Consider the following 72,089-nt stretch of genomic DNA (forward strand, 5'->3'; position numbering starts at 1 on the left):
GCCTTTTCCATCTTGCAAAGCATTCTTCCAGTGCCTCACGGTGGGATAAGTATTTCTCATGTCTTTGCGAGTGCACGAGACTTTTACGAAGCTAAAAAAGGAAATTTTACAACCAGGACTTGCTAGACATCATGCGCTCCAATCCAAAGAAATTCTGGAATCTCCTTACGCCAGGTAATAGGTCTACACATCACATCTCCTTGGTTAACCCGGATGGTTCTGTGGTCGCATCAGGCGACCCAAGCAGCACAAATTGATTGGTCCAACAGTGGCAAAAGAGTGGCGGAAATTGGCATGAATATTGGTCCTACACTGGCATTTGAGCAATCCGAGACTTTTTCCAACAATGGCCCTTCATTCATGCCAAGATTGTGCCTATACTCAGCCAGTCTAGCTGCCAGCATTGACCCAACATTCAGCCAGTCTATCCACAAATGGCCAACGTTCGTGCCAAGACTATGCCCATGTTCAGCCAATCTATTAATTATGGCCCGACATTCGTGCCAATACTATGCCCATATTCAGCCAATCTCACGCCAATAGTATGCCCACATTCAGTCGATCTGTCAATAATGGCCCGAAATTCGCGCCAATAGTATGCCCACATTCCGCCAGTATCAATAATAGCCCCAGGTTTGCTCCGACTTGTGCCCACTTTTCCACCCTTGATCTAACTTCATATCAATTTCAAGGCCAGTGGGAAATTGTACGCGATCGGGGGTCCCACCTAGTTTTGTACCACACCTCTTGCTGGCCAGCAACAATGCAGACATATACCGCTTGTTTTCCACCAGCCGGAGCTTGTATGTGCAACATTTTACATATAAGCAGTCAGCAGACATACAAAAAAGAAAGAACGGATTCAAAGAACAAAATTTATTGCATCTACGGTGCCAGTACATCTTGAAATGCATTGTGCCGGAGCCGCTGAATCGATGAGTCATATGGGCACTAATCGTTGCACTCCTCTTGTAAGAGAACTTTTGCAGTGCCTTGAAACAAATTCCTCGCCAAGCTCTTGCACGATGACCTGGCTGTACATCGCAGCTGCGAAGAGGTGCATGATGTGATCATGAGTGTAAGTACAACCATCGCAGAAAAAAGACAAGAAATAAAATAACACATTGATCTTAGTGGCGCGCAGTGTGCGAGAAGGTACTCGCAACATATGTTGAAAGTATAATTTCTAAATGACTCTTAATATAAATCCCCACACTAATAGAAAAATGTTGAATTGAATTTAACAATTTTTTCCCACCGTATTGCTAATTTCTAATCCCAATTTGCCGTGTCACACCCTCAAATGCATATTAAGTCACAAAAAGAGATAAATATAGTGTTTAATACAAATCAATCTATTTTTATATTTCCTATCAAAATTATATGTCTATTGCGAGCTGGTTGTATGCCTTTTTGTTCCAGCAAAGTATGGCACAGGTGGTAGCAGCTCCTCCCTATTGAACAGCTTTGAGCAATTTTTTTTTTCGCTATGAAATATAATATTCCATGCAAAGACGGCTTGCACAGTTTTGCGAAATGCGCTGAACGCAGGAGACCGAACACACTTTTTATAAAGTAAGCAGATTATCGATGCCGCTTGGCATGCACGTAACAGGGCAGACGGAAATCTTACTTGAAAACCACACGAGATCACTCTTCCGATAGTCCATGGGTGATTAATTCCGAGACAACATGGATAAAGTTCGCTGGGACCAGGAATTCCGCTTTTTCTCGTACGCCTGCAACTGGCCAAGACAAAGGCACCCGGCACGGGAATATTACACGCGGCCAGAAAACTGCTGCAGTGGAAGAATAAGCGCTTCTGGTACTCGTCTTGCACAAACGATAGACGACCAATGTCGTAATGAACGCAACATGAGTCGGGCCACACAACACTCCGCCACGGTGATTGAAGAGATAGTCAACGTTCGGTAAATCCATTTTTTCAAAGCTGAAAAAATAAAGTTCTCACCATTCTGTGCATGCCTTTGCGCTAGACATTTCGCTGTGAAAGTTCCCATTCAGAAGTTGGCGCCAGTGCTTTGTCGTGCTTTCTCTTTTCCTGCCGGAGAAAAAAAAGGTCGGCGCTGATTCAAAGCGGCAATTACGCCAAGAACCATATTCATTTCCGAACACATTTCAATATAAAAGTATGGTGGTACTCACAAATAGAATCTTGCAGGCCAGGCTACTGAATTCCGTCATAATTGTCAAATCGTATCGGGTGCGGATTCTCGACAACGAACGGCGTCAGCTTGAGCGCGCATGCTTCGTCGGCACGCTGGTTGTGTGGCTTTTCGCCGCCTTGCTAGCTACAGGCGATACTCGTTGGGCGAGTGTTCGGGAAAGGAGGAGACGACGATGGGACAGGTTTCTTATATTTTTCGGAGAATTTGCTGCAGCAAGAGAAACGGCAGCTGGAAAAGGGGTAGAAGAAAATGTAGGGAGGGTGGATGAGCGGCGGTGCGCTTAGTTGGGCGCGAGGGGAAAACAGGTTAGAGAAGGTCAGTGTACCTAAAATCACAAAGAAAAAAATAACTCCTAGCATGGTGAGGGCCAGCGCTCTTCCAACAAAGAGGCTCGGCACGGCAAAAGGCGGCTATATGGGACTTCAAAAAGGGGGTGGAGAGGGGGGGGGGTGAAATGAGTGAAAGAATTCCGGAATGTCCGGAGGGTGCGCCATAGGCGTTGAGCACGTGAAAAGCGGCAAGGAAACGACAATGCTGAGATGTTGAAAGTGGAAACGTGGAGCTTGGGCATGAATTTCGTCAAAACGGCTCCAAACATTAGCGTAATCTCTGCGGTCGTGTGCCTCTTTGGTTGAAGCTGAGATAAATGTGTTACTATGAAAATACCGGAAATATAAAACAATAAATAAAATTAGCGGGAACAATGCGCGTTCTTTGAGTGTTTCATATATGATAGTTGTGGCGGACAAAGTAGGATGACATACGTCCAAGCAACACCATTCATCAATATATTCCAATGATTCGCTTCTAGAGCGACGAATACCCTACATTTTATACACACCAGTGTAGGCAGGTCGGTCTAAGCCATAGTCATGCGGCCCACGCGTGCGTGTCTGCGCTAGCTCGAAATGACGCGGCGCGCTACTCAGCAATGCACCTGTTATGGCTCATTGGTATTAAGGATACGCGCAAAGAAAAGGAAAAAAAAACTAGTGGAAATGCGACCGGGAAAAAGTTCCGATCTTTAATTTGATAAACGTGATAATTTAAAGCAAAAACGTATGCTAGAGCCGTCGTTATAGAATACCCAAAAGCACAGCAGAATAACAAAACAATTTGCGACATTAAAAAAACCTAGCCACCTTAGCTTCGCGGCTTCAGGAAGCAGAGCCGTTTGTTCACTTATTATTTTTTTTAATTTAACATACATCTACATTTTCTTTCCCGTCTGCTGCTTCTTCACGCAGTAAATGCGCAGCAAGTTGTTCACGTCAACTGTTTATTTGCGATAAAACCAAAATCCCGTTTTACTCACATCGTTTCTTCTCTCAAAATGCGCCACGCAATAATTTGTGACCTAGTGGAAAAAGCGATTTATTTGTTTTTTTCTAGGGTGAGCATCCTGTGGGTGAGGCATTGTGTTCCGGATTGTGTAATACGATTCAGCGTTTCGTGCAGCATAAACTTATTAGTTAAGTTGAGCCTATATCTTGAAACACGAATTTGAACCGGCAACCTATAATCGGGGGCTGTGGTATGCGAGGTATGCGAGAGATATGCGAGGCAGTACGTTAATTAGTGCGTTATTATACCATTCCTCGAATCGAAATTTCATTTTCTTGATTGTGGCACCTCTTTCTCTCTTTCTTTTTTTCTTTGCATACCATAATTACAAAAGACGCCGCTTTTCAAAATTCGTGTACCTTCGTGAATGAATCTGACCTCTGCTCACTTTCGCGCAATCAATTACATCGCGCTTTTTATTGTAATTTCGCGTCAGAGTTCGACGCTAGCGCTGTTGTTGGTCATAAAAAATAAATAAATAAACAAGTCCGAATATTAAAAAAAAACGGATTGAGAGAAATAACCACATATAATCACAGGGACATCCTTTGGTGTGTTGTGGAGCGGCACTGCCAATACAGGGAAAACAGCGGACAAGTAGGGCCATCATAGCGGGTGTAATGAGGCGGCACTGCCAATATGGGGATGACAGCGGAAATTTAGGGCCATCGTTGGAGGTGTAACTAAGTGGCATTGCCAATATGGGGAAAACATCGGACAAGTAGGGCCATCGTTGGAGGTGTAACTAAGCGGCATTGCCAATATGGGGAAAACATCGGACAAGTAGGGCCAATGTTGGAAATGGCACATTGTGGCAGTGCCAATATGGGGACAATGAAGGCAACATTGGTCCTGTATAGGGCCACACATAGCCAACAGACTCCCAATATTGGGCCAACGGTTTGTGCTGCCTGGGGAACGCAGTGCTGTAATGAACTCTTATTTCTCCTCGGTTTTCACCAATGAATCTACTTCAGACATTCCTCCTGTATCGAAGTTTTCATTTTTCCAAATGCAGCCTGTTACTGTAACAGCTAACGGTATTGCAAGCTTCATCGAAAAACTTACAGTATCATGTGCCCCGGGACCAGATAATATACCAGTTTAGATACTGAAATGCACCAAGGAAACCTCCAGCCAAAGTTTGCAAATAATCTTTGATCAATCTATTGCTACTAGCTTAATTCCGGACGACTGGAAGCTAAGTCGGGTAGTTCCAGTTTTTAAAGCAGGCAACCGTCATGATCCGTCCAACTACCGTCCAATTTCTTTAACCTGCATTGCATGCAAAATATTAGAGCATATTATATATTCACAAACGGCATCTCACCTTGATTCTAACTATTTCTTTTTTTCCACTCAGCACGGCTTCCGATCCGGTTACTCATGTGAAACAAAACTATTCGAATTCACTACCGACCTTAGCCTAAACTTAGATTCTTCATTCCAGACAGACGTCATATACTTTGATTTTTGAAAAGCATTTGATCGTGTACCCTACCAACGCCTTTTAGCTAAACTTTCGTGCTTATGCCTCGATCCCCTGATATTAAAATGGATTCGCTGCTTCCTAACTGATAGCTCTGAATTCACTGTTATCAATAATGACAATTCTCCCACAACAAAAGTCTTCTCTGGTGTGCCTCAGGGCTCGGTGCTCGGCCCACTTTTATTTTTAATCTGCATAAATGATCTTCCTTCCGACATTTCATCGACAATTCGTCTTTTCGCAGATGACTGCGTCCTGTACCGCCGCATAACTACCAACAATGATCAGGAATTGCTCCAAAGCGACCTAAACAGGATTTAAAGCTGGTGTTCCACATGGCTAATGACGCTCAATGCAACAAAATGCAAATACATGCAGGTATCACGCAAGCGCACTAATATCGACTACGCGTATTCACTCAGTTCAACCATCCTCACTAAAGCCGAATCATACCGGTATCTTGGCATCCATATGACGAGCAACCTCACTTGGTCCGAGCACATCACGAAGATTGCTGCTGATGCACCGAAAACACTCGGCTTTATCAGACATCACCTCAGTTTCTCACCTTCTTCCATTCGCAGCCTAGCCTACAAAACTTTCGTCTGTAGCAAACTTGAATTTGCATCCCCAATATGGAACCCACATCAAGCCTACTTAATAGCCAGCCTAGAAGCCGTCCAAAACCGTGCAGCCCGCTTTATTTCCTCCAACTATGACACCCGCTCTAACATTACCAAAATAAAATTATCTGCCGACATCGACCCTCTCGCGCAGAGGCGTATAATTGCCCGTTTATCATTATTGCATAAATTGTACTATTGTTTTTCCTCACTTCGACACTCCCTTCTGCTCCCTCCCCTCCGAACATCACGCCGTCTTTTCAACTCCATGAGCATCCTAAGACTCCATGGCTCCTCAAACGCATTTAACAAATCATTTCTGCCTCTTGCCATTAATGAATGGAATTCACTACCCGCATGAATTGTCACTGAACGCGATGCTCTTAAATTCCGCCAAATGCTGTCATTTCGCTTGAAATCCCAATGTGGGTAACTGTTGCCTTTGCGTTTTATTTTTATGTTATGATTGTTTGATCTACTACTGCACCTGTCTGCCTGATTTATAAACGTGTTTTTCTTTTTTCTCTTCCCCAACCAACGATTGTTTCACTGTATACTTTTTTTCACTGTGTTTTTTTTTCTTCACTGTTTTACTGTATTTTTTGTATATGTATTTTTTACCTAATAATGTCATTACTTGTTTCGATGTTCGCCCCCCCCCCCTTATGTAATACCCCGCCAGGGGTCTTTAAGGGTCAATAAATGATGATGATGATGATGACGATGGGACAGGTTTCTTATATTTTTCGGAGAATTTGCTGCAGCAAGAGAAACGGCAGCTGGAAAAGAGGTAGAAGAAAATCTAAGGAGGGTGGATGAGCGGCGTTGCGCTTAGTTGGGCGCGAGGGGAAAACAGGATAGAGAAGGTCAGTATAGCTAAAATCACAAAGAAAGAAATAACTCCTAGCATGGTGAGGGCCAGCGCTCTTCCAAGAAAGAGGCTCGGCCCAGGAAAAGGCGGCTGCATGGGACTTGAAAGGGGGGGTGAAAGGAGTGAAAGAATTGGGAATGTCCGGAGCATGCGCCATAGGCAGTTGAGCACGTGAAAAGCGGCAAGGAAACGACAATGCGCAGATGTTGGAAGTGGAAACGTGGAGCTTGGGCATGGATTTCGTCAAAACGGCTCCAAACATAGCGTAATCTCGTAATCTCTGCGGTCGTGTGCCTCTTTGGTTGAAGCTGAGATAAATGTGTTACTATGAAGATACCGGAAATATAAAACAATTACTAAAATTAGCGGGGGCAATGCGTGTTCTTTGAGTGTTTCATATATGATACTTGTGGCGGACAAATCACGTCCAAGCAACACCATTCATCAATATATTTCAATGATTCGCTTCTAGAGCGACGAATACCCTACATTTTATACACACCAGTCTAAGCAGGTCGGTCTGAACCATAGTCATCCGGCCCACCCGTGCGTGTCCGCGCTAGCTCGAAATGACGCGACGCGCTACTCAGCAGTGCACCTGTTCTGGCTCATTGGTATTAAGGATTAGCGCAAAGAAAAGGCAAGCAAAAACGAGTGGAAATGCGATCGGGAAAAAGTTCCGATCTTTAATTTGATAAACGTGAAAATTTAAAGCAAAAACGTATGCAAGAGCCGTCGATATAGAATACCCAAAAAGCACAGCAGAATAACAAAACAATTTGCGACATTAAAAAACCTAGCCACCTTAGCTTCGCGGCTTCAGGAAGCAGAGCCGTTTGTTCGCTTATTTTTTTTTTTAATCTAACATACGTCTACATTTTCTTTCCCGTCTGCTGCTTCTTCACGCAGTAAATGTCCAGCAAGTTGTTCCCGTCAACTGTTTATTTGCGATAAAACCAAAATCCCGTTTTACTCAGATCGTTTCTTCTGTCCAAATGCGCCACGCATAAATTTGTGACCTAGTTAAATTGTAGTAGAGGAAAAGCGATTTATTTGTTTTTTCCTAGGGCGAGCATCCTGTGGGTCAGGCATTATGTTCCCGATTGTGCCATACGGTTGCACCATGCTTTTTATTGTAATTTCGCGTCAGTGTTCGACGCTAGCGCTGTTGTTGGTCATAAAGAAGAAATAAATAAACAAGCCCGAATATTGAAAAAAAAACAGACTGAGAGAAACAACCACCGATAATCACAGGGACATCCTTGGATGTGTCGTGGAGCGGCACTGCCAATACAAGGAAAACAGCGGAGAAGTAGTGTAATCGTTGCGGGTGTAATGAGGCGGCACTGCCAATATGGGGACGACAGCGGACATTTAGGGCCATCGCTGGAGGTGTAACTAAGCGGCATGGCCAATATGGGGACGACAGCGGACATTTAGGGCCATCGTTGGAGGTGTAACTAAGCGGCATTACCAATATGGGGAAAACGTCGGACAAGTAGGACCATCGTTGGAGGTGTAACTAAGCGGCATTGCCAGTATGGGGAAAACATCGGACAAGTAGGGCCAATGTTGGAAATGGCATATTGTGGAAGTGCCAATATGGGGACAATGAAGGCAACATTGGCCCTGTATAGGGCCACACATAGCCAACAGACTCCCAATATTAGGCCAACGGTTTGTGCTGCCTGGGAAACTCTCATGAACGCAGCTTTGAGGGCGTACAAACGCTGCAGGCTTAGAGCAAGAAAAAATCCAGGAGGCAATTTGACTATCTAAAGTGCGTAGAGGCGAAAGCGTTTTCCGTACAACTTTGCCTGCCTCAGTGGCACTGGTGACGTCACCACTGGATTTAGTCACGCAGAATTAAGGACTAATTATAAGCAATTACAAAATGCTCATTATTGGCTAATTACTGGTTAAAGGCTAAATACTAATTAACTGGTAATTCATGACATTTAATCTTCGTCTTTAGGAGTGGAACGCGACAGCGTGTTGTAGCGCGGCAACGAAGTCCCGTTCGGAGCGATGTCTTGCCCTTTGAACGCAACGCTGTTTGAGGAAAGGAAATGGCGCAGCACTATGAGAACAAAACTACTACCGGACGATCCCGGCCTGCAGCCTGTGTGGGGTCTTTGGCCACCGAGTGGACGCTTGTCCCAACCCGCAGCCGAACACGTGCGGTCTCTGTGGGCAACAAGCCCCGCTTCAGAAGGGGGTGCGGGCCCCTCACGAGTGTGTGCCGCGGTGCTCGGTTTGGGGTGGTGCACACGCCACAAACTCGCGGAGTGTGCGGCGAAATTCCGCAAGCACAAGATGGCCTCCCCGAAAGGCGAAAAAAAGAAAGTAGCTGCCAAGAAGAAGAGCCACCATCTTGGTCGCCCCGGTTAGTTACCAAGCGGGGACAACAACATTGAGAAACCGGCGGCACCCAGCGGAGGAGCCGGCAAGCGCCCGTCGACGAAGCCGCCTCCACATGGCGACACTGTAAGGCAGTTGACAACGCCACCACAAAAGTCCGGCGCCTCAGCCAACGCAGTGAAAAATGGAACGCAGGTAAGCGGTACGGACAGGGCTGCCTCCTCCTCCCCTCCCTCCTGCCCCCATGCGGCATGCAGTGTCGAGCAAACCAAAATAGCAGCTCTTGAGGGCAAAACTGAGATTCTACACCAGAAAATTGCGCTCTTAGAATCGCAATCAAAACAGCCTGTCATTCCCCCCTCACAACCCGCTACCGAGGCAATGGAGAGTGAGCCCGCGGCATCGAACGCAGCACTGAACGCGGAAGCTGCACTTGAAGTCCGTCTAGAGGCCCGCATGGACGCCCGTTTCAATGCTCTAGAAAGTCAAATTTCCGCGGCAATCACCTCCGCGATCGCAAAAATTAACGAAATTGTGCCGACATTCGTCGCGCAGCACATCGCACAATCTTCGCGTGGCGTCCGACGAGTCGGCGGTCTAATCAAAGACGTGTCTGGCCGCTATCCCAAAACCTCGCGTCACGCCATGGAACCTTTAGCGGAAGGCGATGACAGCTGCTCGCTCTCCGGAATAGACGATGGCCCCCTCACCGTGATTACTGGCTCCGGAGCAGCGTCCGTACAATTGCCCTCTCATTTAACTGACCATGGCGGACAGGCCTCAAGTTAGGCCCTCTCCTCATACCGATTCTGCCACCCCCATCCAAATTACCCAGTTTAACTGCCGGTGATTCCGTTCCCGCACCAAGCGGGCGAACCTCCGGCTCTTCCTGTGAAGATTCGATTCACTTCCTGTGGTGGTTGCCCTCCAGGAGCCAGGGAACGGCGCAACTCTTACAAATTATTTTACGTTCCAGCAGGACCCCTCTACTTGTATCTGCGTGCACAAAAATTACACAGCCAACTTGGTTGATTTGGACCTCAATACTGCATACTCCTATGTGATGGTAACTCTTCTTCCACTTAAGAAAGAAAACGCACCCTTACATATACTTAACATGTATTCTTCTCCCAAGATAAAAAATGTAACTTTCGCAGCCCTCTTCAGTCAAGGTAGCGGGCAGTGACCCCCTACTGATCATGGGCGACTTCAACGCTCATAGCACACTCTGGGGGTACGTGCGTGAAGAGAAGCGCGGACGCAAGCTAGCGGAACTTGCGTCCACACTGGGCCTGACGCTTCACACTGACCCTGCACATCCAACGTGGGTGGGTAACTCCGTGACTCGGGCCACGTGTACGGACCTTACCTTCACCAAAAACATAAGACACGCAAAATGGGCCAACACCGAGGAAACCCTCGGCAGTCACCACTGCATACTCAACATCCGCGTCAGAACTAAACCACTGCAAGATCCCACGCCCAAGCCCACCTGCCCGACTGGACAAAGTTCCGGCACACCTACACTAATTCGACCCCTATTCACGAACAAGGCTACCACGCGTGGTCACAGGAATTGGTTACACATCCTTGTTCGGTAGAAACTCAAGTTCAACTATCAGAAGCCACGCCGGAGGTGGACAACCACCTCCTGCACCTCTGTAGGGCGCGGCATAGCCTCGTCCGCAGATGGCGCCGCCAAAAAGATAATCGGAAACTCAAAATTCGCATCGCCGAGCTCACCCAGTCAGCGGCTGAGTATGCGGCCCAGCTCGCCGACTCGAATTGGTTAGACTACTGGGTAGACCGCTGGACAGATGTCTAGCCGGAGCACTTCCCAGGTAGCACATGGCAGCGGGCCAATATTGGAAATCCACTGGCAAAGCGTGGCCCTAACTAGGCCCAGAGTTGCCAGTGAGCATCCGATATTGGTTGTGCCACTCCTTAGCACATCCAACAATGGCCCTGGTTGTCCAACGCTTTACCAGTATTGGCTGAGCCATAATTAGATCCTGGCTATCATGGGCCAGGTTAGCCAGGATTGCCCCACTGTTTGCCATTGCTGGCTGTGCCATCATCGAATCCTGGCTATCATGGGCCATGTTAGCCAGTGTTGTTCCACTCTTTGCCAGAATTGGCTATGCCATTTCCGGGAGCTGGCTATATAATAATAATAATAATAATTTTATTTCTGCCTCAAAAAAAGTGACAGAGGAGCTGCAGAAAAAGCTGTCATAAACAGCTTGACTGAGCCGCAGCCCCCTATACCGGGCAGCAGTGACAGGCGACGAGAAAAAAAAAATAACAAAAAAACAAAAGAGAACAATTCAGAGAAAAACACATTATTAACACCAAGAAAAATGTTACCGCTAGTTTGTACATGTGTGCAATTTACATGGTCATCCAAACATCATTGTATAAGTTAAGTATCTTTTAGCAGTACAACCAAAGCACAATGAATCAAACAATGCAAATGAAAGAAAACAAAAAAAAACACCACTTAGCGCAGTTTAAAGAAAAAAAATCATTTTGTAACACAGTCTATGTATAAGCAACGCAGCTTACGATGAGTACAGGTAAACAAGTTAAAATTGGCAGATTTGTAAGCATTTAGAAGAGAAGGAAGTGTATATTGCAGGCGCTGTTTGCCAGTATTTATGCGTGGTGTAGGCACCAACCAGGTTTCAGGCTCTCTAAAAGGGTAACTCGCTCCTTTTTCTTTCAGATTTGCCAGACGTCGAATATGACTTATGTTATTTTTGGTTTCTAGTTTAAAACGAACGCTCAGTCGATATTGATATAAATCAAAGATTTTGATTATGCCAGTTTCACGAAAGAACGCTTTGCTGGGTGCTCCATAGTCCGCATTAAAGACGTAGCGAAGAAACTTGTTTTGCAGAACATGAATTTTTTGTAATGAGGAATACGTTGCAGTGCCCCATACAAGCTGGCAGTAGTTAATATGGGCACAGAACAGTGTGTTATATAGAAGTAGTTTAATTGATTTAGGAAGAATGTATCTAATACAGCCAATCGTGCCTGTTACCCTGGCTAACTGCCGGACAACATGATTTGCGTGATCTTCCCAAGACATGTGCGAAGAAAATTCTACACCTACCCTGTTGAAAATTCCAGCAAAAGTCACGATGGAGAAAACGGTGGGCCGAATGGAAGTATTGGTTTCCATGTTGGAGAAAACGGTGGGCTGATTGGAAGTGTTGGTTTCCACGCTGGGTGCTGGTGGAGCGAATGGGAGAGATGCTGGATGCACTAATGGCGACTTTGGGCCACCCTGGATTGAGTGGAAATTGTGGTGGCTGCACTGGCACTTTCAGTAAACAATATTGGGCTGAATGGAAACCACGCTGGACACTTCAGTGAACACGATGGGACGGGATGGGCTTGGTGGTATCCATCGTGATTATCTCGGTGGGCCTGGCAGGCAACACTGGACTATGTGGAAACCACGGTGGGAGCCTATGGATGTGTACAGTCGCGAGCAAAAAATATTAGCACAGATCACTGGCGATCAGAATTCGTATATCTCACCACGCGGCGCTGCGGTAGGCAGAACTGCCTAGGGGGGACGGCAGGAAGTAAGCTTTATCAAGCGTGCACCGCCCGAGCGTTGAAGTGCCGACCCTACGTGACTGTGCTTGCGGAATTTATTTTGGCTCGGTTATCATGAGCACAGATGGCTTCTTTTTATTACTGTTTTTTTATGTCCGCGATGGTTTGTCAAAAGGAACTCGCGGGAACAATAGATGATAGCGCTGCTTTTAGTCAGCAGTTTTGCTGTCCGTGGCAGTCCGCTAATTTGCTGTCCGTGGCAGTCCGCAGTAATTTTACTGTCCGTGGCAGACCCCCTTAATACTGTAGAATGGGAACGGCCCGGCACTCCCGTTATCAGCCTCTCCGCCACCCGCAGCGCCAGGCGTTGTCATTCCGGCGCTCTGGTGTTCCGTCATGTGTGCTAATCTTTTTTACCCACGACTGTACCTACTTGTTTGGCATGGCACAAACCATGGCTGTATTTGAATGGCCGATGCTGGGCAGCAGATACTGCATGCATGTGCCTATATGGTTGACAAAATGAAACTCATCAATGCACTAACAATCTCAGTGGGTCAAATCCATCAAACGTACAGTCTTTGTCAAAAGTAACCAGGCTGCATGGTTTGCTTCTAGCTCGTACAGTGGATCCCTCACAGCTTCCCTAAAGCTGGAATGGTAGCTAAAGGTAAGGACTGAGGGTCTTATTACCTTCCAACACGTTTTGATCCTTAGGAATAACACAAGGGCTCCACTATACAAGCTAGAAGCAAACCATGCAGCCTGGTTACTTTTGACAAAGACTGTACACTTGGCACTTTATGCTGTTAGAATAAAAACTGCAAGACAAATTTCTCTTTTTACACGTGCATTTGTTGACTTGACAGTTTCAGAAAAATTTTTTAAAAAGTAACGACTTATATACTTGGGCTTAGATTATCATTAGCAAAATATTTGAGAAAAAGTTTAACTTCATTGTTCACAAAATAATAAACTGCAGGTTTGCAGAGCCCTGCATGCCTGAATCCGAACACTCAATTTCATTCAGAAAATTTTATTGAGCGTGCATTTCAAGACATACTAATTCAATTAACAAATTGTTAACCACATAGCTGGCCACACAGCTTCTTTGTAGAAGGGTTACGAATACAAATATATACACAGAATATTTCGGCAAGGCTGCACTCTTATACATGCACCTTGGTACACAATTACCAGTACAACACTGTTTTTCAAAATAGAAATGCAGATATATATAAACACAATATGAGGATATAAATTACACAGCATATTTCATACTAAGAATTGATTTGGTTTTCACGTTGGATGAGAGAACTCCACTATAAAAAATGCACACCTTCACTGTAGTCTCAAGAAAGCATATACCATGGAGGTTGTTCTCTCGACGCGCGTTTCAACGCTGCCGCCTCTCACGTCGTGCTGCCGATCAAACAGCGTCACCATGTTTTTACGACAACCTACTCTCTACGACTGCTACGTTGGGTATTTTGTTAGCCTTGCTGATCTCCCATCAATATAAAAAAAAACTTCCCCATACAAACAGAAATCGGCATGTAATTTCGTGAATGAGCAAAGCAGCAAGCCATACTGCCGTGAGAACTCAGGCATTTTTCAACCGCAGCGCAAGCAACAGGTCGTTAATTCGCGCGTTTCTACCAGTGGTAATTGCTCGCAATCGCTGCAATTTCTGTGGATGCCGATACGGCTGAATACCCAATAAAAATACCAAAAATAAAATAAAAAGTAGGATACAAGCTTTTTCACAACGAAACCGAAACAAAAACTGGTTTTCACCGCCAGGTGGCTGCCGGTAGCTGTTTTCACAATGGTCATGTAAATAAATCTGCAGTGGAAGTCAGCAAAAAGCGATTGGAGGATTGGTGGCTGAAAAGCAGAGATGTGGCATAAGGTTAGAATAGTAGAAAACCGTAGGCAAAGGTGATGGAGAATCTTAATGAGAATTGCCAACACAGTAAAAAAAAAATAATAAATAAAGAAAAGCTAAGCATGGTGGCAATTGCCACCACCCCGTTTCAAAGGGGGCGCTCCTATCCATCCATCCATCCATCCATCCATCTGTATAACCCTCATGCAGGGTTGCCAGGTTTGGCTACTTTGCGCCAAATTGGCTACTTTTAGGACCGCTTGGCGACAAAAATTTGAACTTGGCTACTTGGCTACTTTTTGGCTACTTTTGAAATCGAAGTTAGGGCTGTAATGGACCTCTTTTTCTGCCAATCATCCATGCATATTTGCTTGAGTGTGTGAGAATGCCTTACGCGAACACCATTATTCTGCGGTGCCAGTATTTTTGTTGAAATTGTGCCTGTAATCATGTCCTAGACTTAAAATACTCCTCGCTCCTGTGTTCACTGGCTCCTGCGTTCTCCCAAGCGAGATTCCGCCTCCGCTATGCAATGCTGATATGTAGGTTTCCTTAGAACCAGCAATAAGAAATGTCCCATCTCCATTCACTCAATGCGCTTCAGGTAAATAAGGATGTGAATTGCTACTTAGCTGATATACCTTGTTTCCTCAGTTGGATACTGGTTCAAAGCGCGTTGATCGGCCACACATGCTAGCCCGACATACAATTGGATGATGCTGAGAATTAGTCTTGGTTAAAATTTTTCAGGGCAAATACGGTTTCCTTTTAGCCGATTACTGGGGAACGGGGAAGAGCAAAAGGCTTTGAAACGCGATAACGAAGGCTCTTCGTATCGTACAGCGATATCCCGAGAGCCTTGAGTTCCCCAGTATACGGCTGAAAAGGAAGCCATGTGACCTGAAAAACTTTGACCCAGGCTATGCTTTCTATGCCTTCAGAACATATGAACTGCATGTGGCGATCAGTCTATTTTTGCAATATAAAGCTGAAAAAAGATCACAGGAGAGAAACGGAAAAAGAAATAGGCGCATCAAATCAAACCCTTGTTTATGGAGCAGTGAAGAAATTTCATGCAAAAAACAATACCAGGCATGATATATATATATATATATATATATATATATATATATATATATATGTATATATGTGTGTGTGTGTGTGTGTGTGTGTGTGTGTGTGTGTGTGTGTGTGTGTGTGTGTGTGTGTGTGTGTGTGTGTGGGAATTAAAATTGCCATGGCTGTGGCTTAGGAACACCAATTATTTCTCCTCTGAAAAGAAGAAAAACTGTTCTGCTTACTTTTCCCACACTTTCTTTCCATTCAGAAATTCCTCGCGCGTTTCCCTGCTTCTGTCCCATGGTGTTCATGTATTTCCTTTCATTTGATTTGCGATGCTTTTGTAATTTAGAGTTATTCGCATTCACAATTACCCTACGTCCTACAAGAATTATATATTTCTTGCACCCTTTATGCTTCTGGTGACGCTTTTCTGCAACCTTGGCGCTACTTTTGGCTACTTTTGACACTTCGGCAGCTGGTTGGCTACTTTTTTGGCTACTTTTCAGCTTTTTGTGGCTACTTTTAAAATTTAGGACCTGGCAACCCTGCCCTCATGGCGGTTCGGGTGCTGCGTCGCGTGCATCGCGCTTCGGCGCTTGCTACAATTCGCTACTTGGATTGTGAGCCGTCGTGAACTGTGTTGTGGTTTGCGTGTGTTTCTTCTTGCTCAAGGGTGCACAATCGCGCAGTGCTGTCGACGTAGCCTATTCGAGGCAAAGTGTCATTTTTCTGGTCTCTAACTTTTCAGTCTGTGCGCTTCTTTGTGTAGTCCAGGATGGGTGTCCAGGCACAAAGACGCGCGGGCAGTGTCGCGGTGGAAATGTTCCAAATAAGGCCCGGAATATTTTCTTCTGTGTGACTACGTGGTAGAGAGTGCCGGCTACGCAGCACTCGTGCTGAACTCTCACTGGTTGGTGTCGTGCCCGTGACACGAAGGCAAACAGCGTTCTGCACGACTACGCAATCATCTGAAAAGGTAAGCAGTACTCGTGCATTATCCGAAGCATATAATGCTGGAACGGTGACCTGTCGTACTGCTGCAGTATTCGTGTTCAATGCTATAAAAAAGCGTTTAAGGCGCTTTTGTTGTCGCCGCGGTGAGTTGCTCTGCCAAGAATTGTCGCTGTCGGTACTTGTTTTGGCAAAGGGGATGCGACCGTGCGTGCGCTAGCTTTGCATGATTTTGGTATGCGCATGTTTGCGCGTTTTGTTTCTTGTTGAGCGCAGATTTGTCCTCGTATATGCCTCGTTCTACGCGTTTCTGCCCATGCTTGTTCACACCACCGCGCAAGTTTCAAGGACCGGCACTTTGGCTGTGCGTAAAATGTATGATTGTCTTTCAAGATAGCGTTAGCACTTTGAGGGGGATTGAAACACTTTTTATTCGCCGCGGTTTTTGCTTGGCCCTAGACTGTTGAACCTTAGGTCGTGGGGTCGATCCTGATGGCAGTAGCCGCATTTCGATTTAGGTGAAATGAAAAAAAGAATGCCCCTGTGCTGTGCGATGTCAGCTCACGTTAAGAAATTCTAGGTGGTCTAAATTAATCCGGAACCCTCCAATACGATCAGTGCCCATTTTCCGCATCTGAATTCAAACCTCACTATAAAGAAAGCACTGTCTCAGGTTGCAGTTACCAACGAAAGTTAATTTCCGGCCGTCAGGATCTAATTTTTAAATGAGTATGTGAAGATTTTTTTTTTATGATACCGATAGCGTTTCTGGCTACCCAGAGTATAGGATCTTGCATTTCGATCACTCTGCTGTTTGAAAATTGGTTTCTGAGGAAAACAAGTGACGCAATAATTGTCTCAGTTATTACGATGTTTATCTACGCTTTCGAACGCAGATTTGTTTTGCTCATAGCAAGATTCCTTTACTAGTGCTAGGGGAACTGATGCATTTTAAACAGGGTAGTTTTCCTTTGTATTGAGGCGTATACTTGGGCAAGTATATTTTTCCTGATCTTTTTACATTCATGTGATATTCACTGTTGGACCGAGTTCGCATGCTTGTTTTTGTACTCCTGTCATAGTGATAATGGGAAATTGGTATCCGCAGGTGGCACATCTGTCTTCCAGTCCGAGTCAATGGCATGGATTTTGTGGCCACCAGATGAAGTCAAAAGCTGTGTTGTAAGTTGTTACTGCATTGTGCTTTGTTCTTGTGGTTGCCATGAAATGTTCTCTTACTTTCATTGCTCTTTTCCTTAATGCTACTGCTTGGAGCAGTTTGGATAGCTCTGGCCTGATATGTTTACATGTTTATATGAGTAATATTAGTTGGCTGTCAGAATGGGCTGGTTGCAGGCCATTTGAAGTTTTACATTCAATATTGCTCGTCTTTTAACCGTTGCATTCTATGCATGAAGTGCAAAATGTCTGTATGTTTTGGCTGCATTATGTGATACTATTTGACTACGAATATTAACATTATGATGCATGTGTGTTAACTTAAATATGTGTTTTTATGCCACTCATCGCAGGTCACAGATGTAAAAGAAAAAGTGCACACATGAGAACTGGTTTCATTACTGCTGCCTTGTTTTTGCTAAGCATGGAGAGCTGAGCTAATTGGTTCTGGGTAGAATTATGAGACATCATTCCAGTGTACAAAAACACATGAACGAAGAGAGTAGACTCCATAGACCCCATACTTCAACTGAGGTTGATTCCACAACATGAGCTTTTTACATGCAGAGTGGTACTAGTGACCCCTGTGGCTGAAAAGTGTTTCCTCGACCAGGTAACAATTATTCAAGGTTGCAAAAACAAAAACATAGGCGTAAGGTTAGCTTGTCACTCAAGTTGAATGCATTGGCGTGACTAAACATTGCCTACCTGGCTGACCCAACACATATTTGCGTTGAGATAATCTATTTCTTTTTCTGCCTGCCTGCTCCAGTCGCCTTACTTCGGCATTGACGCTGTCACGACTCTGTGACAGCATCAATGCGCAAGTAAGGAGACTGGAGCAGGCAGTTTTCACAGGAGAAATTGTAGCCTTAGTGGTAGAAAGCCAGGTTCGAGAGATGAAGTGTGCTGGGCAGCGCAAGCCGGAAGACAACGCATTCGCAACAGTGACCTGTCATTGTGCCCTATTGCCATCAGGTGTCACACCGCCTCAAGAAGGCCAGTGACAAACACGATGTACATGTCGTATTTTCAGCTTGGGAAAGCTGGGATGCATGTGCCACCTGATAAATGACGTTACGAAAAAGCCTGCCTACAAAACTAAGCACACCAAACCCCTCGTTAAACATGAGGTTGACATGGTGTACAGCATCCTCCTTGCCTGTGGCAAACATTACATTAGACAGACGAGGCTTGCATCAATGAACGCTTGCTTGAACACTGCAGGACAGCTGATTCATTAAGTGGCAGAAGTCATTTAGCTGAGCACATTCGCCTTTGCTTGCACAAGCGAGCATGCAAGGCGTTTTTGAAAGAAACACATGCCTTGTGCAAGTTTAGCACTTGAAAGGGCTGGGAAATTTTTTAAGCCTTTTGTATCTCTGCTGAAAAAGAGAATTACGTCAGCAGCCCTTCTGCAGCGCTCCAGAAAAAGAAATAGATTATCTGGAGGCAAATATGTTTGTTGGGTCAGCCAGGTAGGTGATGCATAGGCGTGCCGATGTGTTGAATGTGAGTGGCAAGATACCTTTACCCCTATGTTTTTTTGTGTTTTGGTTTTTGCCGTCCTGAATAATTGTTATGTGGTGGCGGAAATACTTTTCAGCCCCAGGGATCACTAGTACCCCTTTGCACATAAAAAGCCTGTGTTGTGGAATAAACCTCAGTTGAAATATGGTGTCCACGGAGTCTACTCTCTTCATCCGTGTGATTTTGTGTGCCGGAATGATGTCTCATAATTCTCCCTTGTTTTCAGTGAACAAGGAGGGCTTCTGGTGTCTTTTTTTGTATGTGATGGTTATAACAAAGTGGCTACCCATAAACTGTCATTTTGGGCTTAATTGAAGGATCCTTGGGAATTTGTTTGACAGCATATTTCATGGGCACTTTCTTGAGAAAAATCAGTTATTTGTTACCCATTTCACTGCATTAACCATTGCTTCTCATCATGTCTCGAAAGTCATTGATAAGCACAAGCTTTCGAGTACCTGAGGGCTGTGTGAGAAGCCTTCTGACATACTTTAAACTACTGAGGATATCTGAAGACAGATTTTACCAACAATTGTTAGCCAATCCAAACCTCTTTGTTCTATCCCTGACAACCTGAAGCTGACCTGTCAATAATTAAGGCTGGAAACCGTTCTGATCCCCAAACTGTTCTCCTATTTTATTGATGTGCATTTTGCATGAGCTGTTAGAGCACGAAATGAGTCCGCATATTACTTGGCACCATAATTCAAACTAATATTTCTATACCAGTCATCACGGCTCCCATTCTCTTTACTAATATGCAATCCAACTTTTTGAATTCACAACAGATTTTCACCCAAATTTAGATTCTTTATTTTAGGCAATTGTCACCGACTTGAATTTCTCCAAAGCTTTTCATGTTTGTCATTATAACCTTTTAGCTACACTCTCATGCTTGAGCCTTCATTCTTTGATATTAGTGTAGATTCATTGCTTCCTGTTCTACGGCTGGCCTTAAAAAACTATTGTACTTCTTGTCTTATGAAGCCCATCATATCAATATGCAAAATCATAAGGCGTCCCTCATCCTGAGTCACTTTGGGATGTTAAACCCCCATAAACCAAACCAAGCACATTACTAAAGTACATTAATATTAGCCATTCAACAACAGTCTTTGTCTTTATGTCCCAACCTTGTCTTTATGACTGCATTATTCAGAAGGATGCCCCAACTATCTCAGCTACTCTGACTGTATTGACTTTTGCAAGACGGATGAATGGTCTTGTTTGTAATTCATCGTGTCAAAACAGCGCAAAGAAGAGAAAGATGAGGAAGGAATGCGACGGTGCGAGTGCTGACTTTCAAGATGGTTTATTGGAAAGCACATCAAAATATATACACTGTGGCCTAAAAAAAGAATGAAGAAAGGACGCCTTGTAAATTCACTTTGGATCTGTCAAAAACAAAACGAAAGTTGAATATGAAGCATTTAAGAGCATGAACTCTTTCTTAGGGAGCGATAAAGAAGGTGTGTTAACACATTGATTGCGTTTTTTCTACAATTTCAGTGGCCTCGATCATCTCATGCACAAACTTTTCTGTGTCTGTCTAGCACAATGCAGCACAAGAAATTACGCCTCACAGCATAAAGGATGTGGCAAACGATCGCAGTCGCGACAATGAAACATCAGATTCCCCCTGCTAGCTTTGTTCACATCGTAACGGTGGTCTTTTGACCTCTCATTGGCACCTCTGCTAGTTTCTTGCTGAAGTTGATACATTAGCCAGATGGTTCAACTTTAGATTATTACATAGTTTTTTGGCTCTGGACATTGCTATTAACAAATCAGCTGTTGTGTGACACTTGAACTCAGAATTAACTGCCTCCGTTGCCTTGGACAGAAAGACGCCTTTAGACATGACCACAAAACCACCTTCTTTATCAGCAGTTGAATGCGATAGGGCCCACCGTCTTAAACCCGTTACAGTTCAGCCTGCGGGCAAGTTCCTGGCATGGTTCAAACCACGACACCCCATAAAACCAACGCCCCCTGAAACACACCTGTCACGCTCAGGTCCAGGCACAGGAAGGCAAGACGTCAAAGTATGGCAAACAGCTCCAGAATAGTCCTCTTCGAAGGAAAAATGGCAAATTTTGGCCCGTATATGCTTCAAGCAGCAGACGAGGCAGCAACTCAGTGTCGACATTGTGCACCTTGTTTTCAGACACTCGTGCCTTGGCTTCTCTGCTCCGGGCTAGTGAGCGCAAAGTGGCTGCAAAGTGGCATTCCAGATGGCTTTCACCTGGTCAACGGTACGTGACACCGTCAACCAGCCACTCCCTGGCTTGTTTTCAGGCACAAGAGTTTGAAAACCAGGTGCACACCTTCAGCTTGGAGTCGCTGCCTCGTCTGGTCCTTGAAGTGCTTATGGACCAAAATTTTCCGTTCCTCCGAACAGAACTATTGTGGAGATGCTTGCCATGGTTTGACGAGTTGCCTTTTCCACGCACAGACCTGAGTGTGACAGGTGTGTTTCGGGATGTTTTGATGCAGTGTCACGGTTTGAACCCTCTTTAGGAACTTGTCCACAGGCCGAACTGTGTCGTATTTAAGAGGGTGGGCCCTCTTGCTTTCAACTGCTGATAAACGGTGGTTTTGTGGTCGTATCGAAATGCGCCTTTCAGTCCAAGGCCACAGATGCAGTGTATTCTGAATTTGAGTGCCACTTACTATCTGATTTGTTAAAAGCAAAGTCCAGTGCCAAGAAACATTAACAATCTAGAGTTTAACCATCAGGCTAATGCCATCAACTTCAGTAAGAAAAATTGTCCAGCTATCTTCTTTACCGCAAAGACCCATAAAGGTGACTGCTCCTTGAGGGTTGCAGTTTAAGAGAATGGAACCTGTCAGAAACAAATCGCCTTCTCTTTGCGACATAAAATTAAGTTGCTGAGCATTGATGACTCCTGTCGTGTAAGATCTGCAGAGAAAGTAACGCAGTTTCTACACAATAACTCTCGCACCAGTTTCATGGGGTGCTATGTTGACATCAAGGATTTATATTACGCCATCCCTCAATCAGGATCAATAATGTGTTGAAGAATTCATTAACCTAAATGGAGCAGTGGCATTCCAAACGTCTCAGGCGTTTTGGTGAATAATTTTGTCGCACTTTTAAGCTCATACCTTCAGTCCACCTTTATTACATTTCAGAATAGCTTGTTTTTTGCAAAAAAAACTATTAGCGCTGCTGTTACGTGGCTTATTGCAGGATCTCCAATCCTGACGAAGCATTGTCTAAGGTGAGAGAGGAGTTCAGTCAAAGCCTCAGTCCACTTTGAATCACCACTGAAATTATAGAGGATAATATGTCCTCACATTTATTGGATCTCAATCTTGGGTGGTTACACTTGTTGGGCTTACGAGCCAAGGGAAAACAAGCTACTTTTACCATTTTCTTCGGTTCAGTCTAAGCTGGTCAAGAGGTGTCACTAACCTTTGCTTCAAAAATTCCTTAATGAAATCCTGTTTGATTGCCATGACATCCAGTTTTGCCCAGCTCATATGCCGTTTGTCCTTTACTGGATATTCAGAACCTTTGTCAGTGTCTTTAGCCGATTGCTTTAAGCAGAAGTTGAAACATTCCTTTTGTGCCCCCGTCGAGACTGTAACTCCCAAAAGGAAGTTTGTACGTACCTTTCCCTACATCCACAATTGGTAGCACCGGTTAAATAGGCAGTCGAGTTGGCGTCGATATTGTTTTTGTAACCCTATGAAGTTTCAGTACCTGTAGTCAACCGAGATTATCCATCAGAGTCTCTTCGTGCACTGCACAGAAGACATAGTGTGTTCGAACGCCTTGAAATGCGGCTATGTTTACATTGGGAAAACAGGCAAGTGTGTCACTGAGAGGTTTAAAAGACCACCACGACGATGTGAACAAAGCTTGCGGGAGAACTTTGATGATTCACTGTCGCAATTGCAATTGTTTGCCAGATCCTAAATGCTGTGAACCGGAATTCATGTTCTGCATTTTGCCTGACAGACACAGAAAAGTTTGTGCGTGAGATAATCGAGGCCACTGAAATTTAAAAAAAAACCGCAATCACTGTGTTAGCACACCTTCTTTATCGCTTCCTAAGGAAGAGTTCATGCTCTTAAATGCTTCTTTGTCAGTTTTTGTTTTGTTTTACACTCATGCAATGTGGTTGACACAAGGTGCCCTTTGTTCGTTGTTTTTTAAGGCCACAGTGTATATATTTCGACGTGGTTTCCAATACACATTGGCGATAGTCAGCACTCATGCCATCATATTTATTCCTTCGTTGTCCTTGTCTTGTCTGCATTGTTTTGTCACAACGTATTGACCTCCTTTCCCACCTCTAGGGTTAATGGTATGGAGAAACCTTAACCAGATGCAGCCCCACATACTTGGAGCATGTCACGATACATGCTGCTGGCACCACAAGGGCACTCGGGTTTATCAGGAGATGTCATGATCTGTGTGCTCTTGCCATGCTGCGCAGTTTATGCATAAAAATTTTATTGATTCCAAACTGAAGTATTCCCTAGCTCTTTCAGTTTTGCACCAAACTGTTTGATGCTACGCCACCAACTCCCTTTAATCCAACAGCGACACTTGGTACAGCATATATGTAATCAGTCATCTCATTTGACCACCAGACATCACTGCATAAAAGGGGAAATCGCTCGTTTAGGTGTGTTCCATATACTCTACAATACTTTTCCACAACTTAATGTTAAATGTTGCTGCCCCGCTTCAGACCAGGATGCCATCACAACTAAATCAAGAAATTTTTCCTGTTCCCATTGAAGAATAAATCAAATCAAAGTTTATTTCCCATCTAGCACTACAGATGGAGGAATCGTAGAAAAAAGCTGCCCTTGGGCAGCTTGACGAGTCTACAATCCTAATTATTGACAGGGAGGCAACACAAGAGTTTATACAATTTTAAAAAACAAGCACATCAAGGAAGCACCGGAGAATACACGAAACAGCAATATGTATACATAATGAAACTTAAACAATGTTATGCAAAAACAAATTATGTAGTTCATGACGTGAAAAAGAAAACAAATCGAGGTTAATGTGGATATACCTATTTAGAAGAGATGGAAGTGTGTACTGAAGGCATTCCCTACCAAGATTTAGTCGAGGTGTTGGCACTGTCCATTCTTTGCCACGTCTTGTTGGATAGACTGATTCTTTTTTCCTTAGTTCTCCAAAATTTTTAAGATTTGTTACATTCTTCTTGATTTCTGTTTTAAAAGTAACACTGAGGCGATGTTTATAAAGATTATGTGCTTTAATAACTCTGGAATGACAAAAGAAAGGTGCACTGGGATGTCGGAACGGTAAATTATATGCATTTCGGAGATATCTTTTTTGCATTAAATGAATACGTTCAAGGTTAGTGAATGTTGTAGTGCCCCACACCAACTGGCAATAGTTTAAATGCGAGTTGAATATTGAATTGTATACCAGCATCTTAGTTTTTGTGGGAAGTATGTATTTTAGACGGCCTATAACACCAGTGATTTGAGCTATTTTTTTCAAGATATAATTGACATGATAATCCCATGACATACTGGCAGAAAATATGACCCCAAGGCATTTAAACTGCTCAACAATTTCTACAGCCCGCGAGTTTAATACAATATTATCGTGCAGTGGGATCACTTTATTTTTCGGCCTAAATATGACAGCTTTGGTCTTACTCTCATTTATTTGCGTCAGGTTAACTGCAGACCAGACCTCAAGAGCTTTCATTGTGGCATTACATTGTTTGATAAGTTCATGAACATTTTCACCAGAAAAAAATACGCTCGTATCGTGTGCATAGATGAAAAACTTTGTATTGTCGCTAATGTTGACAATATCGTTTAGGTAAATATTGAAGAGTAGAGGCCCTAGCGTACTGCCTTGGGGGACACCGTAGAAGAGCGGCTTCGGTTCAGACTGTATACCATTTATGTACACCACTTGCTGTCTAAACGACAAATAAGAACTTAACAATGAGAGCGCTTTTCCTCGGATACCATAGTAGTGTTATTTATTTAGTAAGATTTTATGATTTACCAGGTCAAAAGCCTTTGAGAAGTCCACAAATACACCAATGACAATAGATTTGTTTTCAAGTTGCTTTATTATATATTCCTTTTGTTGGAGTAATGCAAGTTCAGTGGATTTGCTTTTGCAGAAGCCAAACTGAAATGGTGTTAGCAAGTTAAATTTATGGATGAAATTTGACATTCTTAGATGCAGCATTTTCTCAAATGCTTTCGAAAACACTGGCAAAATAGAGATTGGTCTGTAGTTGCCGAGGGCGTTGCGATCTCCTTTTTTGTAAAGAACAACAGCTTTTGCTAATTGCATTTTTTCCGTAAAAACTGCAGTTTCTAAACAGATGTTAAAGATGTGAGCAAGTATGGGAGCAATTATGTCAACTACATGCTTGACTGTCCGTATTTGGATATCATCAATGTCACAGCTACTGCTATTGTTAAGATTTGTTATCACCGACACTACTTCATCTACTGTGACTGGGTGCAGAAAAATTGTTTCATCATTCTGAATTCGAACATATTTGCAAGCGTCAGATCCGGCAGCACGTGTTATAGCACGGGTAGCCAAGCTCGTTAAAAAAGTATTGAATACATTAGCCAGTTCGACGCCAGAAACTTCCTTTCCATCAATATTTAATTTTGTTAATGCAGTGCGTGAACTGTCCCGCTGCAGAAGTGTATTTAATCTCGACCATAGTACACCATTTCGAGCATTCTTAACATCTAGAAGTGACACGTGATAGGCTGTTCGTGCAGACCGCAGTTTTTTAGTCAATTTGTTCCTATATTTCTTAAATACCGCAAGGTCCTCAACCTTCCGGCTGCTCAAAAATTTTCTGTACAGCTTGTCTTTCATTTGTATTTCTCCGCGAAGCTCTGGCGTTACCCATGGCTTGCGGATTCTGCGACTTTTCACACGTGTTACAAGAGGAAAGCAATCGTGATATATCTGTTTAAAGCAATCGACAAACGTATTATAGGCAACATTTGCATCATGAAGTTCAGCTACCTTACTCCAATATACTTTCATGAGCGCATCCCTAAAGGATTTCAATGATGATTCTGTAATAGCTTTGTATGTGATTGATGTGGACTTACTTCCTATTGTACTAGCGTTCTCAATGCAAGCAAACACAGGAAGATGGTCACTAACACAACAAGATAAAACACCAGAAAAAGCATTCAGCTGCATAGAGTTAGTAATAATTAAATCGAGAACAGAATGGCCTTCGCTTGTGACTCTACCTCACCACATTTTCATTGCATGTGGTCCCTCAAAATTATGGAAATAAGTGATATCGCTTGGAGCATTGACACTGGTTTGTTTTACCTTTTCTTTGCTGCTGTTTTTATTTTTTGCAACTGATGTATCAATGGATTGTATGCCTCTTTTCGTAGTGTATCGTCTGCGACATCTCAGCTGTGCTACTGCAGTCACCCTTCTGATGTTACCTTTATATTGTCCCTCTTATTAATACCCCACTAAAAGCCTTCAGAGGACAAAAAACGATGGCTTTTTTATTTTGCTCATTATAGCACACGTCAGGCTTATGTTTAGGGATATAGGAGAGGCCTTTGTCTTGCAGTGGTGCTAGTTATGCTTCTAATGATGGTACTTAATGACGAGCATATGATATATTGATTAAGAACCTCAAATTATTTTTCTTTTTGAGTGCGAATAGCTTCAGTGGTTCTTGATTTAGGCTCACTTTATTCCTGTGGCCACAATACGGAGTTTACTTTTTTAGCACTCTAATACTGGCAAGAATAAAAACTTGTGGATCCTAATTCTTTCATTTCAATCTTTTCTGCAGAGTGCATCGCCCAGTTTTCCCAAGCCCTCATGCACCGGTGGTACATCAACAAGGCTGTTTCATGGGGCCCAGCTGCATTGATGAGTGGCTAAAGAAGAGCAAGAGGAGCATGAACACAAAATAAAACTGGCTGTAGGAGCTTCATCTATTTTGAAATTTGCTGTCTCATTGCGACAGACATAACATTGCCCCATGGCCCCTGCCCCAACATCTCCCAGTCATTCCAACATGCCCAGTCATTGCAACATGCCCAGTCATTCCAACATGCCCAGTCATTCCAACATGCCCAGTCATTCCAACCTGCCCAGTCATTCCAACATGCCCAGTCATTCCACCATGCCCAGTCATTCCAACATGCCCAGTCATTCCAACATGCCCAGTCATTCCAACATGCCCAGTCATTCCAACATATTTTCCATTACCATAATCCACCAAGGTTTCCAGTGTTGGTTTCCAATATTTACATCATTGCCTTTTTTTCCAATAGGGTAGGCATTTGAAGTGATCAACAATTTCTATTTCTCTAGAGTTAAAGTTAATACTATCATGTGGGGGGATCGGTTTGTTTCTTGGTCGAAATATTACAGCTTTAGTCTTGTTTTCATTCACGCGCATATAGTTTGATTGGGACCATCTTTCCAGTGTGATCATTGTCTTGTTGCACATTTGTATCAGGTCATGAATGTTACTTCCGGAGAAAAAAATGCTTGTATCATCGGCATATATGATGAACCTGACATTTGGGTTAATGTTCACAATATCATTAAGGTAAATGTTGAAAAGTAGGGGCCCAAGTATGCTTCCCTGTGGGACACCAGAATAAATTGGTTTTATTTCTGAATATGTATTATCTATGTTGACAGTTTGTTTCCTTTTTGACAAGTATGATTTTATAAGTTCTGCAGCCTGGCCCCGAATTCCGTAGTGCCATAGTTTCTCTAGAAGTAACTTATGATTAACCAAGTCAAAGGCCTTTGAGAAGTCTATGAAGATTCCTATTACGAGCTCTTTGTGTTCAAACTGTGTCAGAATATATTCTTTTTGCTCTAAGAGTGCTAGTTCAGTCGATTTGTTTTTACGGAATCCGAACTGATATGGTGTGAGCAAGTTGTATTTATCTAAAAATTTATTCAGTCTAGAGTGTAGAATTTTCTCCAATGCTTTAGAGAAAACAGGCAGTACAGAGATGGGTCTATAATTACCCAAGTCATTTCGGTCGCCCTTTTTGAATAAAACAGTTATTTTAGCAATCTGCATTTTTTCTGGGAATACTGATGTAGCTAAACAAACATTAAAAATATGTGCCACAGCTGGAGCAATAATATCGGCTACATATTTTATGGGCTTTATCTGGATGTCGTCAATATCTCGACAACTGCTATTTTTTAGGCTAAGTATGACCGATGCTACTTCATCCGTCGTGACAGGTTCAAGAAATATTGTATTATCGTTATGAAGGTCTAAGTAATCGCATGCATTCCCTGCAGACCCATCCGTACTCTTTTTCGTGAAAAAGTCGTTGAAAGCATTTGCCAGCTCTGTCCCTGAAAGTTCCTTATCATTGATTTTAAGATTCCGCACATGGCCACGTGACTGGTTACGTTGCAGCAATGAGTTTAAACGGGTCCAAACCACATCATGACGACCCTTCTTGACGTCTAGAAATGCAGAGTAGTATTCTGTTCGTGCTGATCGCAATTTCTTTGTTAATCTATTTCGAAATTGTTTAAATAGCCTCAAATCATCAACTGTACGTGTGGCTAGAAATGTTCTATACAGCTTATTTTTCATTTTTATTTCTTTTCGTAACTCAGGGTTGATCCATGGTTTCCGAGTTTTTTGTGAGGCTTTATATGTTGTAGAGGGAAAATACAAGTGGTATAGTTGTTTGAAAATATCAAGGAACTTATTATAAACTTCATTACCCTATTGGAAAAAAGGCAATGATGTAAATATTGGAAACCAACACTGGAAACCTTGGTGGATTATGGTAATGGAAAATGCGTTGGAATGACTGGGCATGTTGGAATGACTGGGCATGTTGGAATGACTGGGCATGTTGGAATGACTGGGCAGGTTGGAATGACTGGGCAGGTTGGAATGACTGGGCATGTTGGAATGACTGGGCATGTTGGAATGACTGGGAGATGTTGGGGCAGGGGCCATGCAGCAATGTTATGTCTGTCGCAATGAGACAGCAAATTTCAAAATAGATGAAGCTCCTACAGCCAGTTTTATTTTGTGTTCATGCTCCTCTTGCTCTTCTTTAGCCACTTGTCAATGCAGCTGGGCCCCATGAAACAGCCTTGTTGATGTACCACCGCTCGTCCTGTCCTCTTCTCGATCTTCAGTCCTGTCAAGTTTGTGGTTATCCCTCCTCCCCAACATACCACCGGTGCATGAGGGCTTGGGAAAACTGGGCGATGCACTCTGCAGAAAAGATTGAAATGAAAGAATTAGGATCCACAAGTTTTTATTCTTGCCAGTATTAGAGTGCTAAAAAAGTAAACTCCGTATTGTGGCCACAGGAATAAAGTGAGCCTAAATCAAGAACCACTGAAGCTATTCGCACTCAAAAAGAAAAATAATTTGAGGTTCTTATTCAATATATCATATGCTCGTCATTAAGTACCATCATCAGCAGCATAACTAGCACCACTGCAAGACAAAGGCCTCTCCTATATCCCTAAACATAAGCCTGACGTGTGCCATAATGAGCAAAATAAAAAAGCCATCGTTTTTTGTCCTCTGAAGGCTTTTAGTGGGGTATTAATAAGAGGGACAATATAAAGGTAACATCAGAAGGGTGACTGCAGTAGCACAGCTGAGATGTCGCAGACGATACACTACGAAAAGAGGCATACAATCCATTGATACATCAGTTGCAAAAAATAAAAACAGCAGCAAAGAAAAGGTAAAACAAACCAGTGTCAATGCTCCAAGCGATATCACTTATTTCCATAATTTTGAGGGACCACATGCAATGAAAATGTGGTGAGGTAGAATCACAAGCGAAGGCCATTCTGTTCTCGATTTAATTATTACTAACTCTATGCAGCTGAATGCTTTTTCTGGTGTTTTATCTTGTTGTGTTAGTGACCATCTTCCTGTGTTTGCTTGCATTGAGAACACTAGTACAATAGGAAGTAAGTCCACATCAATCACATACCAAGCTATTACAGAATCATCATTGAAATCCTTTAGGGATGCGCTCATGAAAGTATATTGGAGTAAGATAGCTGAACTTCATGATGCAAATGTTGCCTATAATACGTTTGTCGATTGCTGTAAACAGATATATCATGACTGCTTTCCTCTTGTAACACGCGTGAAAAGTCGCAGAATCCGCAAGCCATGGGTAACGCCAGAGCTTCGCGGAGAAATACAAATGAAAGACAAGCTGTACAGAAAATTTTTGAGCAGCCGGAAGGTTGAGGACCTTGCGGTATTTAAGAAATATAGGAACAAATTGACTAAAAAACTGCGGTCTGCACGAACAGCCTATCACGTGTCACTTCTAGATGTTAAGAATGCTCGAAATGGTGTACTGTGGTCGAGATTAAATACACTTCTGCAGCGGGACAGTTCACGCACTGCATTAACAAAATTAAATATTGATGGAAAGGAAGTTTCTGGCGTCGAACTGGCTAATGTATTCAATATTTTTTTAACGAGCTTCACGTGCTGCCGGATCTGACGCTTGCAAATATGTTCGAATTCAGAATGATGAAACAATTTTTCTGCACCCAGTCACGGTAGACGAAGTAGTGTCGGTGATAACAAATCTTAACAATAGCAGTAGCTGTGACATTGATGATATCCAAATACGGCCAGTCAAGCATGTAGTTGACATAATTGCTCCCATACTTGCTCACATCTTTAACATCTGTTTAGAAACTGCAGTTTTTACGGAAAAAATGCAATTAGCAAAAGTTGTTGTTCTTTACAAAAAAGGAGATCGCAACGCCCTCGCCAACTACAGACCAATCTCTATTTTGCCAGTGTTTTCGAAAGCATTTGAGAAAATGCTGCATCTAAGAATGTCAAATTTCATCCATAAATTTAACTTGCTAACACCATTTCAGTTTGGCTTCTGCAAAAGCAAATCCACTGAACTTGCATTACTCCAACAAAAGGAATATATAATAAAGCAACTTGAAAACAAATCTATTGTCATTGGTGTATTTGTGGACTTCTCAAAGGCTTTTGACCTGGTAAATCATAAAATCTTACTAAATAAATTACACTACTATGGTATCCGAGGAAAAGCGCTCTCATTGTTAAGTTCTTATTTGTCGTTTAGACAGCAAGTGGTGTACATAAATGGTATACAGTCTGAACCGAAGCCGCTCTTCTACGGTGTCCCCCAAGGCAGTACGCTAGGGCCTCTACTCTTTAATATTTACCGAAACGATATTGTCAACATTAGCGATAATACAAAGTTTTCCATCTATGCAGACGATACGAGCGTATTTTTTTCGGGTGAAAATGTTCATGAACTTATCAAACAATGTAATGCCACAATGAAAGCTCTTGAGGTCTGGTCTGCAGTTAACCTGATGCAAATAAATGAGAGTAAGACCAAAGCTGTCATATTTAGGCCGAAAAATAAAGTTATCCTACTGCACGATAATATTATATTAAACTCGAGGGCTGTAGAAATTGTTGAGCAGTTTAAATGCCTTGGGGTCATATTTTCTGCCAGTATGTCATGGGATTATCATGTCAATTATATCTTGAAAAAAATAGCTCAAATCACTGGTGTTATAGGCCGTCTAAAATACATACTTCCCACAAAAACTAAGATGCTGGTATACAATTCAATATTCAACTCGCATTTAAACTATTGCCAGTTGGTGTGGGGCACTACAACATTCACTAACCTTGAACGTATTCATTTAATGCAAAAAAGATATCTCCGAAATGCATATAATTTACCGTTCCGACATCCCAGTGCAGCTTTCTTTTGTCGTTCCAGAGTTATTAAAGCACATAATCTTTATAAATATCGCCTCAGTGTTACTTTTAAAACAGAAATCAAGAAGAATGTAACAAATCTTAAAAATTTTGCAGAACTAAGGAAAAAAGAATCAGTCTATCCAACAAGACGTGGCGAAGAATGGACAGTGCCAACACCTCGACTAAATCTTGGTAGGGAATGCCTTCAGTACACACTTCCATCTCTTCTAAATAGGTATATCTACATTAACCTCGATTTGTTTTCTTTTTCACGTCATGAACTACATAATTTGTTTTTGCATAACATTGTTTAAGTTTCATTATGTATACATATTGCTGTTTCGTGTATTCTCCGGTGCTTCCTTAATGTGCTTGTTTTTTAAAATTGTATAAACTCTTGTGTTGCCTCCCTGTCAGTAATAAGGATTGTAGACTCGTCAAGCTGCCCAAGGGCAGCTTTTTTCTACGATTCCTCCATCTGTAGTGCTAGATGGGAAATAAACTTTGATTTGATTTATTCTTCAATGGGAACAGGAAAAATTTCTTGATTTAGTTGTGATGGAATCCTGGTCTGAAGCGGGGCAGCAACATTTAACATTAAGTTGTGGAAAAGTATTGTAGAGTATATGGAACACACCTAAACGAGCGTTTCCCCTTTTATGCAGTGATGTCTGGTGGTCAAATGAGATGACTGATTACACATATGCTGTACCAAGTGTCGCTGTTGGATTAAAGGGAGTTGGTGGCGTAGCATCAAACAGTTTGGTGCAAAATTGAAAGAGCTAGGGAATACTTCAGTTTGGAATCAATAAAATTTTTATGCATAAACTGCGCAGCATGGCAAGAGCACACAGATCATGACATCTCCTGATAAACCCGAGTGCCCTTGTGGTGCCAGCAGCATGTATCGTGACATGCTCCAAGTATGTGGGGCTGCATCTGGTTAAGGTTTCTCCATACCATTAACCCTAGAGGTGGGAAAGGAGGTCAATACGTTGTGACAAAACAATGCAGACAAGACAAGGACAACGAAGGAATAAATATGATGGCATGAGTGCTGACTATTGCCAATGTGTATTGGAAACCACGTCAAAATATATACACTGTAGCCTAAAAAAACAACGAACAAAGGGCACCTTGTGTCAACCACATTGCATGAGTGTAAAACAAAACAAAAACTGACAAAGAAGCATTTAAGAGCATGAACTCTTCCTTAGGAAGCGATAAAGAAGGTGTGCTAACACAGTGATTGCGGTTTTTTTTTAAATTTCAGTGGCCTCGATTATCTCACGCACAAACTTTTCTGTGTCTGTCAGGCAAAATGCAGAACATGAATTCCGGTTCACAGCGTTTAGGATCTGGCAAACAATTGCAATTGCGACAGTGAATCATCAAAGTTCTCCCGCAAGCTTTGTTCACATCGTCGTGGTGGTCTTTTAAACCTCTCAGTGACACACTTGCCTGTTTTCCCAATGTAAACATAGCCGCATTTCAAGGCGTTCGAACACACTATGTCTTCTGTGCAGTGCACGAAGAGACTCTGATGGATAATCTCGGTTGACTACAGGTACTGAAACTTCATAGGGTTAGAAAAACAATATCGACGCCAACTCGACTGCCTATTTAACCGGTGCGACCAATTGTGGATGTAGGGAAAGGTACGTACAAACTTCCTTTTGGGAGTTACAGTCTCGACGGGGGCACAAAAAGAATGTTTCAACTTCTGCTTAAAGCAATCGGCTAAAGACACTGACAAAGGTTCTGAATATCCAGTAAAGGACAAACGGCATATGAGCTGGGCAAAACTGGATGTCATGGCAATCAAACAGGATTTCATTAAGGAATTTTTGAAGCAAAGGTTAGTGACACCTCTTGACCAGCTTAGACTGAACCGAAGAAAATGGTAAAAGTAGCTTGTTTTCCCTTGGCTCGTAAGCCCAACAAGTGTAACCACCCAAGATTGAGATCCAATAAATGTGATGACATATTATCCTCTATAATTTCAGTGGTGATTCAAAGTGGACTGAGGCTTTGACTGAACTCCTCTCTCACCTTAGACAATGCTTCGTCAGGATTGGAGATCCTGCAATAAGCCACGTAACAGCGGCGCTAATAGTTTTTTTTGCAAAAACAAGCTATTCTGAAATGTAATAAAGATGGACTGAAGGTATGAGCTTAAAAGTGCGATAAAATTATTCACCAAAACGCCTGAGACGTTTGGAATGCCACTGCTCCATTTAGGTTAATGAATTCTTCAACACATTATTGATCCTGATTGAGGGATGGCGTAATATAAATCCTTGATGTCAACATAGCACCCCATGAAACTGGTGCGAGAGTTATTGTGTAGAAACTGCGTTACTTTCTCTGCAGATCTTACACGAGAGGAGTCATCAATGCTCAGCAACTTAATTTTATGTCGCAAAGAGAAGGCGATTTGTTTCTGACAGGTTCCATTCTCTTAAACTACAACCCTCAAGGAGCAGTCACCTTTATGGGTCTTTGCGGTAAAGAAGATAGCTGGACAATTTTTCTTACTGAAGTTGATGGCATTAGCCTGATGGTTAAACTCTAGATTGTTAATGTTTCTTGGCACTGGACTTTGCTTTTAACAAATCAGATAGTAAGTGGCACTCAAATTCAGAATACACTGCATCTGTGGCCTTGGACTGAAAGGCGCCTTTCGATACGACCACAAAACCACCGTTTATCAGCAGTTGAAAGCAAGAGGGCCCACCCTCTTAAATACGACACAGTTCGGCCTGTGGGCAAGTTCCTAAAGAGGGTTCAAACCGTGACACTGCATCAAAACATCCCGAAACACACCTGTCACACTCAGGTCTGTGCGTGGAAAAGGCAACTCGTCAAACCATGGCAAGCATCTCCACAATAGTTCTCTTCGGAGGAACGGAAAATTTTGGTCCATAAGCACTTCAAGGACCAGACGAGGCAGCGACTCCAAGCTGAAGGTGTGCACCTTGTTGTCAAACTCTTGTGCCTGAAAACAAGCCACGGAGTGGCTGGTTGACGGTGTCACGCACCGTTGACCAGGTGAAAGCCATCTGGAATGCCACTTTGCAGCCACTTTGCGCTCACTAGCCGGGAGCAGAGAAGCCAAGGCACGAGTGTCTGAAAACAAGGTGCACAATGTCGACACTGAGTTGCTGCCTCGTCTGCTGCTTGAAGCATATACGGGCCAAAATTTGCCATTGTTCCTTCGAAGAGGACTATTCTGGAGCTGTTTGCCATACTTTGACGTCTTGCCTTCCTGTGCCTGGACCTGAGCGTGACAGGTGTGTTTCAGGGGGCGTTGGTTGATGGGGTGTCGTGGTTTGAACCATGCCAGGAACTTGCCCGCAGGCTGAACTGTAACGGGTTTAAGACGGTGGGCCCTATCGCATTCAACTGCTGATAAAGAAGGTAGTTTTGTGGTCATGTCTAAAGGCGTCTTTCTGTCCAAGGCAACGGAGGCAGTTAATTCTGAGTTCAAGTGTCACACAACAGCTGATTTGTTAATAGCAATGTCCAGAGCCAAGAAACTATGTAATAATCTAAAGTTGAACCATCTGGCTAATGTATCAACTTCAGCAAGAAACTAGCAGAGGTGCCAATGAGAGGTCAAAAGACCACCGTTACGATGTGAACAAAGCTAGCAGGGGGAATCTGATGTTTCCTTGTCGCGACTGCGATCGTTTGCCACATCCTTTATGCTGTGAGGCGTAATTTCTTGTGCTGCATTGTGCTAGACAGACACAGAAAAGTTTGTGCATGAGATGATCGAGGCCACTGAAATTGTAAAAAAAACGCAATCAATGTGTTAACACACCTTCTTTATCGCTCCCTAAGAAAGAGTTCATGCTCTTAAATGCTTCATATTCAACTTTCGTTTTGTTTTTGACAGATCCAAAGTGAATGTTACAAGGCGCCCTTTCTTCATTCTTTTTTTAGGCCACAGTGTATATATTTTGATGTGCTTTCCAATAAACCTTCTTGAAAGTCAGCACTCGCACCGTCGCATTCCTTCCTCATCTTTCTCTTCTTTGCGCTGTTTTGACACGATGAATTACAAACAAGACCATTCATCCGTCTGGCAAAAGTCAATACAGTCAGAGTAGCTGAGATAGTTGGGGCATCCTTCAGAATAATGCAGTCATAAAGACAAGGTTGGGACATAAAGACAAAGACTGTTATTGAATGGCTAATATTAATGTACTTTAGTAATGTGCTTGGTTTGGTTTATGGGGGTTTAACATCCCAAAGTGACTCAGGATGAGGGACGCCCTATGATTTTGCATATTGATATGCTGGGCTTCATAAGAGAAGAAGTACAATAGTTTTTTTAAGGCCAGCCGTAGAACAGGAAGCAATGAATCTACACTAATATCAAAGAATGAAGGCTCAAGCATGAGAGTGTAGCTAAAAGGTTATAATGACAAACATGAAAAGCTTTGGAGAAATTCAAGTCGATGACACTTGCCTAAAATAAAGAATCTAAATTTGGGTGAAAATCTGTTGTGAATTCAAAAAGTTGGATTGCACATTAGTAAAGAGAATGGGAGCCGTGATGACTGGTATAGAAATATTAGTTTGAATTATGGTGGCAAGTAATATGCGGACTCATTTCGTGCTCTAACAGTTCATGCAAAATGCACATCAATAAAATAGGAGAACAGTTTGGGGATCAGAACGGTTTCCAGCCTTAATTATTGACAGGTCAGCTTCAGGTTGTCAGGGATAGAACCAAGAGGTTTGGATTGGCTAACAATTATTGGTAAAATCTGTCTTCAGATATCCTCAGTAGTTTAAAGTATGTCATAAGGCTTCTCACACAGCCCTCAGGTACTCGAAAGCTTGTGCTTATCAATGACTTTCGAGACATAATGAGAAGCAATGGTTAATGCAGTGAAATGGGAAACAAATAACTGATTTTTCTCAAGAAAGTGCCCATGGAATATGCTGTCAAACAAATTCCCAAGGATCCTTCAATTAAGCCCAAAATGACAGTTTATGGGTAGCCACTTTGTTATAACCATCACATACAAAAAAAGAGACACCAGAAGCCCTCCTTATTCACTGAAAACAAGGGAGAATTATGAGACATCATTCCGGCACACAAAATCACACGGATGAAGAGAGTAGACTCCATGGACACCATATTTCAACTGAGGTTTATTCCACAACACAGGCTTTTTATGTGCAAAGGGGTACTAGTGATCCCTGGGGCTGAAAAGTATTTCCGCCACCAGATAACAATTATTCAGGATGGCAAAAACCAAAACACAAAAAAACAGGGGTAAAGGTACCTTGCCACTCACATTAAACACATTGGCACGCCTATGCATCACCTACCTGGCTGACCCAACAAACATATTTGCCTCCAGATAATCTATTTCTTTTTCTGGAGCGCTGCAGAAGGGCTGCTGACGTAATTCTCTTTTTCAACAGAGATACAAAAGGCTTAAAAAATTTCCCAGCCCTTTCAAGTGCTAAACTTGCACAAGGCATGTGTTTCTTTCAAAAACGCCTTGCATGCTCGCTTGTGCGAGCAAAGACGAATGTGCTCAGCTAAATGACCTCTGCCACTTAATGAATCAGCTGTCCTGCAATGTTCAAGCAAGCGTTCATTGATGCAAGCCTCGTCTGTCTAATGTAATGTTTGCCACAGGCAAGGAGGATGCTGTACACCATGTCAACCTCATGTTTAACGAGGGGTTTGGTGTGCTTAGTTTTGTAGGCAGGCTTTTTCGTAACGTCATTTATCAGGTGGCACATGCATCCCAGCTTTCCCAAGCTGAAAATACAACATGTACATCGTGTTTGTCACTGGCCTTCTTGAGGCGGTGTGACACCTGATGGCAATACGGCACAATGACAGGTCACTGTTGCGAATGTGCGTTGTCTTCCGGCTTGCGCTGCCCAGCACACTTCATCTCTCGAACCTGGCTTTCTACCACTAAGGCTACAATTTCTCCTGTGAAAACTGCCTGCTCCAGTCTCCTTACTTGCGCATTGATGCTGTCACAGAGTCGTGACAGCGTCAATGCCGAAGTAAGGCGACTGGAGCAGGCAGGCAGAAAAAGAAATAGATTATCTCAACGCAAATGTGTGTTGGGTCAGCCAGGTAGGCAATGTTTAGTCACGCCAATGCATTCAACTTGAGTGACAAGCTAACCTTACGCCTATGGTTTTGTTTTTGCAACATTGAATAATTGTTACCTGGTCGAGGAAACACTTTTCAGCCACAGGGGTCACTAGTACCACTTTGCATGTAAAAAGCTCATGTTGTGAAATCAACCTCAGTTGAAGTATGGGGTCTATGGAGTCTACTCTCTTCGTTCATGTGTTTTTGTACACTGGAATGATGTCTCATAATTCTACCCAGAACCAATTAGCTCAGCTCTCCATGCTTAGCAAAAACAAGGCAGCAGTAATGAAACCAGTTCTCATGTGTGCACTTTTTCTTTTACATCTGTGACCTGCGATGAGTGGCATAAAAACACATATTTAAGTTAACACACATGCATCATAATGTTAATATTCGTAGTCAAATAGTATCACATAATGCAGCCAAAAACATGCAGACATTTCGCACTTCATGCATAGAATGCAACGGTTAAAAGACGAGCAATATTGAATGTAAAACTTCAAATGGCCTGCAACCGGCCCATTCTGACAGCCAACTAATATTACTCATATAAACATGTAAACATATCAGGCCAGAGCTATCCAAACTGCTCCAAGCAGTAGCATTAAGGAAAAGAGCAATGAAAGTAAGAGAACATTTCATGGCAACCACAAGAACAAAGCACAATGCAGTAACAACTTACAACACAGCTTTTGACTTCATCTGGTGGCCACAAAATCCATGCCATTGACTCGGACTGGAAGACAGATGCGCCACCTGCGGATACCAATTTCCCATTATCACTATGACAGGAGTACAAAAACAAGCATGCGAACTCGGTCCAACAGTGAATATCACATGAATGTAAAAAGATCAGGAAAAATATACTTGCCCAAGTATACGCCTCAATACAAAGGAAAACTACCCTGTTTAAAATGCATCAGTTCCCCTAGCACTAGTAAAGGAATCTTGCTATGAGCAAAACAAATCTGCGTTCGAAAGCGTAGATAAACATCGTAATAACTGAGACAATTATTGCGTCACTTGTTTTCCTCAGAAACCAATTTTCAAATAGCAGAGTGATCAAAATGCAAGATCCTATACTCTGGGTAGCCAGAAACGCTATCGGTATCATAAAAAAAAAAAATCTTCACATACTCATTTAAAAATTAGATCCTGACGGCCGGAAATTAACTTTCGTTGGTAACTGCAACCTGAGACAGTGCTTTCTTTATAGTGGGGTTTGAATTCAGATGCGGAAAATGGGCACTGATCGTATTGGAGGGTTCCGGATTAATTTAGACCACCTAGAATTTCTTAACGTGAGCTGACATCGCACAGCACAGGGGCATTCTTTTTTTCATTTCACCTAAATCGAAATGCGGCTACTGCCATCAGGATCGACCCCACGACCTAAGGTTCAACAGTCTAGGGCCAAGCAAAAACCGCGGCGAATAAAAAGTGTTTCAATCCCCCTCAAAGTGCTAACGCTATCTTGAAAGACAATCATACATTTTACGCACAGCCAAAGTGCCGGTCCTTGAAACGTGCGCGGTGGTGTGAACAAGCATGGGCAGAAACGCGTAGAACGAGGCATATACGAGGACAAATCTGTGCTCAACAAGAAACAAAACGCGCAAACATGCGCATACCAAAATCATGCAAAGCTAGCGCACGCACGGTCGCATCCCCTTCGCCAAAACAAGTACCGACAGCGACAATTCTTGGCAGAGCAACTCACCGCGGCGACAACAAAAGCGCCTTAAACGCTTTTTATAGCATTGAACACGAATACTGCAGCAGTACGACAGGTCACCGTTCCAGCATTATATGCTTCGGATAATGCACGAGTACTGCTTACCTTTTCAGATGATTGCGTAGTCGTGCAGAACGCTGTTTGCCTTCGTGTCACGGGCTTTACACCAACCAGTGAGATTTCAGCACGAGTGCTACGTAGCCGGCACTCTCTACCACGTAGTCACACAGAAGAAAATATTCCGGGCCTTATTTGGAACATTTCCACCGCGACACTGCCCGCGCGTCTTTGTGCCTGGACACCCATCCTGGACTACACAAAGAAGCGCACAGACTGAAAAGTTAGAGAGACCAGAAAAATGACACTTTGCCTCGAATAGGCTACGTCGACAGCACTGCGCGATTGTGCACCCTTGAGCAAGAAGAAACACACGCAAACCACAACACAGTTCACGACGGCTCACAATCCAAGTAGCGAATTGTAGCAAGCGCCGAAGCGCGATGCACGCGACGCAGCACCCGAACCGCCATGAGGGTTATACAGAAAAACAGCTACCGGCAGCCACCTGGCGGTGACAACCAGTTTTTGTTTCGGTTTCGTTGTGAAAAAGCTTGTATCCTACTTTTTATTTTATTTTTGGTATTTTTATTGGGTATTCAGCCGTATCGGCATCCACAGAAATTGCAGCGATTGCGAGCAATTACCACTGGTAGAAACGCGCGAATTAACGACCTGTTGCTTGCGCTGCGGTTGAAAAATGCCTGAGTTCTCACGGCAGTATGGCTTGCTGCTTTGCTCATTCACGAAATTACATGCCGATTTCTGTTTGTATGGGGAAGTTTTTTTTTATATTGATGGGAGATCAGCAAGGCTAACAAAATACCCAACGTAGCAGTCGTAGAGAGTAGGTTGTCGTAAAAACATGGTGACGCTGTTTGAGCGGCAGCACGACGTGAGAGGCGGCAGCGTTGAAACGCGCGTCGAGAGAACAACCTCCACGGTATATGCTTTCTTGAGACTACAGTGAAGGTGTGCATTTTTTATAGTGGAGTTCTCTCATCCAACGTGAAAACCAAATCAATTCTTAGTATGAAATATGCTGTGTAATTTATATCCTCATATTGAGTTTATATATATCTGCATTTCTATTTTGAAAAACAGTGTTGTACTGGTAATTGTGTACCGAGGTGCATGTATAAGAGTGCAGCCTTGTCGAAATATTCTGTGTATATATTTGTATTCGTAACCCTTCTACAAAGAAGCTGTGGCCAGCTATGTGGTTAACAATTTGTTAATTGAATTAGTATATGTCTTGAAATGCACGCTCAATAAAATTTTCTGAATGAAATTGAGTGTTCGGATTCAGGCATGCAGGGCTCTGCAAACCTGCAATTTATTATTTTGTGAACAATGAAGTTAAACTTTTTCTCAAATATTTTGCTAATGATAATCTAAGCCCAAGTATATAAGTCGTTACTTTTTAAAAAAATTTTCTGAAACTGTCAAGTCAACAAATGCACGTGTAAAAAAGAGAAATTTGTCTTGCAGTTTTTATTCTAACAGCATAAAGTGCCAAGTGTACAGTCTTAGTCAAAAGTAACCAGGCTGCATGGTTTGCTTCTAGCTCGTACAGTGGATCCCTCACAGCTTCCCTAAAGCTGGAATGGTAGCTAAAGGTAAGGACTGAGGGTCTTATTACCTTCCAACACGTTTTGATCCTTAGGAATAACACAAGGGCTCCACTATACAACCATGCAGCCTGGTTACTTTTGACAAAGACTGTACGTTTGATGGATTTGACCCACTGAGATTGTTAGTGCATTGATGAGTTTCATTTTGTCAACCATATAGGCACATGCATGCAGTATCTGCTGCCCAGCATCGGCCATACAAATACAGCCATGGTTTGTGCCATGCCAAACAAGTAGGTACAGTCGTGGGTAAAAAAGATTAGCACACATGACGGAACACCAGAGCGCCGGAATGACAACGCCTGGCACTGCGGGTGGCGGAGAGGCTGATAACGGGAGTGCCGGGCCGTTCCCATTCTACAGTATTAAGGGGGTCTGCCACGGACAGTAAAATTACTGCGGACTGCCACGGACAGCAAATTAGCGGACTGCCACGGACAGCAAAACTGCTGACTAAAAGCAGCGCTATCATATATTGTTCCCGCGAGTTCCTTTTGACAAACCATCGCGGACATAAAAAAACAGTAATAAAAAGAAGCCATCTGTGCTCATGATAACCGAGCCAAAATAAATTCCGCAAGCACAGTCACGTAGGGTCGGCACTTCAACGCTCGGGCGGTGCACGCTTGATAAAGCTTACTTCCTGCCCCCCCCCCCCCCCCCCCCGTAGGCTGCAAACATGGAAACGGCCCGTTAGGCAGTTCTGCCTACCGCAGCGCCGCGTGGTGAGATATACGAATTCTGATCGCCAGTGATCTGAGCTAATATTTTTTGCTCGCGACTGTACACATCCATAGGCTCCCACCGTGGTTTCCACATAGTCCAGTGTTGCCTGCCAGGCCCACCGAGATAATCACGATGGATACCACCAAGCCCATCCCGTCCCACCGTGTTCACTGAAGTGTCCAGCGTGGTTTCCATTCAGCCCAATATTGTTTACTGGAAGTGCCAGTGCAGCCACCACAATTTCCACTCAATCCAGGGTGGCCCAAAGTCGCCATTAGTGCATCCAACATCTCTCCCATTCGCTCCAACAGCACCCAGCGTGGAAACCAACACTTCCAATCAGCCCACCGTTTTCTCCAACATGGAAACCAACACTTCCATTCGGCCCACCGTTTTCTCCAACTTGACTTTTGCTGGAATTTTCAACAGGGTAGCATCATCGAGGTCAGCTATGTGGGCCAGGTCAACTTGTTTAAGAGCATCGCGAAAAGCTTTCAGTGTAACACTGGTTATACGCTGGTACCTAATACCTTCTGGTTCTTTCAGTGTATGGGTTGGCTCATTCATGCACAAGAACACTGGGAGATGGTCACTGATAGGACATGATAAGGCACCGGTCTCAATTTTTGGATGGGTGAGATTGGTAATGAACAAGTCTAAAGTGGATTGACTTCCTGTTGTTACTCTGGTAGCGATTTCTATTACACTTATTATTTGAGGCCAAAACAGTCCTAAATTCTCTCGTAGAATAATTGTTACTGCTCATGTCGATGTTGAAATCGCCTCCAGCAATAAGCGTATAACCTCCATCAGCTACAAAAGACAAAAAGTGTTCATAAAATTTAAGAAAAACGGATACATCTCCACTGGGTGGGCGGTAACAGACAGAGTAAATACATTTCTTTGAGCATAATGATAATATCTCGTAATCCGGCGTAATCACACTGTATGGGTTTAGCATTTCACCAGTTACATTTTCATTCAGAAGTAAAGCAACACCCCCGCCACGCCCGACGGGTCTGTTGAGATAGTAGGTTTTGTAATTGGTCATTTTGAACACATTATGCGCGCTGGTGCTCCATGTTTCACTCAGCATTATCACTGAAAACATAAACCGAAATTCGGTAAAAAATTCATCTAGCAAGACCATTTTCTTTTTTACTGAGCGTGCGTTGACATGTATAGCTTTAACGGATGCGGATGAGAAAGAGGAAGCGATGTGGTTCAAGTCATGCGGAAGGTGATACGGGCACTGTGCCATTTTTCTTTTTCATTTTCCTTTCGTACTGAGCTTGCGCAGTGCTACGTAAGCTGGTCCAGATCGCTTGCTCCTTTGATATGTATGGCAGTCATTCCTTGATCTTTGCGGACGAGAATTTTCCCATTCGTATACCAGACAAAACGATAACCTGTATCTTTTGCCTTCTGTTTCGCACTTCGAAGCAAGTCTCTGTGATACCGTGTCAGGTTTTCCTGAATGACAATGCTCGGTTCATTATCTTTTACTTTGCTTCTAGCGTTCAGCCACGAATCTCTTGTCGTCTGTCTGGTGAAACGAGCGAGTATTCCTTGCGTCTTATCCCGTCGGGCAGGCAGTCTGTGTATTGTTTGAATGTCTGCTGCCGTCAGGGGTGGTACCTCAAGCTTCGGGGCGATGTCATTTAACAAAGTAAGCAGATTTTCATCGGGCAGAGCAGCAATACCGTGTATCTCTAGATTAAGTTTCCTGCTTCGGTATTCAAGATCATTAACATCTTGTTGAAGTTGTGTTTGCACAACTTGCGTCATGTCATCTTTTTCTTCTAGTTCTGCTACTCTTTTCTTCAGTACCTTGATCTCAGTGTCCTGGCGGGAAACATGTCTTTCAAATTCATCAAATTTCTTAGACATATGTTGGACAGATTCTTCCATTTCTGCCACCTTTTTTGTTAGCTCTGGCAAGCTCTCAAGTTTCTCTAGTATAGAGGCAAGAGCTAGCTTAACATCTAGGTCTGAATCACTGTCTGCTCTACTACTCGTGTGCGACCCATTTTCCCGGCATGTGAGGCAGCGCCACGCTTTTTTTGCAGCATTGTTTTTTGCTTTGAAAGATTTCTCCGTCACTCCCGCACATTTACCGAAGTGGTAAGCGCTTTGGCACTCCGTACATGTCGCACTCGGCACATTGACATGAATAGTTCCCTCGCAGGACGAACACACACTAGACATTTCTTTTCGTAGGCGGACACTTCAACAAACGACATAAAAGCACGCTTCTCCAAAATATAATGGCAGCAGTGGCAGCGGCAGACACAATGGCATGAACCACAAAAACTATGACAATTCTACGTAGTGCTGCACTAACCTGCAACGAGGGCGAAGCGCGTTACCGATGCAGTCGCGTCGCTGCCGCTGCTGCCAAGTGACCGCTGGTCCGATCGCTTGCGTTTATCTTGCAGTGCCTTCCGGTCGGCGTCTGCGCAGATTGTCTCCGAAGCGTGGCAAGCGTCCGATGGTTGAGCTTGATGATAGAAAGGCGTAGCTTTGGCGTAGGCATAAGATGCGCACAGCAGAAGCGGTTGCCGGTTCCTAGCAGCAGGATCACTCGAGAACGGGGAGCTCGATCTGCAACGAGGGCGAAGCGCGTTACCGATGCAGTCGCGTCGCTGCCGCTGCTGCCAAGTGACCGCTGGTCCGATCGCTTGCGTTTATCTTGCAGTGCCTTCCGGTCGGCGTCTGCGCAGATTGTCTCCGAAGCGTGGCAAGCGTCCGATGGTTGAGCTTGATGATAGAAAGGCGTAGCTTTGGCGTAGGCATAAGATGCGCACAGCAGAAGCGGTTGCCGGTTCCTAGCAGCAGGATCACTCGAGAACGGGGAGCTCGATCTGCAACGAGGGCGAAGCGCGTTACCGATGCAGTCGCGTCGCTGCCGCTGCTGCCAAGTCTGGTGGCCTAGGATTGCCACCGCTTATCCAGTGTTCAAAGTATAGTGGCAAACGTTGGTAAACATTGTGTCATCCATTAAAATGGGTTCAAAATTATTTTTATTGTCGAGTACCATATCGGCAGTTCATAATTTTCGAACGCGCTAAAACATGCGAGTTCAAAGATTTGGTTTTATTTATTATTATATTTTAACCGAACACTTTTGCAGTTTGTGAGCAAAGCTACCCATGATTCCGTTGGAAAAGCTGCACTCTGGTTGCGCAGTGAGCGGCAATAATAAGTTTAGGAGAATTGCGATCGAAGTCCTGTTGATCAGAATTAACGTTCTGATTACACCCGACACGCCTTCAACAAAAATTGTCAACAGGTGCCTTCAACAAAAATCAAATAAGTTTCATTTGATTAAATTTTTGGAATAAAAAAATCACTTTATTTTTATTCGCTCTAGGAATTCACTGCCGCAGTACGCAGCTGGTGTCTGCTTCAAGGAGATCGCGATACAAACGTAATAGATGCGCAAGTGCATTCGCTAAACCGAAATTGTGCTCAGTTTTGGCAACGTCCAGAAACGAAGCAGTCGCCTCGTAATTTCGAATTATGCGTTGCGCTCGTGAAATATTAGGCGGGTGCTTCATAAACGCACGCAGACACGTGCTAAGCGATTCCTACGCTTCCCTACGTCGTGCCCTGTGATCGCGCCTTTCCCGTGTTTTCTGATTTGCTATTTCCTTTCTTTTCTGCAAATCGTTGTGTTGGAAATTGTTGCTTTTGACCATTTTATTCTTCTGTTGCGTAATTTGCATTGGGGGCTATATAGCTCTTGCTCACGTCTTTGTATATTTACTCGCTGGTTTTTTTTTTCTTTCGAACATCACCTTTATTGATGAAAACCATCGAAAGTAGTTGCGAACCACAATTCAACATGCCTTTGTTTGTTTTTGCTTTTTTTTGCGCGAAACTTCCACCCCAACAAACAATTTGAGGATTCTTCGACGACCACTGAATAAATGGACTGACAACTGGCGTTAGACGCATGTTAACCTAGCTTGTTTGGCGCATGTACGGTACATGAAACTATGAAAGAGCGCGCATTCTGCTTGGATATATTTTTTGCTTTATATTTTTGTTATGTGGTAACATTTTAAGCTATCTTGAACTAACAGAAGCCACATCATACGGCCCCACAAAATACGCGAGTGTCTCAAGTCGTTTTGGCGAAATGCATCTTGAAGCTCCAAGTTTTTCACTTCAAAATTTTCAGGCTTTTGCTGCAGCTTTGTAGCAATACTTTGACGCTTCCGTTTTTCCCATCCACTTCTCTCTTGTAGATATTGCTTTCTGTACTGCCTGTGGCCATGTGACTCATTCTCCAAAAATTCCAAACCCTTTTCACGTGTTTTGGCCTCTTTCCCTCTCTCTTTCAAGTCTTCAAGTCGAATATCTCCCCACCTGTTCTCCCGGCCGTGCCCTTTTCCAGGGAGCGGGCTAACCCCCCACCCCGCGAAGCGCTATTTTTTCTTTTTGGTTGTCACTTTCTCAAACCTGTTTTCCCTCGCACGCAGCTACGCGCTTCGCTGTTCCTCCACCTCCCTGTCTCCACCTTTCAGCTCGAGGACTTTTCTCGGAACCACAAAACCTGTGTAAAGGAAAATTACTCTCTCCCCTCCAGCCAACCCCCCCCCCCCCCCACACACACACACCATCGTCTCCACTGCTCGTCTTGGAACCGCGCGACTCATCACATTCTTGACTGCACGGCGGAGCTCAACCACGTGCACAACCAACGCGACGAAAATGCATGCACACTCGAGCTAGCACCGTTCATAGTCTGTGCACGCGAAAAGCCACACTCATATATTAGGAGAGCTCCGACGCTGTTCGTACCGCCTGCAAGATCTTTTGTAAGTACTAAAACTCTTTTACCTTGATATACGTCTGGAATTTAAAGTGGTTTTTGTAGTAAATGTTGCTTTGACTACATGCGCCTTTATTTTTTAGGCAGGAGAAGAGAGCGAGCCAAAAAGCACGAGGACGACTTCTGTGTACCCACTCTCATTGCGAAATGGCTTGCTTGACGTCGTGCGCAGTGGAATTGTGGCCGAATGGTGAGAATTTAATTTTTCGTCTTTGGTGAGATGAACTCACTAAAGATTCACTACTTTGGCTAACAGCGGGTTTGAACTAATATGACTTGAGATAGAATGCATTCGGGAATATGTCCTTTACCGCTTATGCACGACGGAAGTCAGAACCGCTTAATTAATTTTCCACTGCAGACTAGTTGGTAAGGATATGTGTAATACTTCCGTAGTGTTTCTTTTTGCCGCCTACTCTTGCAGACTCAATAGAAAATCCGCAATTACTGGTTAAAGCTTTTGCCCAAGTTCTCTCGCAATGAAAAAGGGCATTACTCTGGACTATAAGACTAGTATTTTTGTGTGGTTTTCAAGTTGCAGTTTCGAATCCAACTATAGCATGCATGCGAAGCAACTAAGGTAAAACAAAGGTGCCCTGAGTTCCTTGCGTTCAGCGTATTTCGTCAAAAATCGCAAGCCGCATTTTTAACCCCATTAAATAAAACTAATCAAAAATGTTGTTTTGACGTCCATGTGGAAGAGACGCTACAACCTGTGCATGTTTACTGGAATAAAAAATTACCTCGCAATTTAGAGATACGAGTTATATTAAAACAAAATAATACATTAATCTGTTTTCAATATTACATTAATTTGCTTATCTCGCATTGAATATATTTACTGGGAGTGCGACACGACGCATTAAACTAAATTAAACCATTTGGTATAAGGGAAGTTTAGTAAATTAAATCCCACTTTGTGCAACTAATGTGGTGCTGATTCTTAAGAATAAATTAAAAATTATCCTGTAAAATATGTTGCTAGTGTCTTCACGATGACTGTGTTTCACAAAATTCTGTGTTATTTAATCATTTTTGTTTTTGTTCTGTGATGGCCATAATTCAACTTACCATGACATCATGCATCTCTTTGCAGGCTTGGCGCTTCGTGAGGCCATCGTGCAAGAACTAGACGAGGAATTTCTTTGAATGCAGTCCAGCAGTCCCCTTGCAAGTGGAGTGCAACGATTACTTTGGATATGACTGATCAGTTCACTGGAGGACAGCTCCGTTGAGCGCTTTATGGATGCCTTAGCCGTGCCGCAGCAGCTTGCCGAGATGCTTTGTCCAACCGATCGGCACGCACCAAACTTGAAAATAAATTGTTTTCCCACAGCCTCTGCCACCATGCTCTTGGGCCTCTTTTCTTTACTCCCCACGGTGGCTGGTGGTAGCGCAAACCATCCTGTGTGCGCTAGAAGCGTGATTCTTGTAACTCAAAGCAATAAACGGGTCTTTTTTCTGCAATTCTTTCGCAACCTCATTTATGAATATTTGCTAGGTAGAATGGTATGTATGTACATCCATCCACAGTGCCGGTCATTGGCGAGTGGGTTAATTGCATGTGCCAGCGTTCGAAAGCTGGATGCCATTATTCGAAAGCTGGAAACCATTATTCGAAAGCTGGAAACCATTATTCGAAAGCTGGATGCCAATATTCGAAAGCTGGAAACCATTATTCGAAAGCTGGCTACCAATGTTTGAAAGTTGGCTACCAATGTTTGAAAGTTGGATGCCAGTATGAGACCTTTGCTGGTCCATGCTGCAGAACGAACATCGGGACTGCGTTGGCCGCTTGATCGGCCGAGCGTTGGCCCAAAACTGGCATGAAAGTAAGGCCAATGTGTGAAGTGGTAGCGCTCGGCCCAAATGCCAGTGTAGGACCGATGTTCGTGCCAAGTTTTGCCAACACTTGCGCGACGTTTGGCCAATGTTGTTGTGCTGCCTGGGTTGGCGTCTCTTTCGCGCCTTGATCGATCCGACTAAAACCAGAGCCGAGACACATAAACATCTCCAAAGGGCTATCCATAGCTTCAGCAGAGATACCTCAAAATTAGCATGCAAATTAAGTGATCAATACCTCTGCAATCCAACAGCGCCCCCAGGGCCAGCGTACTCGTATGTTGGTTCCGAGAACGCGGAACTGGATCAACCGTTCCGGCTTCACGACATGAAGGCGGCCTTGAGTAAAATGAAACGAGGAACGGCGCCGGGAAGGGACAAAACAACTGTGAAATTACTTGCCAACTTTCCCGACCCAGCCTACGAGGCGCTCCTCGCATACATAAACTCAATCTGGTTAGGTGAGGCACCTCTGCCAATCGAATGGAATACCGCCCTGGTCACTTTTATTCCTAAAGCCGGCAAAGCCATAAACACGGACAATCTCCGCCCCATCTCCGTCACGTCTTGTGCGGGAAAGCTGATGGAGACTATAGTGCGAGACAGGCTGTCCGAGTTTTTGGAAAACCAAAATATATTCGCAGACATCATGTTCGGGTTCCGCCCGCACCGGTCCTCGCAGGATGTCCTGCTTCAATTAGACCATGCAATTCTGAATCCCGTCGAATACCCCGTTAATGACAAGGTAGTAGTCGCCCTCGAATTGAACGGGGCTTTCGACAATGTAACACACGACATCATTTTGACGCACCTCTCCCACACCAACTGTGGACACAACACGTTTCAGTATAGTAGAAAATTTTTCTCCGCCCGTCAATCGTATATCCGGATACAAGATGAAGAACACGGCCCCTACCAATTAGGTCCGAGAGGTGCCCCGCAGGGCGCGGTCCTCTCACCCCTACCATTCAATTTGGCAATGATTAAACTTGCAGCCCAGCTGGAAAGTGTCGAAGGCATACAGCACGCGCTCTATGCCGACGACATCACCATCTGGGCTAAACACGGATCGTAGGAGACATTGAAGCCAACCTGCAGCAAGCGGCGGAGATTGTGGACGCTTACGCCCGCCGCTGCGGCCTTGAATTCTCCCCGGCCTAATAGAAATTTGTGCACATTCGAGCCTCGCGAAATGCACTACAAAAAATTCAGGGGGCACTTTGACTGTCTAAAGTGGGTAGAGGCGGAAGCGTTTTCCGCACCACCTTCGCTGTTTCTGTGGCACTGGTGGCGTCACATATATTTGAGTACTAATTACTAAGTGATGGCAAATCACTAATTAATTGTTAATTACTGATTAATGCCTGAATACTAATTAACTGCTAATTAATGACGCTTAAGCTTCGCCTTTAGGAGTGGAACGCGACAGCGCGTTGTAGCGCTGCCAGGGAGTCCACGGAACGCCACCACCCGTTCGGCGCGATGCCTTGCCCTTTGAACGCAACGCTTTTTGAGGAAAGGGAATGACGCAGTAATTCTCTGTCATCTCGGTGGACACCTGAACCGCACCGTAGAGGAAGGGAGGTGGGAGTGAAAGAAGATAGATAAAGATGAGCCGTAATGAAGAAAATGAAAATTGTATTTGAGGAAAGGAAATTACGCAGTAACTGTCTCACATATCTCGGTGGACACCCGTCAAATATCAGGGGGGGGGGGGCACTTTTTTGACCTAAAGTGTGGTCACTGATGTGTGGTTAAGATGTTAAGCTTTGCCCCTAAGAGTGGAACGCGACAGCGTCTTGCAACGCTGCCAAGGAGTCCATAGAACGACATCGCCCATTCGGTTCTACGCCTCGCTCGTCGGTAAATTGGTTTTTGAGGAAAGGAAATGTTTCTGTCTCGCATTTGTCGGTGGACACCTAAACCTCGCCGGAAGGGAATGGAGGAGGATGAGAGTGAGTGAAGACACCGTATTCACTAGACGCGCCTTTGTTCATTCCAAACCATCGGGCTGGCATGGGGGAGTTGATAGCGTGCTCGTCTCTCACGCCGAAGACCGGGGTTCGATTCCTGAGCTCGACGAATTTCCTAATCGGTTTTATTTATTTATATTGCCTGACTAGTAAAGCTAATTAGGCTATTTGGTGAATTAAGCAATTAACTAAGCTCAGTCCCACTTACTTGGAGCATCACTATACGATCCCTTCAATTGGTTGTATGGTTACTAGCGAAAGTGCAATTGACCCCGTTTGAAATTCGCGCACTGTGACGTCAAGACCGTTTCCACCAATTGAAAAGCGTGACATTTTCTGTCGAAAACTGCTGCTTACAACGATGAGACATTAAAGGCTTCCGCCTTAAAAATCGAACACTCCCTAGTGAGCGGACCCATCCCAGAACACGCAGAGATCAGAGTACTGGGTCTCTTTATCAATAAACACCGCCGTGTCGACATAACCCTGGCCAAATTGCGCAAGGTGGGTGACCAGGTGGGCCGCATGGTCCGCCGGGTTTCCAATAACCGCGGCGGAGTTACGGTGAAAAGATGTCTTGCGGCTGGCGGACGCATTCGTAACCAGTCGAGTCTTGTACTCGATTCCTTACCTCCACCTTCGCAAATGTGACGAGGGAGCCCTTGAGGCTGTTCTGCGTAAGATCTACAAGCGTGCTCTCGACTTTCCGGTCACAACGTCCAACCAGCGCCTCCTGGGTCTGGGGATGGTGAACACCTTCGTGGAGCTCCCAGAAGACGGAAGAGCGCGTGCGCATTCCCGAAATCTGGAGACACGCCCTGCACGTACGCCCTCTTCCGGCGAACATGACACGAGACGACCATAGTGGCCAGCGCCTCGCGCGAGCGGGAGCCTTGGCACGCTACTATGGAAACAAACGCGGAGTATTTTACGCGTACGCCACCGGCCTACACCATGGGGGTTGGCACACGGCCGCAGTCGTCCACCAAAACACCGCAGTGAAGAGCCTTGCGTTCAAAGCACAAGAAATTACTCGTGCGGAAGAGGTGGCAATTGCGCTCGCCGCCGCCGATCAGGACTCGCGGGTCATCATTACCGACTCGCGAGGGTCCAGCAGAAACATCTAAAGGGGCTTTATTCCCTATTTGGCATACCGAATACTTCAGAATAGCAATTGCCTCGGGGCTCCCGCGTCCCGCACAATAGTATGGACTCCCGCGCGCTCACTCTCCGGGCATCTCCCTCGCCTCCCCCCGATGCGGACTTCGATCCCAATCCGGCTTTTACCTTCAAGGAAATCATCCAATATTACCAATTCGGCCACGCAATCTTTCCTAAGCCCTGCAAGGGCCTCGTGAAGGCGGAGGAACGCTTACTCCTTCGCCTTTATACTGAAACACTGCTGTGCCCGGCAGTCAAATACTTCGACCCTGCGGGCCCACAGTGTAGGCAAAAGTCTTCGGACCTTTACGACACGGCGTGGGCATGCAATCAGCCCCGCACCTTCCCCCCATCCCCAACCGTATCCGGGAGGACTAGGAGGCGGCCCTGCTTAGCTGATCACACCTGGCGAGCCAAAAGGCCCTGGTCGGGCGCACCCAAGGAGCAGCTACAGCCAATGGGCTCCTGTAATGGGCAGCCCACCTCGCGTTTGTAAGGGACGGCCCCTTAAGGGCTGCTCCACTCGCTCCCGGTACATATTTTAAATATTAAGTTTTTCAGTCAGTCAGTGATTCACTTTGACCGCGCACTTGCTTATTTCCATGCCGATTCTATTCGTTGATAAAAACTACAGAAGAAAGAAACTGACATCTACGTTAGTTCTGGCACGGTATTCCAAAATCTTGAATCACGGCGAAAAAAGGGAGAATGTAGTCTCTGTAAGTATACTTCTGTTCGAATGATGGTTTTGTCTTGCTTTGCTTGGTCCAGCTGTTTCAATCTTTAACTCCTTCGCCGAGAGCAAACAATTTCCTTTTCTAATTTTTTTTTGATATCGCGGCAGCTCTCATTTTTTCAATATGGACACAGGACAACTCTTGTTGTTGTGTACTGAATTTTTGAAATTTTTTTTTCTGAATGTTATTCGCCACGGTCCCCGTACTGCTCAGCCGCACTCGAGCAGTGGTCGAACGATTGTGAAATATAACCTTTTGACTTAAAACCCGACACCGCGTGCCTCAGATTTCGCTTTATACATTTTAAGGTCCTCGCGGTCTTCAAAACCACGGTATCAACATGCGCGTTCAATGAAGAGTGGCCAGTGAATGTCAAACCTAAGTATTTATGCGATAATTTTCTGTTGATGCAAGATGTTGATGCAAGATGCGTTCTGTACGGGCCCCCAAATTACTTTCAATGGCTTTATCTGCATACCTGAACAAGAAGTTACTTAGTATCGGTGCTACTTTTGGAAAAAATACACAGGCCCTTTTTTGAGTCTACACTTTTCCTTCCCATTCAACAAAAGTAGACTTAAGTTAAACGACAAAACTCCAGAAATGTCCCAACAGAGTTTCCGAATTTCGAAATTAGTTCTGAACACTGTCATCCTTTATATATTTTCTAACACATCGCAGAAGCCTGTTGCACGGAACTGAAAAGAATAAATTCTGACCGTGCCCCACATGTCCGGATTATTACACTTCAAATAGCCAACCACAGTCGGAGAATAGGACACAACAAACGGGTCAGCTATCATTAGTGAACGAATTTTTTTTTCTGTAAAAACTCTAAACTTCATATCGCCATGTCACTCGCTGCGTAACGATGCAGAGAACTGAACGTCAGGCGTTGGGGTTTTGCGAGAAAAAAAAAATTCTTCCAGGCATGTTTCTTTTCTGTTCTTTACACAAGAGTGAACTGTTTTTAGGTTCAATTATTCCAGCGACCCCTGGGCATCACGCTTTTGCCTACGAACATAGGTGGGAAATGCTTTCAACATTTTGTGAAGGCTTACCTGTCTTTCTCATTAAACAATTTTTTCCGGCAGAATAACTAAAAACTATCTCTGTCAGAAACAGCCACCCTCAGTTTTTCAACAGTCAGGAAATCCGCCTGCAGCGCAAATCACTGTTTTTTAAAGCCATCACCCTCTTTTAGAGAATCTGCACATTCAACAGCTCACCTAGGCCGCTCCTCTTGTCGGATATGACAAGAGATGGACGTTTAGAGTGTGCGTTTTACCTTTTTCTCAAGTGGTGGCTGACAAAGAGAGAAAGCTGACACTCGCTGATCGTCCACCACGAATGGTAACGAATGGTAGGTAACGAATGGCGGAACGAGTACCATAGGAAATTTATGTGTCTGTTCAACACATCATACCACTCGCAGAAACGCCGAACATGATGTTCGTCCTTGCCACACGATACCTAGAGCCAGTATGTGTAGAAACGAAGCTGTCTCTACCACTCCGAAATCAGTGTGCACCAATCAGCTCTACTTGCCGTATTTATGAGATATTTACTCTTCTTGGTTCTCTTTGCGCCGTTCGTTTAGTGGGGAGCTGCAATGGTCCAAGTAACGGCACAGCTATGAAACCACTCTTTCTAGATAGGATACATTTTGGGAATATGAAGGAAATAAGGCGCAGGTGGCTCAAATACGCTAGTAACACAAATGTAACTTGCACGTTGTGAGCGAAACGGGCTGTTTGATCATTGTAGCGTTTAACTTTTATCAAACATTTTCCGTGGATGCCTTTAAAAAAGGACTGCACTCAGCCTGTGCGTGGAAAGGATGGTAGTCAGTGCCGTTCAGTCACAGGCGCTATGATTGTGAGCAATTCATGGTAATCGCAGTCAGATAAAGTGCTGTACCGCAGTTTATATTCACAAGAACACGGAGCAAAACCAATGCCATTACATTCCTCTTTCGCCCCTGTATTTTTCTCGCCAACCTGTTTAGATCCTCGCATCAGGAGGACATTTTTTTCTTTTCATCCGCCAGCACAAAACAACCTCTTTTATATAGACGCTGTCTTGACGCTTCAACACAGACTAAGGTAATGGCAGCGTTGATGCATCATATTTTTGCTTGTTTTTCTGGCATTGTAGCTGCATTTTCAACACTTATGAAGATATAAGTGGCGTTACGTCCGAGGTTTCACCGCCCCATCCTCTAAAACCAAGAGTAGTTGCGTGCGAATAAATGTAGTATTTGATACACTTAAGACTGTTCGACCATGAAATGTGAATTCGTGGATGTTCATGGTGAAGTGAGAATTCTTTTGTAACCTTGTTGACAATCCTTCTGTGAATCCTGGAGTTCATTGAAAAGCATTTGGCTAATATTTGGACGCGGCTCTCAGAGGCACATCTGAGCATGCAGACCACCTCCACCATTTTGCGCGCATCTGAAAATGACGTGGTGCAAAGATTGATTCATTATGCTGCAGGCTTATCCGCAGCCAGATTAGTCTACTGAGGTTTTAATGAAGTGTTCTTTATAACACAGGAATTCTTGAAAGAACGAAACTGGCAGCAGGAATTTTATTTTTATTGCCGGGCCTCTATACATAATCAGGCACCAAATGTGACAATCAACTTCAGCTCGGTGACCGAAAACATTTCACACGCAGCCTACATCTTTCAAAGCAACACGTGTAAGCACAAGAGCGAATAAATTCTCAATAATACTCGACCGACAGCACAGCCCGTAATACTCGAAATCTGCTGGGGTTTACGTAGTCTTATGAGCAAAAAAGACAGCGCTGTGTAGATGATGGAGCGCAAAAATTCCTGTTTCCTTTTTCACTGAAGTGATTGTATAGCAAGGTGACCATGCGCCTAGTGCGATGAAAGTTGTGGGTAAAATTCTCAGCTCAGTGTTCTATGATGTACGTTTGAAATCGATACAAGCTTGCTACTCTGATGATCCATTTTTGCTTATGTGAAATCATAAGAACAAGGTATCAGCGGGGTAGTTGATTCTACTGCCCGGTGAGCTGTTTCATGAATTGTTTCATGAGCTGTTTCATGTTTCATGACCTGTTTCATCAATGTTTCATGAATCCTTTCCATGGCCTACAATTTTTCTGTAAACATAACTTAAGTACACAAGGAATTAAAACATAGCATGTAGAATTTCATTCCTCATTAAGTCTGTAATCTCATTTCGAAGCGCTACTAGAGGTCTGTGCTTCACTTAAAGAGCTCCGTCACTGGTGCATATTTTTCATCACGGTATTCCTAAAAGAAAAATGGCTTATGTACAAGCATTATTTCCAAATAAAACAGCAGTCTACTCTAAGCCAATCTGAGCACACTAACAACATCACAGCAAAAGATATAGACACGCTCACACTAAAATAGAGGCAAGGCTGAGCACTCAACGAAAAGGCTTAGAACGTTAAGTTGGGCGAGTTGGTATAGGTTACCTTGTTACTCATTGTAAGGGGTGCGCAGTGATGAAAAACAAGAAGAAAAAGTGCACTGCTTTGTTAAGTCAAGCAAAGGTGTTGTATTCTCACAGAGATCAAACCACGCGGGAAGTAACTGAAGCATACTTCATCGCAACAGAGCAACGGGGCTGCGTTAGCAAACCTTCGGTTGCTTTAAGTGATAACGAGATCACGTTTCTTGGCAGATTTTGGGCTTCGGGCGCAGGCTAGTTTGATCATTGTCATAGTTTTGTTTGTTCAATTTTGTTTTCATGATTATACCTTCCTTATATACCCAGGTTTTCGAAATAAAGCCTTAGCTGTGAGAAAGTTCAGCGCTTGTCCTGTCGTCGCCTTTACTCTTTTGTCTAGTCTTTTGTGCGCTGTTTTTCAACCATCAACGAAAAGGGTGCAACAGTCAGGTGCGTCATCAGTTTTGTGATAGACATCTCAGAGATATACAGTTGTTGGGCAAAAGTGCAGATTTGACCAGTCTAAAGGCTCCGCTAGTAGTGCCAATCCGTCACATACCTTTTGTATAAGATGCGGATTTCAAAAACAATGATGTGTAGTGGTACATGAGTATAATGTAGTTTAGGGTTTCTCGTGTAAAAGATTGGTTAATTTGGTTTATTGGGGTTTAACGTCCCAAAGCGACAAAGGTTATGAGACGTCGTACTGAAGGGCTCCGGAAATTTCGACCACCTGGGGTACTTTATCGTGCACTGACATCGCAGAGTACACGGACCTGTAGAATTTTGCCTCATCTAAATAGACAAGAGTGGCGCTGGGGAACACTCTGAAGGTTCGGTTACACTACACCCCCGAAAACAGGAGATTAGTCAGCCGACGCTATAGCTCACTCGGTAGAGCATCGGACGTTAAGTTCGGAGGTCGTGGGTTCTTTTCCCACCAGTGGCCTCTGGTTGTTTTTTTTCTGCTTTCTAATCAATTATCTTTTTTTAAAAAACGCCCTATTAATCTCCCATTTAACAGTACCTTTTGCTGGGCTAGTTGGTGTGACATTGTGTTCAGGAAAGACAAAACAGCGATAAATTCTACACAAACCACGCAGAAAGACGGACAGGACGGGCGCTGACTCCAACTAAGTTTATTGAAAGCCACATGTAGCATATATATAGCCCGAAGAAGGTGAACGCATGCGCATTTCCCACATGCGCATGCGTTCCCTGGCCACGTCTTGGCTGGCGTAACCGAGGCATTGCTGCAGAAACTTAAGGGCAAGCCAAAGGGGCAACGGAGGAAAGAACCTTTCGGTGAAGCCAGACCAGTGGTGATACCGTATATGCACAAGGTGTCCCACAATTTAAAACGAGTTGGCAATAAGTACGGAGTCCCCATGGTCTTCTCCGCCCCCTGCAAATTGGCAAAGATGTACCCCAAGATTAGCAGCGGTGCGAAAGCCACATCAGGGTGTGGGAAGAAGCACTCAAAGCCCTACGTAAGGTGTGCCACGGGAGTGGTCTACGAGATCCCCCTTACATGTGGCAAAGTGTACGTCGGTCAGACCGGACGCTGCGTCAACGATCGTGCAGAGGAACACAGAAGGTCCTTAGAGAACGCATCGGTTTCGTTCGAAAACCTTCCCGCCCATTGCCGCTCTTGCATTGATGAAAATAAAAAGCACTGTGCACCACGACTTGAAGAGATTAAAATTCTAACCAGAAGTAAAGGTAGATTAGCTCGCGAACTGGCAGAAGCCTTTTTATCAAAGAGAGGGGTGGCATGTGCGTCAGCACCACTTCTATCTCCCTACTAGGAAGTGAGCACAGATTGTTAAAAAATACGCGATTATGAGAAGTTATCGTCCGTGTGTGTGTCGGTGTTGTTGCCATGGGGGAAATGCGCACGCGTTCACCTTCTTCGGGCTATATATATGCTACATGTGGCTTTCAATAAACTTAGTTGGAGTCAGCGCCCGTCCTGTCCGTCTTTCTGTGTGGTTTGTGTAGAATTTAGCGCTGTTTTCTTTCCTGAACATAATTTACTGTTGACAAAAACAACACATTAAAAAAGCATCTTCTGTGCTCGTCGGTTTCGGCGACCGTTGTCTTCCATCATGTAAGCAATTTTCAGATAAATCAAGTCCTAAACCGAAATATCAGCGTCTGTAACTTATAGACGAAAGTGTTGGCGCATGGCGAGAAACGCACTTTGGGCGCTTTTAATAGAGCGTCACTTCAGGGTATGTCAAAGTGCACGGTTCTTTAGAAGTTTGCTGGCCACAGCGTCTGCTTTTCACCTTCATAATCTGCAAGTAAAGACACCTATGAGGATACAAACGCAATTATAAGTTCGAATAACATTTTTGCTGCCATGTTCGTATATGTTTAGTTTCGGGCCCGTGGTGGCTGCCTTAATACACGACTAAAAACAACTGGAAAAGCAAAGAATTAAAATTGTTATGAAATAATTTTCGCGGCACAGGAGGCCTAGAAAGAAACCAACCGAAAGCGAACACCAAGATGCACCTAATTCATAAACTGGCACACATAAGGGTGCTCAGAAAATATAGAGGAAATTTAGTTTTGTGGGATTAACGTCCCAAAGCAACTCAGGCATTGAGGACGCCGTAGTCAAGGACTCCGGAAATTTCCGCCACCTGGAGTCCTTTAACATGCACTGACATTGCACAGTACACGGGCCTCTAAAATTTCGCCTCCATAGAAATTCGACCGCCGCGGCCGGGATCGAAGGCGCGTCTTTCGGGTCAGCAGTCGAGTTCTATAACCTCTGAGCCACCGTGCCGGTATATTAGAGAAAATATTACTATTGGTATTAGCATTAGCTCAATACCTGCAAGGACACAGAGACAATAAGATGTGAACTGTATCAGAACAACATAAAACGTGAAATCAATCCGTGGCATAAGGAATGAAATAAGCACAATCGAACAGGTCAGACGAGGCAAGAAAGGGGTCGTGGAGAATCACCACTATGCGCCAAGCAAGGACGAAGAAAACGGTTCAGCTACTCTGCAACTACCAAGCGGCAACAGGATCGCCATTGCAAGCGGTGAGCGAGATACCGTAAGCGAAGATCGTTCGCAGTGTAATGCAGTTAGGCAAGCCTTAACCATGCCCTTGGAGACTTGACCACTCCTTGGCTTGAGGAACCTTGGTCGCTGGACGCGCTTTGTCTTGGCGTTGACCACTTCGTCACTGTTTCGGGCTATGGCACAAGAGACATTTACTACGAAGGGAGCGCATTACGCTGTCTTTACAGACGAAGCTCGGTTGGCATTTAGGGCAGGATAAACGCGTAATCCGCAGGCATTTCTTCGATTGGGTATTTTAGGCGTATCACTGATTACAAAGCTGATTTTGAGCACTGCTAGGATAGCATGTTTGTTTCTTCAATTCTGGTTTGTGCTATGCTTCAACCAATCTGCCACTTGACGTGGAACGGCTTCTTATTAGGGACCGGCTTGAGTGCTCAAGTACGTCCTGGCTATGCACTTCAGAGGATGCTCTCGGCCCTTCAGCACTTGCTCCAAAAAATCAAGGCAGACATGAGAGCTCGATGTACTACACTGATGAGATAATCATAAAAGTCTAAACTTATGCTAGGCACACAGTTCACCGGTTCCAAATTGCTTCTTCAGACTTGAGGGCGTAAATGATCAATGCCTTGAATCTCGTGCATACACTGCATAAGACAAAATGCAATGACCAGTCGGGAGCCATCCGAGCTTTTAGAGAGAAATTTTCCCGAACGAACAGCCGGCCAGCTTAAGCAAGAAAAGACACAAGGAAGATGGCTTTGTGGTTCTGCCAAAGGGGGTTTATATTAAAAAACACTGTCGTGGAGTTGAAAACATTAAACGGACGAAACTGAAGCCCGTGAAGGCTAAGTCAAGAGCGGTCGCCCACTGCAACGAATTGCAACTGCAAAGATTAGCGAATTTTATAAGTGACTGCAAAGGCAAGAGTCTTAGCATGTGTTTTTACAGCTAAGGCCGACAAACAGCATGCACCATTCCGTTGCATTGTAAGCGAACGGGAATATTGTCAACTATTTGGATATAATTGAATGTCTTCAGGATAATCAGCAAAAGGGGCATTTCTTTTGCCTGATGCGAAGTTTCTTTTCTATTCCATTCCCCATAAGGAATTGATCTCTGTCGTTCAAGGATGCATTGAGGAAAGTGGGGTCACATCCTTTCAAAACGCAGCTAATGCAGCGCGTTGTCTTGTCCACCTTTGCTGTGATTGCCTCGCTTTTTTTCGCTAACCTTTGCACGTCGTACATAAAGGTGGCTGGAATTTCGCAAGCCGCAGTTATGCGGATCTGACCCGTCACCTTTTTTTCTCCTAAAGAGAAAATCTGGTTTGCTTCCGTTTGATATACTTTCGAAATGGACACTACACGCAGAGAATTCTGAAAAAACCAAGCCATGAAGCAGATCGCTCTTGCCCAGACATACAGTTTACACGTCGGTTTGGGTGAACTTTTTTTGCTTCTGAAGCAACGCTTTGAATGAGGCTCAATGTGCAAGAGTTCTCATTGTGTACGTCTTCGCAGCTGCTCAAACTCGCATCTGAAGAAGTTATATTTAATGCAGTGGTTCTACTCTTGAAAAGGCTCCACTTCTCTACGGCACGCCTGGGCGCAGAAAACACGAACTGCGCTCGAAACAGAGCACGTGTGTATGAGCAGCTCTGAAACAAGAGCCACGAATGATGCTGCACAACCGGCGATGTACACGGCGTAGTAAAGATGAAATGGCTCCTTTCCCTCTTCTTGATCGTCACTGCTAAGAACGGCATCTTGTCGGAAGCGTCCGCCTAGGCCATGTTCCGCTACGATCAGGTGAAGTCGACGGTGTTTGTATCTGTGAGAAAGAGGAGAGATTAAAACCGCTCTCCGAAAAGCAATTATACAGCACCCATTTAAAAGAAGGCATGTTATACAACCCTGAAATGAGCGAACAAATTGCTATTAGGCGAGAAAGCGCAAAAAAAGATAGAAAACAGGTAACTGTCATGAATAAATCTATCAAAGGCAAATATATTTCTGGCGTAAATTATCGTTACGCTTACAGATCTCGAACGATAAATGCTGCTGCAGGGGGACTAGGCGTGGGCTTGAAATTCCGGCGAAAATTTCTTGAAAAGTGATGGCAACTGCCTCGAGGTTTTTGTTTGCGAGGATTAAGTGTTCATATCAGACCAATCATTTTCAATTGAATTTATTTTTGCTGTTCGCGTAGCTTTTCGTGACTGTGACGGCGTACTTTGAGCGAGAATATTTATGATAAAATCATGGCCGAACTTTGCAGATAGGACGGCTAGTAAGACGCGTTGATAGAGACTGTGTGAGGGTTCGACGTTTCACTAGCCTAAAGCAAAGCTTCGAGCAGCCCAATCTAATGTATACTATTAAAACGAAAATGGATCGCTTTTGGTGATACTGCCCTCACTATGTCGGTCGTAAGCCGTCTTCTTGAGTGCGACCTAAAAGTGATAAAACTCGTGCGCTGATATTTCGTGAATAATTTTTACAAAAAGCGCTCAATATTACAAGCCGTCTTCTGTGAACATCTTCTCTCCCTGCGCTACAGGCGAAGAGGAAGAGGCAAGCATTTAAACTAAATAAGAATAAAAGGGCCCTATACAGGCGACTGCATTCTGTGGGGAAAAGGGCACGCTCCGAAAAAGTTTGTGGAGCGAAACTTGGAATTTTACGCATGCATTGCTGCGCACTGAACTTGGAACCGCTGAGAGTGCGAAACTTCTGCGCGACGATAGTCGGTACCGGGAGCCTTGACCATAACAGGCCTCTTATAAAACCACAAGTGACCGAAAGTGCTTTTGCAGAAATTTGGAAGCAGAAATCGTGGTTTCATTCGAGAAAGATATCGCTCTACTGGCATGCGACAGGCAATTAGACATCAGTTAAACATTTCTATCTCGAAAATAAATGCAAATGGATAATACGGCTTCAATTACAGGAAGCTGGTAAAGAGGCTCCAGTCCGAAGGAATTAGTGGGTAGTGTCATTGTCAGAACAATTTCGCGACGTCCCAGGGGCAGCGAAACCACTACCAACGCCTAAACATATCTTCCAGAAAGTTTCAAAGTTTCAAGGAGAAGTCTGTTCCCTGTTTAAAATATTGAATTTAATTTATGTTCAAATATGCCAACTGCCGTCAGCAGTAAACAGGTCATCCACTTGCTGAAGCATATATTATGAGCGCCGCCGGCTGCCAAGACACGGTAGATTCATCCACATCAATCTGGAAAAATATGCGCTTTCTAGACCCCGGATGAAACTACAAAATTTGATTAACACAACCAAAAGACAGGTTGAATTGCTTTCCCGCGCAAATTGGTCCTGGAGCAAGAGTATAGAACATTGTTATCTTTTATGATGAGGATAAACAAAAAAGTGCAGACGCACCCAAACCATCCTCAGCAAAGGTATGGTTTACACTTTTACAAAAAGCAGCCATTCCACATTTCTGATATAGAGAAAAGGAGTGCATATGTACACTGTTAAAGAAGGCCGTTACTATGCATCTTTGAGGACCTGATCGAGCTGCGCCTGCGCAAACTACTGCCCACCATCTCACCACACTGAAAATTCTTGGCAGGTGGTCCCTATACATATCCGACTCTTTAGAGTGGTGTCGGACTTGGGGCCTGTAACACAGTGAGGCTGGAAGAGATCCGTTGCATTTAATGGCGGTTATTTTGTGTGGTCGTGTCTTAGATGTGGTACGTTTTCTTTTCTCCCACGTTGAGTGCTAATGCGGTTAATTCGGTTTGACTTACTCAACCCTCCTTTTTCAAACTTTTGGTCATTTTGGTTGAAAACATTTCAGAGCGGTCAGTTTGTTGGGGCGGCGCATATTACACCAGAAAAATGTATTTACCTGGGATACCCTGAGGGCGAATTGTATTGGAGAATGGAGTATTTAAAATATGAAAACTGAATACAAGCAGTTAATCGAGGAAGCAATAAGCCAGTAATTAGAATGGCTACTTCGTACAAAAGTTATCATGTGGTAAGTTTTAAGTTGTGAGGCCAGTTTTCCGGAAACATTTCTTGAAAGCAGATAAAAACAAGAAGCTACGGGTCTCTTAAAAAGGACGTTGTTCATTCCCAAAATAAAATTGGTAAAACAGATGAAAGAAAGTTATTTACTGAAATAATCCCTAGCGTTATATGTGCTTCCAGCTGTCCTAACATCACTTTATTAGCTAATTGCAAGTCAAATTGCGTGTTGTGTTGTGTTGTATTTTATGGCGCATAAGCTACTAAGGCTATCATGCGCCAAGCTCAGGGTATAAAATTGTTTTATATAGGATGTTATACAAAAGTCTAAATGAACGGTGGTGTAAAGGGCCTAAAAAGTTAGTTTGTGCAGCATAGAAAAAATATAAAAATTTAAGACAAAATTTTAGAAGTGACTTCTCCTAAAAGCTTTAAATAGGGTCGGTAACCTCAGCAGCCATCCTTGGCTGGGCAAGGATCTCGAGGTTCCCACCCGATGGAATAGGGACCTCCGCCATCTTCTCAGGAATGAGAAAGTCGCTGAGGTGTTTCAAAAACAAGTAAGGCAAGATGAGGTATGTCAATAAATTGTAAAGCACGGGGTTAAATGCATGTTTCTAGAATTTATGTGTTACAGTTGTTGTAACCTATAGTTTGTGTTAATGGTGGTGTTGTCGGGGCGTGGGAGCCCCGCATGCGAGGAACCTCTCAAAGCAGTTGCTGGGTGGAGACTGGGGGTTTATTACCGTAGAGGGAGAGAGAGAGAGAGAGGGAGGGCGAGTGTACAAGAAAGCACTTCCGCTGCTGTGGAATGCAGACGGTCACGGTAAGGGAATGGGGAATGCGTCAGTCGACGGGGCTGTGGGGATCAGACGTCGTCGGGGGAGACGGACGCCTGCTAGCTTTTGTGGGTGCTAGCTTTTGTTGGAGCGGCCGGCCCGCGCTTGTTTCTTGGAAGCGGACGGCGAGTATGCGCGGAGGAGTCAAGGGCTGCTGGAGCGGCCTGGCGTCGCTTGGTCGACGAACACGACATCCCTTCCTCCTTAGTTGTGGTCACCGTATCGGTCGGGTGGGCGCCGTTCACGCTGGGGTCTTAGCACTTGCTGTTGCGTGGACCCGTTGGGTTGGTCTCCGCAAGGTTGTGTCGCGCGGTCGTCCAGACGGGCCACAGGTTCTCCATGTTCGGAGGGGGGCGCTGTAGGCCGATCGAACACAGGCGGAGTTTCCGCTGGAAGCGTGATCACGTGCGGAGCCGGCACAGTGTATTGTTCACTTGCTGCTGGTCCGTTCGTCCGATGGTCTGGCGGCGGATCATCCGTCGGGTAGGCTGCTGCACCTGGTTTAATGTGACCAAGGTGCCTACGAACCGTTCCGTTTCTGTGTTGAGAAGTCTCGTGGACTTCTGCGGAGCTCGTCACTCCCTTGAGTCCTCGCTGCTCCCTTGACGCACTTTTTGATGGCAGGGCCAGGTCCAAAGCACGCTTCTGGTGGCGTCCATGTTGCAGACGTTGTCGTCAGCACTCCAGAGTTGCAGCCGGCTGTCAAACGTCTGAGGCTGCGACGTAGCTGCTGATCGAGTGGCTTTCTGTCGGCTGCATGTCGATGTTGCAGACGTTGTCGTCAGCACTCCAGGGTTGCAGTCAGCTGTCAATCTTCTGAGACTGCGACGTAGCTGCTGATCGATTGCTCCGGCAGTTGGTAACGTCGCTGGAAAACGTAACGGCTGTACAGCTCGGATGGTCAAGCGTACCGGCTGTACAGCTCGGATGGTCTGCCATCGACGTGCCTCTGGAGAAGTGTGACTAGGTCTCCATAGCTGACTTCTCCGGGTGGTCTAGGATCGAAGTGCTTCAGGAGAAGTGTGACTATAGGTATCCATAGCTGACTTCTCCGGGAGTCTTCGGTGTGACCAGCACGAGAGCAGTCTCGAAGGTGTCGGCCCGCATAGCGTCAGGAGGAGCGCGTGCTTCTTTGTATCGTCGGAGACATCGTTTGCCACGAGGTAGAATGTGAGGCGCTGAATCCACGATCCACGAAAAGGCTCGATGACACCGTGCAGTCCTCCAGTAGCCATCGGCGACACCTCGAACTGCGTACGCTCTACATCCCACTTCTCGTCGCCAGTGTTAATGGTTGTGTTAGCTCGGGGCGTGGGAGCCCCGCATGCGAGGAACCTCTCAAGGTAGTTGCTGGGTGGAGACTGGGGGTTTATTACCGTAGAGGGAGAGAGAGAGAGAGAGGGAGGGCGAGTGTACAAGAAAGCACTTCCGCTGCTGTGGAATGCAGACGGTCACGGTAAGGGAATGGGGAATGCGTCAGTCGACGGGGCTGTGGGGATCAGACGTCGTCGGGGGAGACGGACGCCTGCTAGCTTTTGTGGGTGCTAGCTTTTGTTGGAGCGGCCAGCCCGCGCTTGTTTCTTGGAAGCGGACGGCGAGTATGCGCGGAGGAGGCAAAGGCTGCTGGAGCGGCCTGGCGTCGCTTGGTCGACGAACACGACAGTTTGTTTAGGATATTTGCTTCTTGTAAAAAGTTAAATGTGCAGGACAAGTCGACAAGTGATGGATGAAAAACCAGTGATGGATGAAAAGGGATTTGTTCATTGTAAAACCGTCTGAAATGTTTCTTCCTCAGTGTTTCGAGCTTTCGACATGAGTATAGCAAATGGTTTACGGGGGGTCGTCTCCGCATGCGTCACATATAGGTTTGTCTTGTTTTGTTAGTTTGAAGTTGTGTGTGAGGTGTGTGTGTCCTATGCGAAGACGGCACAAAATGACTTCCTTAATGCGTTCCTGGTGAGTACATGTTTTCCATTCGCCCAGCACAGGCTTAACCAAGTGGAGTTTATTATTTATTGTATTATTCCTTGTTGCTTGCCATTTATCCCTTAGTTTAGAATGTACTAATTTCATGTAATCTTTAAAAGGTAAACTTACTTTCTCGATTTGTTTGTTCCGGGCTTGAGCTGCGCATACATCTGCTCTTTCATTCCCTTTTATACCGACGTGACTAGGGACCCAGCAGAATTTGACGTTTAGTCCGTGGGCAGTGGCTGTTATTATGTTGTGTATGATGTCGCCGAGTAGTGGCGTGACTGCATTTCTGATCTGAAGCGCAGTGAGTACACTGAGCGAGTCTGTGAAAATAACGCTGTTGCTTATGTTCTCGTTTAATATTTTCTCTACCGCAACCCAGTTGGCATAACATTCAGCAGTGAAGATCGATGCATACTGCGGAAGTCTTATTATTTTTTCCCATCTTCCTTGTACTACGGCACTTCCAACACAATCGGCTGTTTTTGAACCGTCAGTATAAAAAGTTTCAAGGCCACTGTACCCTTCCTCGAGTGGAGGAATTCTTGGATGATGTGTTGTGAGGGAGTTCGTGCTTTTCGGAACTGTGTAAGCGTGAGATCGCAGTCGGTGTGAAAATTATTCCATGGGGCAAGTGGGTCCCGTCTTTGAGCCATGTTAGGTAATGTGTCAGCTATTCCAAGATTTTGGCATATCTCTTCGAACCTTAATATCAGAGTCCTGGTAGCTTGTGGTTGGTTCCCGAATATTATTCTAGAGGGGCACTTTGTTACGATGGAATAACAGATGTGTTTTGGCAAGGATCTCACTTTGAAAACATATGCACATGTAAGGGCGTTTCTTCTTACTTCTAGCGGGGGTTCATTTGTCTCGACGTAGACACTGGTTATGGGCGATGTTCTGTAAGCGCCGCATGAAAGGCGAAGGCCTGAGTTATGCGTGGGGTCTAGTCTCTTCAGATATGATGACCGTGTTGATCCGTACACTACGCATCCGTAGTCTAAGATGGAACGTGTCAAGGAGCGATAGATGTGTAGGATGCATGCTCTATCAGACCCCCAGTGTTTTCGAGACAGTACTTTCAATATGTTCAGTGATTTAGTGGCTTTCTTTTTTAGGTTATTTATGTGGGGTAGGAACGTAAGTTTCCTGTCAAATGTTACGCCCAAAAATTATGCTCCTTTTTCATAGGCAGTACTGTTTCATTTAAGTGGAGTGTGGGGTCGGCCTGTAAGCCTCTCTTCAGTGAAAAAAGAACGGCGACTGTTTTTTGAGGGGAAAACTTGAAACCATTTCTTTCAGCCCAAATTGCCAGTTTGTTTAACGTGAGCTGTATTTGTCGTTCACATGATGAGAGGTTCGTGGAGGTGTACGCTATTTGAAGATCATCAACATATGTAGAATACATAATAGACTTTGGCATTATTTTCACAAGAGAATTCATTTTCACAATAAAGAGAGTTGTACTGAGAATACACCCCTGGGGAACTCCATTTTCTTGACTGAAATTCTTCGAAAGTGTTGAGCCAAGGCGGACTTGGAATGAACGGCCAGAGAGGAAGTTCTTTATGCAGTTTAGCATCCTGCCGCAGATGCCTAGATCTGCAAGGTCACGAAGAATACCGAACCTCCACGTGGTGTCATAAGCTTTTTCCATGTCGAAAAAAACTGCCAGGCAGCGTTGTCTGTGAATAAACGCCTCTCGTACTGTATTTTCAAGGCGGACTAGATGATAGGTTGTTGAGCACGCTTTCCTAAAACCGCATTGATGTATATCAAGCAGTGTACGGGATTCAAGGACGAACATTAACCGGATATTAAGAACACTTTCAAAAGTTTTGGCAAGACAATTTGTGAGCGCTATGGGTCTATAACTACCGGGGGAACTTGGTCGCTTTCCGGGTTTAAGGAAAGGTACAATTACTGCTTTCTTCTATGCCTCAGGTAGCTTCCCGGAGACCCATATTATATTAAAAAACTTCAAAAGTGCTTCTACGGCAGGTTCTGAAAGATGGGCTAGCATTTGGTAATGTATTTGGTCTTGGCTGGGTGCAGTATGTTTACCTAAAGAAATTACTGTTTTGATCTCTTGCATTGTAATTAAATTATTGTAGGGTTCATTTGTACCACAACTTGTTGGCAGTCTTTGCTTCTCCGCTGTGTTTTTGTGTTTTAGAAAAGCTGCTGTGTAGTGTGATGAGCTGGAAATGGTAGAAAAATATTCGCCTAAAATATCTGCCTGTTCTTCTAAACTCGTCTGTACACCAGGAGCTGTCAGAAGAACGACTCGTCTGTACACCAGGAGCTGTCAGAAGCTGCCATTTAGCTTTCTGACCTTCTCCCACATTTGTTTAGACGTGGTCGAGCTGTTTATTGATGAAACGTAATTTTTCCACGAAGATTTTTCCGCACTGCGACGAATATATCGAGCTTTCGCTCTCGCCTTTTTAAATTTTATAAAATTCTCCTGTGTAGGGTATCTCCGAAAAATGCCCCAGGCTTTGTATTGCTTCTTTTTTCTTCTTTACATTCTTTTGTGTACCAGTATTTGTGATTCTGGTTTACTATTCCAGAGGACTGAGGAATTGCTTGGCGTGCAGCGGCAATAATACAGTTTGTGAACAATTCGTTAAGTTCGTCTATACTCAGGTCGTCAGAAACTATTTTATCTAAGCTGGCTTCTTCACAGAACAGTGCCCATTTGGCCAAGTGCAGTTTCCACCGTTGCGGTTTAGTTGGGATTATTTCGGGTGAATGTGTTAAGCCAATTAGTATTGGTAAATGATCGCTCCCATATGGGTTATCTAAGACATCCCAATTAAAATCTGTAAAAATGGAGGACGAACTAAAAGATCAATCTATACAACTCATTTTTCCTGAGCTAGGAGAACAGTAGGTTGGCTTGCCAGTATTTAAGAGACAAATGTTATTGCAGAGTATAAAATTTTCGATCAGTTGACCTCTAGTGTCGGTTTTCTCACTACCCCAAAAGCAGGAATGGGCGTTAAAATCTCCTATCATTAAAAACGGTTCTGGTAATTGGTCTAAAAGGTCTTCTAAATCATGGGTTGTTATTTTAAGATGAGGGTCAATATATACGCAGCACACTGTAATTGTTTTAAATGTGTGTAGGATGGCTGCTACGGCTTCTAATCTAGTTTTAAGTTTGTGTTCGCGAGCTGCGACTCCATTTTTAACTATTATGGCAACGCCACCCGAAAGCCGGGTCGCCTGCTCTCGATCGCGGCGGAAAACTGTGTAATTCTTAAGAAAGTTATTTTTTTGGGGACCTAAATTTGTCTCTTGTAGACATAAGGCAACAGGAGCATGCGCTCCTAGTATGTCTTTTATATCACTGTAGTTGTTTAGAAGTCCCCTACAGTTCCATTGTATAATGAAAGCCATCTTAATTTTGTGTTTCTAAAGGGTGGAAAGGTAGATCAAGTTGTTGATGGCTCCGTGACTCGGGGCCTGTCTTTTTTTGATCGATCCAGAGAGCTCCGCCGACCGTCCGACGTGGACGGCGCGGGGCTGCTCGGGGCTGTGTCCATCGCCTCTGCGGAGGAGCTGGAGGACCGTGCAGGAGGCATGTTGATTTTTGAGTTTGACCTCGACCTGTGGGAAGAGGTCTTGAGGCCCGCCGACCCGGGGGTCTGCGTTTCCTCCTTTGGGGTTTTGCGGAGTAGAGCTAGCTACTTCACACGGGGGCGCGGGTGGCCCCGCCCCAGGCTCACTGTGTGTGGCCTGGACAGGTGCCGTAGCCTGGTGTGGTGTGCCGCGCCCACGCACCAAATCGGCGAAGTTTTTTTTTGCAGTGAAGGAGAATTTGTTTGTCTGAGCGTATTGCCTTCGTGCTTCTTTGAAAGAAATGTTTTGTGTAGTCTCGAGAGTAATTATTTCTTTTTTCCATGAAGGACAAGCTCTGGAGTAGGCAGCATGGTCTCCTTCACAGTTTGCACACCGTGGGTTAGCAACACATTCTTCGGATTGGTGGTCCTTCGAAGAGCATTTTGCGCAAGTTTTGCGGCCGCGACAGCTCTGTGACCCGTGGCGAAATCTCTGGCAGTTGAAACATCTGCGTGGGTTGGGAATATATGGTCTTACATTTATTTTCAGATATCCGACTTCTATGCTTTCAGGCAGTATGCTGGTGCAGCGCTGGCTGGTGTTGAAAGTGAGGATGAGGTGTTTCGTGTCAATTTCTTTGTTGTGCTTCCTGATCTTTATTCGCTGAACATTTATGACATCTTGATCGGTAAGGCCCTCAAGCATTTCTTTTTCAGAGAGGTGGACTAATTCGATTTCAGATATGACATCTCGGACAGTGTTTAGAGATCGATGTGAAGTAACGGAGACAGGAATCTCCCCTATGGACACGTGGTTTGAGAGTTTAGAGTACTGGACGGTGTCATGCAATTCGAGCAGTAAGTCACCACTGGCCATTTTGGATACCTTGTGCCCAAGGCCCAAGGCCCAAGGTATCTGTCAAGCACTTTGCTACCAGGAACGGGGATATCAGTCTTGCTTGTTTTTCTTCTGCATTGCTATGTACAACATGGAATTTCGGGACAGTTATCTTTCTTTTCTGGAAAAAGTCGCTTGCATCGGTCCGCCCTCTTTTCAGAGAGCGATCAGGTTTTGAAAGGGGGGGAGCCATAAAAAATTGAGGTTTTTCAGTCATGGTGCCAGCCACCCACCATGGAGCCCAACGAGGGGACGGGACAGGAACTTGCAAGCAAGTCCTGCCCACGCCAGCTGTGCACCTCAACTATAACCAAATATGACGCAACTCAGGGTAGTTGGCCACACACGGTTAACCCTCGCCGCCAGGAAAAAGAGGAAAAACTAAGAAGTGAACAAAAGACAGGACAGCTGTAAGAAAGAGATAGGAAAGTGAAAGATGAAGGGGAGGATAGGAAAAGGCGACTGCCGATTTCCCCCGGTCGGGTCAGGCCGGAGGTGCCGTCTACAGGAAGCTGGGGCCAAAGTGGTGTGTTGCCTCCGCCGAGGGGCCTTAAGGGTCCAAACGCTCGGCATCGACTCAACCACCAGGATCCCCTCTTCCCCGGACACGGCGATGCCACGCACGGCTAAGCGCGGATGCTCGGGTCCGTGGTGACGCATTGTTCACCATCATCCCCCTGCGGGGATGTCCCTGCGGATGCTCGAGTTAACCCCGTGGTGTCGCCACTCACCAACGTCTGCATGCTGCAGAAGCCCCCCTGCGGGGAGCAAGTCAAATTGCACTTGCTGATATACACATAAGCGCAGGAACTGTGTAGTAAACAGGCTAATTACGAGAGCATCAATTATTCTTATGTAATAGTGGAATGAAGCAAAAAAAACGGTTTTTGTGTAACCTTTTTTGAGAAACAGTGCGTCAGTAAGAAAACAAGTTACACACTTTTGATTATTGCGGTTCATTGCTCCGCTTGATATATAAGAAATAAGTGTACAATGTTAATATAAACCGCTTTGTACAGGGATAAAGTCAGTTCGAATTCAATCAATCAATCAATCAATCTTTATTTTGCATTTTAATAGAGATAAAAATGCAGAGAGTGGGGACAGAAAGCTGCTCTGAGGCAGGCTTGACTGAGTCCCCACCCCTTTACATGGCAGTGTATGCAGCAGTTATGCGTGAGATGTGGAATGTGTACAACGTGAAGTGGACGTGAATGTGAATGTGAAGTGAGCAATTTACAGTACAAGCGCTTTTAGCGCATGAGGTGAATAATGCTGCAACTGCAATCCTGTTACAATGTAAAAATACAACAAAATACAACACTCGCATGACAGCATTATCAAAACCTTAAAAATGACAGTTATGATTGCTCGCGCAAAAAGAGCGCCAGAAGCGAGTTGAGAGAGAAACTAGAAAGAAAATAGGAATAACTACAAATGTGATTAGCCAATGCCCAAGGAGAACAAAATTCACTATAATTTTTCCTGGGTTAATTCTTCAGTTTGGCTTTACCTCAATTTTGTTCGATTGGGCAGCAGTTTTTTGCGTCTTTTTTCGCGCCATCAATACACCGAAATGAAGGTTTCCGGATACCATGTC

At 44.3% G+C, this 72,089-nt stretch overlaps 3 long non-coding RNA genes across 3 annotated transcripts; 2 read left to right on the forward strand and 1 right to left on the reverse strand.

Moving 5' to 3' along the window:
* Window positions 1-15,958: 15,958 nt before the first annotated feature.
* LOC149325036 (uncharacterized) lies at window positions 15,959-27,027 on the forward strand. Its single transcript, XR_016286220.1, has 3 exons — window positions 15,959-16,373; window positions 17,457-17,530; window positions 26,902-27,027. It is a non-coding gene; the product is annotated as an uncharacterized LOC149325036 (long non-coding RNA).
* Window positions 27,028-29,103: 2,076 nt separating this feature from the next.
* Window positions 29,104-41,281, reverse strand: LOC149325037 (uncharacterized). The gene is made up of 3 exons (XR_016286056.1): window positions 39,846-41,281; window positions 38,688-38,761; window positions 29,104-29,331 (listed from the first exon to the last, which is right to left on the reverse strand). It is a non-coding gene; the product is annotated as an uncharacterized LOC149325037 (long non-coding RNA).
* Window positions 41,282-46,394: 5,113 nt separating this feature from the next.
* On the forward strand, window positions 46,395-48,342 carry LOC149325038 (uncharacterized). Its single transcript, XR_016286057.1, has 3 exons — window positions 46,395-46,983; window positions 47,081-47,187; window positions 48,094-48,342. It is a non-coding gene; the product is annotated as an uncharacterized LOC149325038 (long non-coding RNA).
* Window positions 48,343-72,089: the final 23,747 nt, after the last annotated feature.

The sequence above is a fragment of the Amblyomma mixtum genome, chromosome 10 (assembly GCF_055824585.1).
Source record: "Amblyomma mixtum isolate Tamu chromosome 10, ASM5582458v1, whole genome shotgun sequence".
In the NCBI taxonomy this organism is placed as follows: domain Eukaryota; kingdom Metazoa; phylum Arthropoda; class Arachnida; order Ixodida; family Ixodidae; genus Amblyomma; species Amblyomma mixtum.